The following is a 72,089-nucleotide window of genomic DNA, read 5'->3' as shown; positions in this document are numbered from 1 at the left end:
AAGCATGTATAATGCAGACACACCTTGAACATGCACTTTTTTATCTTTTTTGCTGCAAATGTATTTATTTTTATTAAGGAAAGAGGGGAGGGGATGTGTGTTTCAGTCTTTGAAACAATCTCAGTTATAAATCTTGTTTTATTTTAGCTGTGAATTTGTAAATCCAGGTCACTACTTTTAGGAGAGTCCAGCAAAACCTCAAAGCAGACAAACAATTCTCTCAAGACTGACTGGAACTTCAGATTGACGTTCCTTAACGAGCCTAAGCCCCGAATCCTGCCTTGCAGAAAAGAGTCTAGGTTCGCCAAGGTTTCTAATGTTTCAGTTCGACTTTCAGATGTATAACAAACCCTCAGACCAGGCAAGAAGTCAAAATAAGCAAAGGCCTTTCCGGATTTTTTCAGTGTGTTTTCTGGAAACACATAAATCAAAATGTAAGTTTTACAAGGCATATTTTCCCTTGGTTCTAAATTAACCTGCTAATTTTTCTTGTGAAGCTTTGTATTTCTATAAAGGCATGGGCATTTTTGTGCATACATCTGTTCATTAAGCTCATAAATCTATAGTGCAATCTGTGCAGATCTGTGTTACGGATCCGAATATAAAAATAGGATGCAATAGACCATTTTGCATTAGGGACTTACTTGTAACTATGAATTTAAAGAACCAGTCACATTTTAGTAAATTATCAAAAGTTTTAACTTTGTGTGTATTTTATAAGACCACTTTTGGTTTTCATTTATATTAAATCAGCTCTTTTGTGATCTAAGTGAGATTTAGTGAAGCTGTGAATTACATCTATAGAATTTAACATTAGAGTTAAGGCTCCTTTCCTTTCCAGATATTCTCAGTTTCCAGGATAAATTTATCAGTTCATTTTATGTACATTTCTCAAAAGTAAAACTACTTAAATTCTTTAAAAATAAACAGTAACATCTGAGACAGATGAACTGTCAACTGAGGTGGAATTACATCAGAGATTATATTGGACTACTGTTACAATCATTAGTATTGGCCCAAAGACCAAAATTCTAACTCCATCCTAATTCACTCATAATTCCTATTGACCTTTGTCAGGTTTTTACTTACAGAAATGAATGAAAAAATGTGAGTTTGGCTCCTTAAGATGTATGCTATTAGAATAAACTTGTTGACATTTCTGGTGGATGATCACATGGACAGTCGAGTTTCATACCAGGTTGGCTGACTCCAAGATTAAATATTGAGGATTTATACTTATAGTAAAAATTAGTTTTGCCATAGCATCAGGCAAGGAAGTAAAACAGTTTAAGGAAAATACTTTCAGTAGGTGCAGTCATTTCCTGTAACGATCAGATTTTCTTTGCACTCTCTTTTCTATACCTATAGGTAATAAATTCTACCAGCAAGTATAACAACAGAAGTGATGTTCAGTGTTCAGTCAGCTACCCAACATACACACTTTGATCTAACATATATATATATATACCTTGTTCTCTGCTTCTTGGTCAATGCAATCACAAATTACAACGGGCCATTAAATTGTGTAATTTCATTGATCAGATTTACCACTGCAGTCTTTGTTGCTAATACCTGTAATTATGTATGGACTTAATGAAAAGGCAACAACAAAATGTCTAAGTAGTCTTATAACCTGGTTTTCCACATTCCTGCCTTTTTGTTTGTTCCAAGATTTGTAACACAATAATTGAGAATAACAGGCAGTAGATAAGTGGCTTTACTGAAATGCTAGGAAATTAGATTGCTTGCGCCCACGGCCAAAAGGGTGTTTCATCCACCATTTTATTGGTATGCTAAGGAATCAAAATTAATAACAATAATAATATAACAAAGAGAAAAATTCTACCCAGCAAAACTTCACGTCTCTTTGTTTAGGTCTGGCTTTAGCAAGTTTCTTGGTAACATGTGAGACAGGATTATAACAGAAGTCAAAAAATGAAGCAATAGCAGCTAGTGCAATTTGGTAGTATCATTTTTTTGTTCTACGATTTCCTCATAAATAACACTTCTACAATGTTAGTTGTATTTTCAGTATCAATGCTTGTATTAACATGTTAATATTTTATGTTAATATAAATAAATATATATAACTAAGTATAAATATGTTAATGTTAATATAAAATTAATATTGTTTCAATAATGTTTCCAACATTTTAACGTTTCAAAGTTATGTTTCAGGGTTGAAGCACATATTTTATATCTATGCTAAAGATCACATTTGTGAGAAGCTGTGAAGGAGGAGGACAGAACAGAGTCCTTTCAGTCAGAGGACATTCTAAATTCATTTATTTTCAATGATATCCCTCCACATGGAAATCCAGTGTAATCTTGTGACATCATCTGTACCACATCTTTCTGTCAGCTGACCAGTTCCGGTTTCAGTTCCGGTTGTTGCCAAAATTTTGCATGAACCTGAAATAAATCTTCAGCATTATCACAGAGGCTGCAAATGCTCATGGTGAACACACATTTTGTGTGTTATTGATGAAGACCTAAGTGTTATGGCTTTGAGAAATTTCTAGGAAATCACTAAACAGGTTACAAATGAGATGGAAGACATACTTAAAAAAGACAAAGGACTTGTGAAGGATGATGGCACAGCCAGTTTCCCATTTGGAAGAATCACTTAAATGTGTTAACAAAACTTGTGGCAACATCTTCTGAGCACATAGTGATGCCATCCTTAATAGCCACTCATTTTTACAAAGTATAACATGAAACATATCTGAGTCTCTGGTGCTCTGAGCAGCTGATAAATCTATCAGTTGACACTGAAATGAGGTAGACTTGTTCTCTTCCTTCTCTTTCTGCTTCTCTTTCCACTGTTCCCTGGTCTTTGCTGGTTAGTTTGCAGCAGGTTTAAGGAGCTGAATTAATTCAAGGAAGGGTCAAACCAGCTTTAGATATTTGTCTGTATAGGCCATGTAGTAAAATGGATAGGATAAAGATTGAGTGGAACTTCTTTCTTCAAGCAGAAAATGTTTTATCAAAGTCACTAACTGCATTTTGTGTTTCCTAAGTTGGTGGTGGTAATTAAAATATTTTGGGTCTCTTACACTGATATTGAGATGCAATGTTAAGGTCAACATGGACTGTTAGGGGAAAAAGTATTGGACCTGCATATGAATTCAATCTGTGCAATTGTGACCTAGACCTATACATCCAATTACTTGAACTGTACACAGTCACTGACTAGCTTATAATATGCATATGGTGCATTTGCATGTAAACCACACAAACAGGCACGTCCTGAGACTGCAGGAGATATATCCAGAAAGCTAACTGGTGTCATCAAAGTGCTGAACACTGAGGTGTCTGTATGAGATAATTGAGGGACAGGTTAAAAGTTAATTGCTCCAAGAAAATTAGCAGAACTCAAAATACCTAGAATACTGAAATATCAAACAGACACTATGTCTTTGGTTGAACATGTAATATGCTTCAGAGAAATGGTTATTCTAATGCAAGTCCAGTAACTGGACAGTTCTTATTTTCACAGAGGACTTTCTGAAATCCAACAAGGCAAAGTTAACAACCATCCCACAGTTTCAAGAGGAAACATTTTGAGCCTAATTCTTCTGCACAGAAATGTTATGATTAGACATCCAAATAAACATTTCAGACTTTTTTTTTTTCCTAAGGGAATTTGAAAGATCTTGGAAAATGAGTAATTCTCAGAATAGGCAGGAATTTACTTAGGAACTTACTAATTGCTGGATGCTGGCGAAGTACTGGCATGTCCATTAATCCCTGGGCATTGGCACTACTTAGTAGATGTTGGTGTGATTAACGGAATGAGCCTGGTCCAGACAATGATGAATGTTAACAAGACCTTTGGAAAGCTTGTGGAAATGCCTGATCATTAGTGTTACACAGAGGTGTGGAAAGGTTAAGAATTTTTGCAGCTGTTGACACTTCTTGGGAGATATCCATAGAATTGCAGGAGGTGGAAGAGGATGTCTCCTACATTCGTTTAAACAGTAGAACTGAGGATCAGATGCAAGATAGCTAAAAAAGAAAGAATAACTATGTTTGAATCTAACAAGTTACACTTGGGCAGTAAATGGTAGTATGTCATTCACTGAGTGAGTAAATCATGCACGCTCAAAACTGGCTTGGACTTTGTGAAATACTTGTGTCCCTGTCGCTCTAGTTCTTCTGTGGAGCTAAAAAGTGGTATCAAAACCCAAGTTAATGAAGAAAGTAATTTGATGTATTTATATCAAAGAAAGTCAAGAATATGAGGAAGAGATAGAGGGTGAGACTTTTAGCATTGCTAGAAATTAGTATGCCTTATAATACATCTTTTAGTTATGATTCTCCAAAGAAAATAGCACAGTATTTGTGTATGATCACTTCAGACAAGTAATAAATGTATTTTAGCTGCTCATGTTTGTTAAAATAATTTTGGCTAAGAAAGGCGTTACAATACAAAAATAGGCATATTACTTTGTGGAAGTGATATATATATATAGCGCACTCTGTCATATCTAAACTAAGTCAACTGACAGATATCTTCAAATTTTGTTGCTACATTTCTGCCAAGGTCATATTATTAACTTTCATTTTTGTGCTGTCATCCTCACTATAAGCTGTGACCTACCTCTTTTAGTATATGACTCAGATTGTCCATTTAATATATTTAATTGAACGCTAAATGCTTTGTAAAAGAGAGCTTGGAAAAGGTGGGAGCATGTGTCACTTGTTAACAACCCTTCTATGAATCTGAAAAGACTGATGACAAAAGAAGCCTGTTTTGGGAATATACTTCAATACATCCTCTGTATTGAAAGTCAGAGGACTTGAATTTTAAACATGGTTCTTTCTGCTAATTCTTTCATGGGTTTATACACTGATTTCTTGACAGCCTCTTTTTCTTTCATTTTCTTATTTTATTTTTTTATTATTGAGGCATAGGTAGAGGTTGGACTAAGCTTAGTTTTTCTTTAAAGAAGGTGATTTACATTTAGAAAAAGAAATCCAGGGTAAATTTTAAGATAGGATGCATTGCATTTAAAGAACAGCCTGCATGCTAGGGGTGGCTTTGCTTTTTTAGAGTGTTGAATTGGTTTTTATTGTAGAGCTACGTCCTCAGAGAGCTAAGATTTACAGCCCTCATTAATGTAATTTTATAAGACTGAATGACAAGCATACTAAAAGATCTGTAGCTGATCCAGTTAACAACATACAGATAATTCAGATTTGTCCAGCCTGGTCTTGTCAAGTCAAGCAAAACAAAATCAATCAGTGAACAGGGGTACTTAAGTTGAAAAAGACAGTCTGTTTCCTGCCAAGGGACTGGGGCTGGGCAGCCTGTGCCCATTCTGCATTTCAGAGAAAAAACTGCAGGAAATTACTTTTTTGGTGTTGTTTTTTTTTTTTTTTCTTCTATTTTATGTGTTGAAAAGCTACTAACATTCTCTGAGAAATCCTCTGCTTGCTTTCATCTGTGCTGACTTGAAAAGTGCCATGATGGCAGTGCTTGGTAATAGTGTTCTCAAAGAGACTCCAAGTCAGAAAATTGCTATTTGCCAGAGAATCACATTTCCATCTTGCAGCCACTAATAATAACCTACCGAAGTATTCATTCTGAGTTTGAAATGACCTCTTGTGCTTGCTGCTGCCACTGAAATTAACAGTTGACACAACTGGCATTTTGCCTTCAACTGAGAAACAGCTATGCAGGTGAGGCACGTGTGTCCTGGCCAGGGAGAAGGAATCTTAGTCCTGAATCAGGGGACCTAATCAACTAGGCTGTGGATTCCTCCCCACTTTTACTTCTCATGTGGCTGCACATGTATCACCAAGTAACATGATTCCAAGACTTGGGTTGAGCTGCGTGTGGAGGTGATGGAAAATTAGTTCTGCTACTTAGCATACCAACATTGAGCTTGTGAGCAGCCTTCCCTGAAACTTGCAGGGAATACATCAACTTCATGTCTGATAATATCTACTGAAATCTGTCCTCTCACTGAAAGGATGATGGAGAACCAACTGCCCTATTCTTTCTGCCTCATAGGTATTTTAGCTGATAGCACTAAATGTAATGTGTGTCAATGTAGCTGGTGCCATGAAGTAGTCAGAGACATATGAACCTATTAATGAACAGTTCGTTGAGCAAGGAACTGATTTCTGCTTTATTAGCTTTATTTTCATGCTTGTCTGGAGCAATATATGAAAAGGTGTTTTCGGTTGAGGAGTTTTGAATTTTTTTTGGTAACAAGACCTGGCTTGTTCTAAGTAGAAACAGAACTCAAGTCCTCCAGTTACTGGACAGAAGTAATGCACTACAATTTACATCTTGAATCACAAGAATTAAAAAAGCAAATTCCTAATATGTTTAATTCCTGGCACAGCAAAGAGAAGTAGAAAACACGGCAACATGTTCATGAGCAGATGCTTGGCTTCCTTTGCCAGGGGCTCATTAGAATGCTGTGTAACCAGACTTTATACAGGTGGACAGTTAAAAGCCAGTAATTTTAATTAGTGCTTTTTTAGATCTGTGAACTCAAGGATCTCTAGGAGCTTGACCTTGGGCCGGAAACCAGCCTAATGTTTTAAGTCATTGTGGGCCTGCTAAGATAACTTGTCTTGCTAGTGACTAATTTATTACTCATTCTCTCCTCAGTTAGTCACAGTATTGCAAGTTTGCACGGTGTGAAGTTGCAACTAAGAGGAGGAAGAACTAGAGCAGAGAAAAAGCTAGGGAAGAAAACTAAAATGAGAAAGATCTATTATACAATATGGGATGAAAGGAAAAACTTACCAAACTTGTTTCTAGTCTACTGTGAAGTTCAGGAAGGTAAAATGCAAGGAACTGTTGGGGTTCCATGGACTCATTACTTATTTCTAAATTAACGTTAGATATTCTGGAAATAAAAACCCAAACCAAGCCAAAAGAACCTCTCACCCTAAAGAATAGCTGCCATGATCACCTTCTCAGTGAATCTTTGGCCAGTGTACCATGGGTCAAACAGAAAACTGTCTTTGAATAGCCCTAACCAAGTTCTGTGAGCTGGGGTAATCCTTTACTTAGGTTAGCTTGGTTGAGTTTGGTGACGGTCTTACCACAACATGTGGGAGAACTAGAAGAATTCCAATAGGAAGTATTAGAAATGTTTAGAATGATAACCTAAGAGGAGGCATTTTGAAAGAGGAATGAGTGAAAAACATCATGAGAGATGTTATGCAAAACATTTTAAAATAGTGAACAGTGAAATCATACTTGATCCTAACATGTGATGAGAGGATATAAAGGTTTAGAACTTTGAAACTGGTTTAAAAATGCTTCATGAAGCTTTCATGTGCTCAAAAACTTAGGCATCAAGTAAGTAACAAATATACAAACAATTTAATCCAATGGCTACTGCCCTAGACCTTCCTGTTAGGTTATCCAATCTAGAGATGGTATTATATTCTCATCCATTGTGACAGAATGGTGTGTCCTGTTAACACATTTAGTGCTCTAATTACACATATTCTGGGGTTCCATTTTAAAGGAACGAAACCTTGCAACTAAAACCAGAACTTTCTTTTTGTATAAACTGAAGGAATTCATAGAAGAGCCTAGAGCAGAAAGAGCTATAAAATTCATTCATGTCCATTCAGCTTCATCCTTGTAACACCCATAATGACAACTTCTGATGAGAGAGAAAGACAGGACATCTCAAGCAGCCTTTTGCAGCTCTAGGAATACTTTTTTCCAACGGAAATGGCAGTAAAGACTAGGTAGGTAAGTTCAATACACTTTAGAATGTAATGTCCTGTAAAACCTATTGTAGTACTTGAGATACACTTTACTTGAGATCTGTACTTTACCATTGTTTAAGTGGAGGCATGCTTGAGAAATTGGACCAGTTTTTGTCTTATTGCCACCTTTGTTTTTTTGTCAGAAGGCAGCTAGTTTCTACACTGCCTGTTTAGGAGCATATGCTAGAAACACAGCAGAATACACTGGAAGCATTTTGGAAGAAAAGCTTTTGTTGATTATATGTATAGAAGTGCCAACAGTTCTTCAAATGGATAGCAAACAAGACTGAACCTCAAGAAATTCAGGGTGTTGTGTTCACATAAGCATCCAAGAATTATTCTGCTTAACCAAAACTTGTCCAGACCTCCAAAACCTCTTTGGCCTGGAAATCAGGCTGGAAATGTTACATGATCAGACTTTCTTGTGACTTTTCCAGTACTCATTTCCTTTTGCCCTCGAAGAGGTATCATAAGAACGACTTCTTAGTGTGGTGTCTCTGCAATTAGGCTTCTGCTGTTGTCTAACGGTTAACCAAGCCTGCTTTGGACTTGTGTAGCGAATGGATTTGATGCAAAGTCCGTCCATAATAATTGCATAGTAGAGAGAAATCCAACAGTTTCATTTTAAAACAATTTGAACTGAAATTGAATTCACTTGTAAGTAAAGTTCAGATTAAGTCTATCAGTAGAAAAATTGCTAAGGCAACAGGGTTGTTTCTACTTTTCCCTTTGTAATGTCTCTTAGTGTATAATAATATTTTGAGCTGTATTTCTCCTTTTTTATGAAAACCAAAAAGACAACTTCTATTTTCAGTGGTTTTGCTGTGGATTAGGCTAAGAGGGCTGGACAGTGTTGGAGAAATGTATCTGAAAAAGATACAAAGTGGTACGTAGTTACTAAAAATATGTTAAACATATAGGGCAGGTAAGTCCTAGAGAAAGCACAAAGTTTGTACAATAAGAATAATTAAAAATAAAGTTGAGAAAACTGCATCACTGGGGTAGGAGAAATCAGTACTCCAGATCCTGAAGTCAGTGACACTGATCACTGTTTTATCTGCTGAGAGAGAAGATGAAGGACTAGGGCATTAAATCTTACAGTCTGTTCTTGTAATTCCTTTTTAATGTACTCTAACATCTAAAATGTTTGACTTTCAAGGTAAATGGAAAAAGCTTTCATGGTGTTTGTATAATGCTCTTTCAATCAAAAAAGGATCTTCAGAAGTGCCTAAAGACAGAAGTTTCAAAAGTTTTGAGGTGATTTAGGTGCCGTTTGCAGCATAAAATGTATCAGAAAAATAGTTTTAAACACCTTGACTTTCAGTTCCTTTGAAACTTGGAATTCAGTTCCTACATAATCTTTGTGTTTTCCAGAATTTTACCTGTATAGGTAAGTAGTTGGTTTCATTTGTTCAGTTCAAGGTCTCCATATTCTTTGGTACTCCATTTTAGTTCTGCTTATTATTAAAAATGCACATCAGTGTTATTTATACTGAGTGTAGGTCTCACCAGCTGTTTTGCTTCCCATAGTTTTCTGTAAAAGGAAACATCAAGTATATTTTATAGTTCACAGTTTTTTGTTGCCACTACTCTGAGTAATATCAGATAGGCACATTCTTTGGAATTAGTCAGGAAAGGGATTAATTTTTATTTCAGCTGATTTCTGATGAAATTGCCCACAGGAGTAACCACAGTGTCAGGGGTTAGGAAAGCAACTCTCTTAAAAAAAAAAAAAAAAAAAAAGAAAGCCAAAATAAGTCAGGAGAGAGTCAGACATTGAGAAACATCAATATTTCTGCCACTTCTCTCTCATCATGTGGGTTCTTTCTGGTTCTGTCATACTCAAGTCTTTGATTTTTTTCTTTGAATTGTTATATATCATACCCTGAGGTGCTTCTGCCTTAAGAGCAGAAACTCATCCTGAAAAGAATCAACTTTCATTAAAAGAACTAATGATCTTAAGTAGTCTAACCACTCTGGATGTTATACTCCATCAAGCAAGGAGTTTCCCTGACTAGTTATTTGTTGAACTCTGAATAAAATCACTGGATTTGTATCAATAGAATATCAAGCCATGACTTCGTTCTTCAGTCCTCCTCCACTGTTCCTGAGACTCCTCAAAATGAAGAAGCCTAGCTGCACCTAGGTTAGGCACAAGGCTAAAGCAGTTATCATATTGGTGAACAGACTGCTGCTAAGACAGGAATAATTTAGGCCTCCGAGGAAAAAAAAGTTAGTCTAAAGACCTTTCTAGATCAGGCTGGGGGGGGGCTGGGCAGAAAAGAATCCAAGGAAAGCACAAAGGATGGTTTAAAATGTATTAATCCCAATGCACCCTGCATAGAGATATACTCTACAGAATTCAAGATTATTAGGGCAAATCCCACACAGTGAAGTTCACGTAAAGGTTTTCTGCTGCCTTCCCTGACTGATGTCCAAATGAAAATCTGACTGGCTACTCTGGTAGGAATTTTCAGTATCTACTTCTGAATTTGCTCTTATATTCCTTCTATATTGTGTTTCATTAACTAAGAGCTCATTTTAACCCTAGTTTCCCCAAAATAAAAATTCTGTACAAGAAGTCACATGAGAGAGTCTAGGCAGTACATAAAGCATGGCATACATGTTACTATGCTTTTCTAGAGCTTATTTCAGTGCCTATGGCAATCAAAGAACCAAGGAAAACTTCAAACAAGGTATTTCAGAAAAAGAACATTGATGTGCGCTTGAAAATTTCATCAGGCAGCAATGGTAATTTCAAGCACACTTTCACTTCTGGAAAAGCATATCAAAGAGCAGGAGTACCATTCTCTTGGGCTGACCCAAGATATTCGGATTATGCTAGTCTAAATGAACAAAAACCTAAATAAATATATATATATATTAATTAGCTCTGAATCTTGTTACAGGCTGAATCTTGATAGTTTGCAGTTGTTCTTTAAACTCTGAATTAAGGAAAAGAGATTGTAAACAAGTACAGAATGTGATCAAGTTAAAATACAACTGATCAGACTAAAAACCACTGGCAGGCACAGAAAGAAATACATTCAATCCTTCTGGCTCTTCTGCTACAGCTATAATCCCGTTGTGTGAATAGACAGAATGTAAATAGTCTGTCAGTCCCTGGTAAGAACCTCTTCTAAGAGGTGACGTGAGGGAAAAAGAGGCGGAGATCTGAAGAGCTAATGACAATTTCATCATTGTCCCTCACAGCTCTGATGATTACATGACTAATGTCAGTAACATGACTCTCATTCTTAATTAGATTGTTATAATACATGCATAACCTTTGTTTGTTTATGGATTCCTCTCCTACAAAACAAAACCCCTAATATGCAGCAAAATTACGTGACTGCTTTTCTGCAGAAGGCAGAATTTGTTGTAGAGCCAAGTCCACCAGACTTGGAAAAGTTTAGAAATGCATAAGAACCAGAGTGACGTAGAACAATCCCATCATACTGAAATATCATATCTTTGCCACTAAACACAACTGAAATTAAAACTATCAATTACCCTTACTACTTTACAGAGTCCAGTTTGGTCAACCATATGCACTTGACTAATTGTAATGGACTTATTTGGGCCATTTGTGTGTTACGATGACACATGGATACAACAGTGACAAGCCCAGATCCATTAACTGTAAGTAAACCTTACCTTAACATCAAGAGATGTCAATTCAACTATATACAATTCCCCATCTTCAAATCATGCTCCTTTCTACTTTACTTCTTTGTCTCCATAAAGGAAAATCTGCCAGGTTTGACATGTCTGTCACTCCCTGCAATGACAGCAGTGTAGTGAATAGTTTCACTCTAGATACTGCCAGAACACTAAGACTACTTCCACTTCAGTGTGTTTACTATGAGATCTAAATGTTGGGGTTTTTTTGTGTTGTTTTTTTTTTTTTTTTCAATTATGATATCAAAATATGGGAGAAGGAACTATATGATGTAGCTGCCTGTAGTGTAATTGGATTGGATTCTAAATAGAAATAGAGGGAAAAATGTTATCTCTATGTGTGGATGATAATTTAGATACAACTAACAGTTTTATCAGACTACTTCTTCCCACTCATGTAGAAATGAAGGATACTGGGATCAGAAGAGAGAAGGCTGAATGATATTCCTTCCTAGGAACTGTAGTTTGCTAATTACTCATGCTAGCTTGCAAGAGAGGATAGAGAATTTCACAGTGAAAACCATAAGAACATTGAAGGAAAAGACAAAATTTCTTTACTTCAAAAGTCTGTCCTGATAAAGTAATTACAGCATTTTAACATTTCTTGTCACATTCTGTGACATGGGGAAAAAAAGTACAACTTAGAAGCTATTGTGTAGCATACAGGAATAATGAAACTTTATGGCAGGATATCTGAGACAGGTATGTGACTAAACTTGGAGTTCTTGAATGTACCTCCAGTATTATTAGTTATGAGTTATAAATTAAAGCTTCTGACACATTTAAAGGACAAGCAATTCTGGGGATAAAAGCTTAACTATGTGAGTATGAATATTCAGTAGCTCCTGAAATGCTGCTTTAAATTTAGAAATCAAGGTTTCTCACGCAAGTGTAAGTGAAGTTGGATAGAATTTGCAGGACATGATAAGACAATGGTGGCTGGAACTAAAAGTGAGGGTGAGCTTTCAATACCAGCTCTGTTTTCTGGCTGGGAACCATTTTTATTCTCACTGGGAATGGTTTCAGTGGAGAAAAAAGATGAAAAGTCTAGATAGGCAAAGCAAAAGGCATAGGTAGATCCCTGTTCCTCTAGATGTGTGTCATGGGCAATACTTCAAAGATGAGGACAGTAACTCACGTTTTTTGGCATCTTCATTTTTCATAGGAAGGACTATACTAACTATTTTGTAACATACAGTTGTATAAGCATGTAGGTGGAGGGTATAAAATGCTAAATCAGTCTGAAAAATTAATTTTTCTTTCCTCAAAGACAAATATTTAAAAGCTTTTGATTTTGTACTTGTTTTGTTCTTTCTTTTTTAGTTTTTAGTTTTTCATTGGTGCTAAGTGAGAAGCAGGATTTGATAAAACTGACTCAGGTTGTTTGTGCAGGTGCAAATTCTCTGCTGTCATTTAACCTCTTAAAATGTCATAAATGCAGGAGCTCAATGCAAATAGAAGTACAGGAAAAAATCTGTAGAGTGGTTCTTAAGAGTGACAAACAAAAGAGGCAGTTCAGCAGTCACTGAACTTTTTTTCCTGTATATAAATTCATATTGAAAACTGGGCAGCAATTCACTTCAGCATCTCTATCACCTCACTCAGTTGTTCTGCTTCTTTTTCCATTCTTTGTTTTCACCTAACCCCACTTAGAGAATTGGTATATTCCCTGAGACAAAGAATTAAAAGGCAGAATAGAATGAGGGTATCATGTACTTACGGTTAACATCAAAACCCCATGAAGGAAGGTGTGGCAGTGATTTCTATTTTTCCTGTGGTGTAAATTTGCTGATTTTGCTTTTCATTTTGACCAAGGAATCAGGATTCTATTGTGATGTTTTACAAATACAGGATGTAAAAATACATGAACATGAAAAATACATGAAGTAGACTCTGTTAAAGACATAACTGTCTTTATGCATTGTCTGGATTGTGTTTATTAATGACAATAGTCCTCGTGTAAGTAGTTTCTACCAAGTGGAATTTTAATGTTTAATGTTCCTTGATATTAGAATCATATAGAGATAAAAACAGTAATCTTTTTTCTCAGAGTTTTTTGTTGTTTTGACGTTTGTGTTTGTTCACATTGAAGAAATAGAAGGAAGACACTTGGAATATTCTATTAAGGGCGACAGAGCTCTTGCGCTGTTTTGGGAAAGACAGCTAATGAACTCCAGACTCCACAAATACAGGTTCCCGCAGTCTGCCTCATGGGCTGCCAACATGAGGCAAGAACTGAAGTTTAAAAACCTGCCTGGCTATGAGACTCATATTGGAGCTTGGCTATGGTTTGTCAGACCCTTTGGAATTAAACTGTGGAAAGTTCTAAATTGGCCAAATCATCAAATTCCAATGAAACACCACTTGGTAAGGTTTTTTTCCAGCCTGGCCTTATTAAAAGGAAATAAAATCACTCCCGCCACTGTTGTGCCTGTTCAAGTTCCCAGCTGTAGCTGTTTCTAGTGTTCCAGGTTGAAATGATATGTAGATATGTACCTAGGTCCACAACATATTTCTGAATCCAGCTAGTTGCTCTTTCAAGTCAGGAAAAGAGAAAAAAAAAAAAAGACAATGTCCATAGCCAGACTGTTTATAGTTCTGTCACCTCATGAATTTTTTTTTGTTTTTTTGAGGAATGTTTTGGATTTTTTAGTGAAAGAAGTATTTCTCTTTACACAGTTTATTTATAATAGATACTGTGTCCTGATAAAGAGATTTAAACAGGTCAGGTAAACTGTACTACTCAGGCTGTCTAAAAAAGATTGCTATTAGGTATATCTTAATATTCCCTGGAAGATTAACTGCTTTATAAATGACATTTTTACAGATTATTTTAGGTATGAGGGGTTGTGCATATGTGCTGACTTTTAATATCTGCCTGTTAACTCTCAAAGTGAATTGAAATAAGTATTTTGCTGATATTTAGTATGTCAATTCATTTCTGAAATACACAGATTTTCATCTGGGGAATATAAAAGATATCTCAAACCAGCAGTACTTAATGCTCCACACACAGCCACTCTCTTTGGACTAGGATGTCAGAGGAAACTCCCAAAATAAAAAGATAGATTTTAAAGAGAAGTGCATGCTGAGTTTTTCAGAAAATATGCTTGTACACATTAAAAGACTGATGGTGCTGGGCAGTTTGTACATCACCTTCATTAGATACCTAATTGTAAATGGAGGTTTTCTGAGAAGATGAGCTTATGATGACAAGAGCCAAAACAGAAACGTCATCTTGATTAACTGACTACATCTGCTAGCCATGAATTGATCTATTTATTTATGTATTTACTTTATTGGCTCTTGTATTATAGCTCTGGCAGATAAAGGACCCCCATGTAAGGGATAGCGTGTATGCAGTGTGTCTTTCTGAACAGAGATTGGGGTCTATGTTGATAATACCTATGGCTTCAGCTATTCCACATCTGTTCATGCTGCAAGTCCTTGTGTAGAGTCTTGCAAAGGTGTCTTGTGTGAGAGTTTGATCTCTACAGGTTTGAAAACACAAACTGTCTGGCTTAACACAGGAGAGACTGCTCCTGCTTCAGATCCAGAGTAATTAGATAGGAAGAGGAAGCTCAGCAAAAGGAGGATGGTCAATGGAGTGACATTAATTTCTGCAAGTGGTGACCTCTTTCAGGCTTCAGGAAGAGGAGCCCCTTGAGTGGGCTCAGGGATTTTGTTTGCTGCTCGGGAACTCTGTACAAGAGCCCACATGTAAAGGATGTACAAACTTCTGTTACGTGTTATAACATGCTTCAGTGGCATATTAGTTAGAGGGGAATTTAACTTGTTCTTTTTTTTTTTTATCTTGTTTTGGCTTCTCTCTACTTGACTCCTGCACATGTGGCACAATCCAGATCTTATGAGAGCCACTTAACTCGCAAAATGCCCTGGAGATTATCCTGTGCCTGATGCACTAGCAGCCATCAGACTGACAGCAGCCGGCCAGTTCCAGACTATGCATCTGGCTGCTTAATGATAGCTAAGGAGCATACTGATGATGTACATGGGAAGGACTGGCCTGTCTCTGTTCTGTGGGAGAAAGAACCAGCCATTGGAACTTGCCCAAGCCTCACTTTATCTGTTGTGAGCTATAATACTATTTTTGAGCAAGTCACTACCAAAGCCAGCTAAGAAATAAGAATTTCAGGGGTGAAGCTGGATGGCTGAATAGTTGGTAGTATTCTGGGGAGTAATTTGTAAGTGTTACTATATGGAGCTGCATGGATATATCTTGCTAGTATTGGTGGCCATCATAAGCCAGCAAAAAGTTTCTTGTCCATGCCTGAAAACGAGGGACCATCTGCTCAGTATATGTCTGAATAAAAACACTAGAATGTTAGTGGGTGTCACAACTATGTCGCTTCAGTGCATCTTCCTGACTGTGTTAAAGTATACAGTCTAGTGTTTAAGGCTAACAGGGGAGCCAGTGTACTTGCAGTGGGAAGGCTTTGTCCTATGATTAGGTGGCCCAGCCAAAAACAACCATCGGAGATAGATAACACTTCTGACACCCAACTGAGCCTTCACTAACAGACCTTTTGAGACACAAACATCTTAGATCAAGATTCTGTCATGATAACAACCTGACTGAAGTGAGAAACTCCCAAAAACTCTCCACATTATCCAGGGCTGTTGTTTTGTGCTAGCTAAAGATTGATGACAAACAATCGCTTGCCAATGTGATACAAATATCCACTGACTAAATGTGACTTCTGAGCATGGTGGTTTTGCTGGGGAGTCATATTTTTGAAGGCTCAGGAAATATGTAACCCAAACAAAAAGAAGTCATAACCCTGTAGAATGTTTAATGGAGATGACCTATTTCTAACACAATCTGGTTTTCCAGAGGAACCCATCTGGATTTTGTTCATCCATAGCAACAGTCATGTGAGCTGACTGTATTTCATGCAGTTCTTTGTATTACAAAAACAACACTTTGCCATTTGCTGTATGCATGAGGCACTGAGGCCCGGCCTGCCAGGTAAAACTGCATTTGATTATGTCCATTACGCTCTATAATGGCTTCATTCTGAGTCAGTTTTGTGTGCCTGTACTAGCATTTGGTGCCCAGAATTGAAGGCATCCAGGAATGTTTTCCTAGAAAAGAACACTAGAGCACAGGTTTCATTTTTTAAGTAATTAATACATGACAAGGTTAAGTAAACAAGCCAGTGAGACAACATGAAAAGGAGATTACAAGCTGGTCCTTAGCCTGAGTCACATTGGTAAAGAGCCCCACCTTAGCCTAGAGATTAGATTAAGAAGAATGGAATTGTTAGCAATCACCCAATCACATACACTGGTTGTGTTACTCTTGTATTTCAGGGTTTGGTTGGCCACGTTCAGAAGCACTTTTTTTTTTTCTCTCCTGATTAAAAGTGAGGGTGCCTCAGTCAGAAATCTGAGGTGAGTGTCTCTCAAGTTTTGGTAAACCTACTGCTTCAGTGAGAAGAATTAGAAGGAAATTATTTTGCTTTGTTGGTTTATTTTGGCTTTTCTTTGCTTGGATCCTTGACAGGGCTCTACAGAGTAGTATGTAAAATACTCTTGCAGTCTCAGAGAACTCAGTTAGAAAGAAATAAATATATTTTCCGCTGAGTGCCTGATAAATGACATGGGAAGGAGGGAGGACAAGTGAGACTTCTGTGTAAGCAGAGGATTCATCCATAACTGGACTCTCATGAAATGTTTTAGGACAAGAGATGAACTCTGGTGCTTTTCAGGATATGAGCTCATAGTAGAGCTGGGAAATGGGCATTAATCAGGTATTTTTGCAGCTTCTTCTTCCCCTGGGAAGGGGAGGTGGGTCCATAACACTCCAAGACCTGTTGATGAAGTTTCTTTCTTTGCTGAGGCTCTTTTAAAAGGGGGTTTGAATTTCCTTATCTGATTCTATAGTTTTTAAAAATGTGTTGGATATGTTTAGAATATTAAAATAGCTGCTGTAAATGGGGGTAGAATCAAGGAAGAACCTTACTACAGTAGTCACTGCCTATATAGATAGATGTAGTTAAAACGTTTTAATTCCCTGTTGTGCCCTTATGCTCTTGCCATGTGTCTTAGACCTCCTCTTGAACATGATCTATCACTTCTGGTTCAAATACAGGTAAAAAATAGCAGACGTCTTAAGCACTGAAAGAGGTTCTCGTTATTCTATGAACGGCTGACTTCATGTAAATGTCTATAAGCAACTTCATTTTGTTTATTTTGTTTATTCTGTGGATTAAACCTATGTCTAAATCTGGTGTCCATTTTGGCTTTGAGGAGGCATCCATGGGAGTATACTGAAGGCAGGACGAGAAATGAAAAGACAGTTTTTGTCCTCATTCCAACATTATAGGAAGTGAACACTTAAAATAAGACACATGTGGTACTTGTGCACAGGAACTGAGACTGTGTACTTGGCAGTGTAGAAATTAGTAGAAAGAGAAATCTATCTGAAAAAAAGATGACAACTAAGACTGTAATTATGAAATGCAAGCTTTATGGGCAAGCTTTTGCCAGAAAAACTGTAATGCAATCTATCACATATTGATATATGATATATTGAAACCCACATAGAAATGAGAAGTCTTTTTATTGTCCCTAAATCACATGTAAAGTGGAGGAGTAATGAATTTGAATAACTGGCCCCTGATCACACCAAATGAATTTGAGGATTAACTTAGGTTTTTTTCCTGAAAGCAAACCAAATGCCTTAGAAACAAGACTGTCCTTCCTCTCAAGTAAAATTTAATAGAGTTTAAAATTTTATCTTACATAGTTGACAATATTTATTATCTATTGTTGTTGACTATGTAAGATAATAAGAAACCCTTATTTCTTATTATCTTGTCATGTAAATGGACAAACACAACCGTTAATGCATAACTAAAAATGTTCTTGGATGTATAAGTCTGGAATTATTTTTTTCCACAGACATTAAATTCCCAGTGCAGCATTAATGGTGTTTCCCATATGCCAAGCTCAGAGTCATCATTGCACCAGAATTGTCGCTGACAGGCAGAATAAAGGATTGCTGTCAGCCTCAGAAGTTTATCTTTCTAGCTTTCTTGTTGCTGGTTTTATTTTGTTAGCAATCCAGTTTTAAATTGCAGTTTTATCTTTCATTTTTCCATGTGTTTAAACTGGAATAAAAGCTGTAGCTTCTTGCCTTACTGCCTTGAATGAGGTAGCATCATCCATAATAAAATTAATTTTTCACAGGTATAGTAGTGGGATCTGAACTAACTACAACTGCTCAGGAGTGAGACCTTGATGCTGTGATACAGTCACCAAAACATCAGCTCAGTGCTGAGTAGCAGTTCAGCAAGCAAACAAAATGTTAAGCTTCTTTCAGAATGAAAAAAAATGTAGAGAATACCATTATGCACAGTTCATTCACAACCTGAATGATGTGTGCAGTTCTCTCTCTATGTGAAAAAAGATTATTTGAGAACCTAAGAGGGCACAGATAGGAGAAACAGGGACAACCAGAGGTACAGAGCAACTTGCATAAGAAAAGCCATAGAGAAGGCTAGGGCTCCTCTGGCCTCAGGAATGATACAGAAGAGGTCTACAAAATCATGAATGTCATGAGGAGATTTGGTAGTGATCAAAACTGAGCGGAGTTTTCTCCAGCGTGAAAACTGAAGGCCAACAAATGAAGCTGGTAGGAGCCTAGTTCAAATCAGAAGTAGGTAATACACCTGAAAGAGTGGCTGTCCTATGGAACGTCATAAAACACTGCAGACATAAGAAAAATACACAGGTTCAAGGGAACACTGGACAAGTATCTGAAACAGAGGGCCCCCAGAATTCCTGAATAGATTAAATCACAGGCTCAGAAAATCTCCTGAGTTGAAATCAGCTGCTTGGTGAAAGAGCATGAAGAGAGGAAATAGCTTCTATCCTTTCTGTACTATGCTTTATATGTCGAGTTATGACCACAGAATATTTGATTAGCTAGATACTTGGTGTGAATCAGCATTGTATTTTTACAAGCTAACAAAGCCCTGTTTGTGTGACATAGAAACAATTATTGAGCCTCTAGCTTCTGTAAGATTTTATTGTTTTCTACAGAATTTGGGAAAAATGCTGTATTTCTTGGGCTGTACAGTTATGTGATCTGCAGTGTGTATAAGGCGATCAGAGATATACATCCCTCTCATTACAAGCTTTTCAGAGTCTGAAGAGTTAGTTAGGAATATATATTTTCAAGTCTGTATCTTCACAAATGTACATTGAAATACCAAACTAAGCTGGTGCTTAAAAGAGAGCTGTGAGAAGGAGTGAATTCAGCAGTGCATTTCATAGCCTCAGAATCATAACTGTGTGAAGTCCTGCTATTTTAATTTCACTTGCTTTGTACACAAGGCTTTATGAATGTTCAGAGCATCCTTCTGTGTATGAAGATATGAGAAGTTGAGTATTATTAGAAACCCTATTTTCATCTAGTTGTGAACTGAATATTCTTCCTGGCAATGAAATCAACATCTAAAATTATCATTTGAAGAGAGGAAGAAATGGGTTCCATATAGGGATAATTATGTGGTCTTCTCTTGAAGCAATACAGAAATTGCTACCCTGATGACAGAGTCAGGAATAATTTGTTTATTTAGCATTTATTTGGGCATCACAACACTAAAACAGGTCAGAAGGAATCTAACCCAGATATTTTATGTCTTTATTATTGGTTACGAATGTGAACAGTCAGTTTCAGCTATTGACAAACTTACTGTGAATCCTATTAACTTGCTTTTTGAGGCATCACCTCTTATGGTGAAAGGATTGTTCTGTCTCTGTGTTCAACTCAGCTCTTGGCTTCTTGAGTGAAATATTCAGTAAAGGTGCCAATTGTGGCAAAGGTTTTAGTGGTGTGGGTTCCTGTCCATGATCATTGGTAATGACTTGGTAATGACCACTTGGTAAGTGACCTACAGTGGATTTCAGCTGGTGACCTTAATGAGGAAGGCTCTGAATGCCACTTCTAATCTCTGGAGGATTTAATTGCTGGGTTTTTATTCTAAAATAAACTGTCCAACCTGAGACTTCTCTCTCAGGCATGGTTGTGACAGTAATATTTTCTTTACTACCTTGAACTACTTTGTATCTTTCACAGTGCTGAAGTTGATTTTCTCCACCCTTTCATTCAGAAATAATCTTCATATACTTTTAATTCATAGAATTATATTAGAAAACTTTACTTTCCAGCTCACGTTTATAAGAACAAGAAAGAGTTTTAACAACTATATTCAGTATCCTTGAGACAAACACATGCACAGTAACATAGGAACAGCCCTAACTTCCTTTCTCCAGAAAAGTCCAAGTCAACAAAACTTTTGCCTGAGGAACTAGCACAGGACTGGACCAAATATTTTGATGTTTCTGGTTGCAGAAACACACAAGAAGGAAAGAGAAAAAAATCAATCTTAATCTCTAAGATTAAGTTGTGTAGCCCCAATTGAGCCTAAATGTGTATCAGATATACTAATTTCAAGCCCACAATGGTCCAGTTATTTGGAAGCACATTTTAAAAGGTGCTGTTGTCTTTGAGTGTTTTTTCAAGTAGCATTTGTGTACTGAAGACCCTTCACTGAAACCTTCTCATTGCATTATCAAAGTAAAAAATGAAGGTGAACACTAAATTGTTGGTGTATTCAGTATAAATGAACTTTCTTAAACTGACAGTATTATTAAAGACATAGTTATTTTCCCCTCAATTTTCATAGCAAAATATTCAAACTTTTACATTAGAAAATATTGGAGTTTGTAAAACCTCTGGGGGGTTGATAGACATTCTGGAGAGTTTTTACTTCTATATCTTACTGGTTCCTGGCATAGGTAGGGAAATTTTACACTGAAATCTGCCCAAAATTTTGTATGGCTTATACATCCAGGCATAAAACTGAAAAAGTTACCAACCATTCCCTGAAACACATACCTTGATCAGACTGAATGCAATAAATTGGTGTCTTCTTCAAGTAATGATCCAGAATAACTCAATATAAAATATTGAGTAAAACAAAACCCAAGCCAATTCTTCTCAAATGTCTGCAAATTTATTAAATAGATTAAGAAATTAGACATATAAGCCTTCTCCTGTATAAATTATAGCATGGGTACTGTAACTTCCCAAAGATTCAATACTGCCGTATTTAGTTACTGAAAGTTCTCCATGTCTTTGATCAAAATGGCCAGTGTTCAGCATCTGGTCAAATACTCAGCGTATTTTGTATAGCACAGCCAGGAAAATACATTTTTAATTACAGATCCACGAAGACCTTGCGGTTAAGAAGGAAAAAGAATCAAAAGTTTCCTCTGAAGTCAAGCAGGCTGACTGGTGAAGTGAAGACATGTAGGAAATGAACAAGCATACATATTAGATTGTATATTTGTGTATTTTTAGATACTATACAAAAATGAGATCATCTTTGGAAGGCTGACTTGCAAGACAGAAAATCTGGCAACGGCATGGACATATGCTGAGCTTTGTTTTCCAATGTAAAGTCTAGGCGATTTTCCTACAAAGCAAAATATCTGTCTTATGAGGTCTGTGTTCTGCTTTCAGAAACGTTTTTGTATCATACATCTGCTCTATAGCCTTAATCCAAGTGTGCTGTACTCTTCATAGGGAAGCAGATTGGAATTCTTCTTTGAAGACATTTTCAACTAAAAAGGGCTTTCCTTTTTCATTCCACTCCCTTTCCTCCGTTTTTTTATTAAAATTCTCATTCTCATTTCTCATTCAAATGCTCACTACTTTATGACCTCCTTCAATGTGGTAATTTCTGTTTAATTTAGCTTGGAGCCAGTTACTTTCTGAACCAACAGGGAAACCCTATGAGTAGATTCACTGGACACAAGAAACATTACTTTCATTCATGAGATTGTAGGCCTTGCTTCTCATGGCTGCTGAAAATGTTAAGAAAGCACTTGATTTTTGCTTGAAGTTTACTCAGTGTTTTCCTCACGAAATTTCCTTATAAAAGGTTTTGATAGCCCTGAAATGTAGGAAAGAGCCATATGACACCCATAGATAGTGGCTTAAGGGCTCCCTGAAGAGCAAAGCTGGCAGTCTCTTTCCAGCTAATCGCTCAGATGAGTGATAGGAATTAGCTGTAGTAACAGGAGCTGTCAAGAGGCAATAATACAGCACGTGGTAGCATAGAAGGGAATGAACAGAAGGGAATAGATGCTGAGAATTGATCCATCTTGTCACACACACAAGTCACAATGTAGCAGCCATGGGTAATATAAGTTTAAGTGTTAAAGTACCTTTGCTTTCTCACAAGGGGAGACAAAACAAATTTGCACCATATCCATATACAGGGTTGCAAGCACCTTTTGCCACTCCATGCAGCCCTGAGATGCCTCCCAGAGCCCTCTTCTGTGGGGAGAGGATCCTTGCTACAGGTAGACCCAAGGGCATCCTCTCCACACAGGCTGGACCAGGCTTGGCCATGCCTGAAGGCTCAGCCAAAAATGAGATCCTGGTAATCAAGCTCATCTTTGCCTTCCCAATGAGGCTGAAAAAGCTGCTGGCCTGCTTGGTGATCTGAGGAAGCTTCTTTTCCTTTTCTGACTCTTTTTTCCCCATAGGGAAGGTGTAAAAAAAATTAGAGATGTTCTATTAAAAATATAGTGCATATAAAGTAGATGTGATGCTGCTGAAAGCGGCTGAACAGGGCATCTACATTCCTTGTTTTCCAGAGAAGATAATGCTTCTTCTGTGGGTCAAAAATGTATACAGAGTTCATATATTTTTCATTTCAGTTCTATAAAGACAGGAGTAGTCCCTGGGATAATCATATGTATAAAAGTGCTCCAAGATTAACTGTAAATTTGTGAAGTGTTTTGGGGTCCTTTTGAATGTAAAGCATTACAACTTGTCAATGCATAATGGTGATAAGTGATAAGTAGGTTGTAGAGTGTACTGGTAAGCCAAGGAGATGTTATCTGAAAGCAGTTAATAGCAGAGGGTTGTACCTGGAAACCTTTCTGCTGCACATTTCACTCATTTCCAGCTTTCCTTAGTTCTTTGGAGCTGAGGGAAATATTTCCTCTGACTTGAGTAAGGCTGGATAGAAGATGTGTGGCTAAGTTTAAGATAGCAGTGTAATAAATGCATAAATTAAGAGGTTTACTAGAATGAAAAAGAATTTCCATCTAAAATATCACAAGTCTAAAGTTGATTCTGCTACTGTTTATGTACAGTGTTTCTTTTAATACATCTCTTTCTATTATAACGTGCTCAATTGCATTTATAGCAGAGCAAATAAAAAATGAATTATCAACTAATGTTTTAAAGTAAAATACTCTCAACTAATTCGTCATATTCCACCAAAGACAGGTGGATAATAAGGAAAAACATTTATATAGTTCTATATTTTATAATAATTATCTGCTGAAAATGTGCCATCTTACCCTTTTTGTTACAAAACACTCAAAACCCAGTTTGCTTTTAAAGACTCTCTGCCACATTAGTTTCTCTGAACTGGAAAATAGATCCAGATAAAGCTCCAGTTCTCAAAAGGTGGAAGAAAAGCTGAAGTCAGAGTTTAGGTCTCGTTTGCCTTACAAGTTTCTAATTCAGAAAATAGACTGTGTAATGGGTCATTCTATTGGAAATCTAGTCTTCATTAGCTACTGTCTGTGTCACGGAAATGATTATGTAAAACCTGAATAATTTGATTTCTACTGCATGTGTTTGTTTATAAAGTAATGCTATGGTAACTGGGCTGTTCTTGATCTTGGCTGTATGGTTCTATCTGTTGTAGTGCCATAATTTGTCCTGCATTTTGCATGTGATCTTTCACTTTACTTAGTGATGAGAATGACTATTTTGGTAATTTTATTACAGAATTTGCTGCAAGTTCAGGTTCTCCAGTAAGACACAGGAGGAGGGAAAGGACCCCTTCCTTCATCTGGATAGCAGAAGAAATTTTCCAGAGACTTCTTTACAATCCCAGACAAGCAATGACAGGAATTCCCCTTGTTGCTTGATCTCTATGAATAGTGACATTACCTTGATGACTACAAGGCTAAATAGAATGGGGTTCCTTCTATCACCTAGTGACTTTTCCCACTATATACTCACAAGATACTACAGGCATTAGTTTCTGCTGACAATTGTGTACAACATAATTTTATGGAACGCTTTTCTAAGCAGACTGTTCCTTTCACAGAGTGTGAAATAATTCATACAGACTTGCTGTATGTCACTTAACTTCCAGGTTACATGTGCCTGTTTTGTTAGAGAGTTTTATATAAAAGCTTTTACTGTCCATTTTGAGTTTTAGAATATCTACATTCTCAAAAATGGGAGTAGGGAACTTACTGAAAAGAAGGTATTTGAAGTAGTGGAAGATTATTTTTGAGGCACTAGTGGTCTCCAAGTATTTTTGGCAAGGTATTTGTTCTCTTTTGAGGTCCAGTGCTAATGCACAAAAGCTCAGAAGTTCAGGCATGTAACTTCTCCTCTCACAGTGGTATATCTTAACGAGCTGCAGCATTGGGGACCAGCAGATCCATAGACCTTCAGCTTTTAGGCTGCTGGGAAACGTGCTTACCTAAGATCAACTTTTCACGTTTGATCTTCCCTGTTTTCTCTAAGCCTTCAGTAGTATCTGAGAGTTAATTTCAAGCTAACCTTAGTTTGTTTCCAGCTATTGAAATTTGGGGTTTGAGTTGGTTCCTTGGTTGGTTGTTTTTTTAAACAAAGACTACTAATTTTTTTCTTTTGTGAAAGGCCCAGACAGCTGTAGAGAAGAGTAAGCCATGTTTGGGATTTTGCAGCCTTGATCTGTCTTTATATTGCAGGAGGCCAAAAACCAGTATTAGGCAGAGAGATGTGTCCCTCAAAATGGTCCGTGATTTGAAATGCTTTCTGCGGGAAGATTTGTTATCTCCCTGCCCATCCACCCCTTTCCTTTTTCTGCTCACACATGGAGTCATTACCACATCCAACAGTGTTTGGCTTAGCAGTCAGGTGGAGTTTGTACACAGTTTCGTGTGGGGCCTCATTGTGAGAAGGAACCTACCTCCTGATTTCCACTGCTGAGAAAGTCCTGATGGTGCTATCAAAGGTGGCTCAGTCCAAGTTAGGACTTTGATCGGACCACACAATCACAAGTACAAAATGTGCATTCCTTCAAGTATATATGGGAGAGAAAAGGTCTGAAAGTGGTCCTTGCATAATCACTTACTAAAAGACTCAGAAGACAAAATGACAAACGTGGCTTCTGTGCAATGACTTGCAGGACAAGCCTCCACAGAGGCCCATTTGAAGGTGGCATAACTTAAGAGCAACCCTATTATTGCTGCAAGCTGTATCCCTGGCAGAGATCCAAGCTGACAGTGAGCAAAAGAAGATGAAAGCAACCAGCACTGTTTCCTATATGCCTTTTTTTGCACTAATGAACTCTATTATGTTTATAAAATTTTCTCACCCACAGCTTGCAAATGCAATTATAATTTGGTCCTTTTAGCTCTTGCTTGTTCTTTACTACAGTGTTCCCAGGCTAGTTCAAAATCACCACAGCCTAAAAAGATTATTCTCAACAGCGCTTTTATGCTGTTCATTTGAAATACTTTGAAAACCATTGGATTGTTCCAGGCTTACCAGGACATTTCCATAAAAATAAGCTGCATGCCAAAGAATCTGAGATTTATATATTACAGGATATGGTCTCCTCACACCCTCCACCTACTCACTTGGAAGCGTCTCATGGTTTTCCTGCATCATTTGACACATCTGTAGTCATTTAATTGCTCTAGCCATTCAGAATGTACTGTGAAAAAATTGCTTACAGGACTCATTAAAAATAATATAGCAAAAAATTCCCATGTGTTGTACCTCCTCCACAGTAACATGAGCCTTGGAAACTTGCAGTGTATCCAAACAATATTCTTTTTTAACAGGACATTTTGACCTGTGTTAGAGTAGACAGCCAGTTTGCAACATGAGTATTTGGACAGCATTTCTATATGTCTAAACAAGTTATGAGTAGGATGGGGAGTGTGTTATACATTGCATGAGATTTTTTAAATAGGTATTTGTTTATTCCACTCTTGGCTCTGACTCAAAAAGGTACGAAACCACTTCTTTATGTCAACCTTCAACTAGAAAAGCCTTTTCTTAAGTCCTGTTGAAACGAGTGCAAACCAAACTTCTGCTCAGAGGTAAGCATTAGCCTGTAATGTTTCACTGACTGGGATTTTTTCTCACAAATGTCTTTGGAAGTTGACCTGGCAAAGAGATGTTATTGGAGTGCACTTTGTTTATCTCAATTAGAATTGTGTCATACAGAACACATTGCCAAATGCCTGAAATTCCACTGTTCCCTATTCCTCTCCTTAGCAGAGAGAAGAAATCCCTGCATCTCCTGCTGAGATACCAAACATCTGGCAGATCTGTAATTCCCATGTGACTCAAGGTCATAGAACAAGACGCTTGATATTCATGCTGAACTAGACTTCTGCAATGGAATGGATGTTTCTAGTAGTAAATGTTTCTAATTGGTTGCAAAAAAAGGCATTTAATCATTTCTTCTGAAACATGCATTATTGTAGACACAAATATGGCTCTTAGGCTATATGTAGAGCATCACAGTGACTGTCAAAACAGTGCTGAGGTTTTGAGGGAAGGGTTACCTCTGAATCGATCCAGAACTAAATTATCCACTGACTTATGTTGATCTTGAGAATCTTTTGAATGGAATTTGGAAGTGAGGCTGAGAGTGGCAGGCAGATCAGATGCCTTAACGTGAAAATTGTTTAGGATTAGGAAAACAGAAATTAAACATTCTTTGCTTTCTACCTTCTTTTTAGGGGGATAGTTTAACACACCTGTTTTCTCTGAGGTGAAATGTTTGATTTTCTCTGAGGTTATGTTTTGGAAAGACTAGAAAGGTTTTACCACATCATAAGTGTACTTTACACTGATTTTATAACAGGATACATAATAGCAGAATCTATCATATGGTACCTGAAACAGAGCTAGAGATATGGTTTTCTTAGCTCAATAAGTAGGCCCCTTATGAATAAGTAGATGAATAAGCTTCTGCGTATTTACCATACTAATACAGATGTAAAATGTATTGTGCTGCTTCTCAGAAGACCAAGTGAGTCCCTCTTTATTCCAGTCTGTCCGTATTTTTATACCACATTCGTTATTACATTTAACTGCCTGGAGACTAGAATTTTTTACAGTTCAGCTTTTCAAGCACACAGTGTAATAATGATAGTAGAGATGAGCTTTTTTTAAAGCTCAGGCTCTCTGGCTTAAAGATAACTTGCAGAGGTCTAGGATGCTCTGCCTTGAGACCCAGGGATCTCAAAGGCTGGCTCTGGTGCCCAGGACTATTAAGAGGAATAACATCCTTCCCTTCAAAACAGCAGAGTCAAGTGGGTTATGTCCTGGGCCAGGTGCCATGAGATATCATGAAAGCTGAGAGGTGTCTTTCTGGTTTTAACCTCTCCATTGCTAGTCACTTTCTCCTTATTTCTACTATGATTTCTTCCATTTCTGACCCCTGGGCCATATGCTGGATTTGGCAAAACCGTTATGTGCTTGAAGTGAACTATAGTGGCTTCCGCAAGGTATCATTTCCAAAGTAACTCAATTTCATCAGAAAATCACTGGCTTCTGTGGATCCAACCCTTACTGCAATGAGTGGGAAACCCAGTAATTCACAGCATCTTTGTTGGGACATCCCATTGCTGAAGATGTTTAGCAAGTCTGCATTACCTGGAGTGAAACAAGGAAAATCATCATTTAGCAAACATGGGAATAAGGTTTGTGATGATTGTGAAGTGGCCTTGCAAATACCTTCCCAAAGGTTACTGGTGTTCAATAACACAGGTGCCTCTCGAGCATCTACTGTTACACTATATGCTTTATAAAGTGTACCTCAGTATCTCACTATTTTCATTGCAAGGCCTAATTCAGAGTTCAAACTACACAGAGGAATAGCTTATACAGCACAGATTTTATTGTACTTTCCATCTCAACTGGCTTTCTAGCAGAAAGGTGATGTAAGCACTCTGAGGAGCACTTTGGTTATATTCAGCAAACAGATTTTTCTGTAGGTTTTCTGTCATATCAATTTGGATTTATTGGTGTATTAGAATAGACACAACATAAAACAGGCTGTATGTAACCTCGAACAGAACATGAACTTTTGTAAATGACACCAGATTTAAGAATTACATACATGTGTACAGGCATATGAGCATAAATATATATATGTCAACACACAGCCAACACAGAAATCTGTTAGTGTTTGTAAACTAAAAATTTGAGCAGAATATGCAAGGGCTATATATGTGTTCATTAGTAACTGGTTTTAGATTAAGCACCAGTTTCATGCTCTCTTCCAGTAGTAACTGAACTGAATTGAATCTGAAACACCAAGGGTTAACAAAATCCAAGGGACTATACTGGGCATCTTTTGCAAAGTGAATCCCAGATGTAACTGTTTTATAGCAAGTTATTTTCCTAAGGCTTGACAAACAATGTGTTTCTATGCAGCAAATTTAACAGAGGCTATGCAGCTTTCATCATCTCTTTTTTTTCTCTTAGTCAGTTTTTCCAGCTAATGGAAAGAGAATGTCATCAGCTTCATCTTTATTCCACCCTCATTCCATCAGGCCCAAACTCTGAGTTGGATAACTCCCAATAGGATTAAGACACATATGGTCAAAACATAGTCACAGAATCATAGAACAGTTAGAGTTGGAAAGGACCTTAAGATCATCCAGTTTCAATCCCCCTGCCATGGGCAGGGACATCTCCCACTAAACTATGCCACCCAAGGCTCAGTCCAACCTGGTCTTCAACACTGCCAGGGATGGAGCATTCACAACTTCCCTGAGCAACCCATTCCAGTGCCTCACCACCCTCACAGTAAAGAATTTCTTCATTATATCCAATCTAAACTTCCCCCGTTTAAGTTTTAACCCGTTACCCCTTCTCCTGTCACTACAGTCCCTAATGAGTCCATCCCCAGCATCCTTGTAGGCCCCCTTCAGATACTGGAAGGCTGCTATGAGGTCTCCATGCAGCCTTCTCTTCTCCAGGCTGAACAGCCCCAACTTTCTCAGCCTATCTTCATACGGGAGGTGCTCCAGTCTCCTGATCATCCTCGTGGCCCTCCTCTGGACTTGTTCCAACAGTTCCATGTCCTTTTGATGTTGAGGACACCAGAACTGCACACAGTACTCCAAGTGAGGTCTCACAAGAGCAGAGTAGAGGGGCAGGATCACCTCCTTTGACCTGCTGGTCACGCTCCTTTTGATGCAGCCCAGGATACAGTTGGCTTTCTGGGCTGCGAGTGCACACTGCTGGCTCATGTTCATTTTCTCATCAACCACCACCTCCAAGTCCTTCTCTGCATAGCTGCTTGGAATCTTTTCTTTGCTCAACCTGTAGCTGTGCCTGGAATTGCTCCGACCCAGATGTAGGACCTTGCACTTGGCATGGTTAAACTTCATCAGGTTGGCATCAGCCTACCTCACAAGCATGTCATGGTCCCTCTGGATGGCATCCCTTCCCTCCGGTGTATCAACTGAACCACACAGCTTGGTGTCATCTGCAGACTTGCTGAGGGTGCACTCAGTCCCACTGTCCATGTCACCGACAAAGATGTTGAACAAGACTGGTCCCAACTGGTCCCCTGAGGGACACCACTTTTTACTGGTCTCCAGGTGGGCATTGAGCTATTGACGTGCAGCCATCCAGCCAGTTCTTTATCGACTGAGTGCTCCACTTATCAAATTGATGTCTCTCCAATTTAGAGACAAGGATGTCATGTGGGACAGTGTCAAAGTCTTTGCAGAAGTCCAGGTAGATGACATCAACTGCTATACCTCTGTCCATCAGTTCCGTAGCCCCCTCACAGAAGGCCACCAAATTGGTCAGGCAGGATTTCCCCTTCGTGAAGCTATGCTGGCTGTCACCAAGCACCTTGTTGTTTTTCATGTGCCTTAGCATATCACTTAAGTAATGCTTCTGAATCAGCACATACATTTGCAGAGTATTTTTTAATCTTAAATTTCTTTGTGAGATCAATTCATTGCTCAGCTCACATTTCCTTATTAGTATGTATATATCTGCATATATATATAGACATATGTATATGCACATAAATGTTAAGTATATCCATTTTCTCTATTCTGCTATACTTCCATGAGGTGGTGCTTCCAGCTCTGTGTATGTGAGCTGCAAGGAGATATCTACTTTCGTATATGCAGTGACAGGAAGTGGAATGAACCAGCTCACATCTGTTAGCCATTAAACAGTGAAATAATAACAAATATAATAATCAAATATTATGTTAGCCAGGCCAGCAAGAGCAGATATGAGACATAGAAAGCTGAAGGTGAGTCAAAAGAGGGCCCACATCCAGCTGATTTCTTCAAAGGCAAAATGCTATGTACTCTTCTCTGGTTTTCAGTTCTGCGAATACTGCCTTCTTGGATCATCATAACATGTCATCAGAATGAGTGGGCTTGAGAATTTCCTCTTGAAAACTATACCAGCATTCATTCCTGCAGCACTGTTCTGAGAGGAACAAGAACGGGTCTCAGACATTTTTGGAGTCGGAAAAGCAGCAATTTTCTTACACTTCTTCCCTCTAACCTTCTACACTGGGGTCTGCTGAACCTGATTGTAAAAGGAATTAATTAGAAATGTGTGCCAGGTTTTAATAGATACTACCTGAGCAATTATTGAGGGGGGTGTGTGTGGTGGTGGGGGTTAATAGCTCTTTTGTGATGTATTGCATCACTAGAGAGAAAAAGAGGACTGACTTTAACTAAAAGCTGATCAAGTCAATGAGAGTAAAAGAGGTTTCAGAAGATCATGCCTCAGGACATTGCTTAGAGTGATAAAACAATCTATCATTAAACGTAAAGAGAAAGATTGCTCTTTTGCTGATACATGTGATAGTTGTTATCAGATAGCAGCTGCCATTATAGAGAACTCTGGCAAGTTATAGGAACATCATGATGAATTAGAGAACTGGTATTTACAGAAGATGGCTGACTGCCAATGGACTGCAAAAGTAAATAGTATCAGTTAAGTCAGCATAGCTAATTTTGTCCTGAGCTAGTAAGCTAGTAATGACACTCGATGCACAATGACCTCTTAATTAAAATCATAAAATATGATAGAAAATATGTGTACAACTATTGAGTATTATTCAAGTTAGTTCTTGGTGATTTAATCTATCTATCTATCTGTCTAAAAAAAAGAACTGACTTCTACGCACTTCTGGCACTTTGGTAGGTAACTGTTTCTACTTGAACTCTCTGTTTTTACTGTTTCTGTTTCATTCATCTGTTTAGGTGTAAATATAAAAGGCAAACATTTGCTAGAGCATTTTATGAACACTGATGTGCAAACATTTGGTACAAGTTTGGGTCTTAGTTTTCAGCTGCTTGTTTGCTTTGTTTACCAAAGTCAGAGGTGTGTTTCTTAAGTCTGAAGTTGGGGATCATGGGGTGGTGATTCAGTAGTCCTGTGTTGTTGGTCATGCTTCAGTGACAGGACAGCAAAGAGCTTGGCCTCTAAAGTCAAATGTTCATGTTCCTGTCTTCAGAGGGACAAATAGTGTTCAGGACAAACTGTTCCAGGCTTTGAGGACCTGTTGATGCAAACAGACTGGCAGGAAAAAGAGTCTTCACCAAACTTTGACATTTCAGTAGATATCTCAGGGCTCAGTGACTCAAAGGTACAGTGGATTGCGCTCACTCCAATTTGGCAGGGAATGGTAGGGGCAGCGGATACATGCAGCCTTAACTGCTGATCTCAAATAGAATGCTGTGTTGCCTCTTCCCAGAGGAAAAGGAAAATTGCCCCAATGACGCTGTTACTGTCTTCTCCAGGTGAGAAGGATGTGGTGTCCGCATGTTCACATGATGTCTGGTCATAACCTCTCAGACATGTACATTCGTCGTTTTAACTGTCTCATGGAGAAAGTCAGCAAAGGATCTGACTCCTGGCCAGACTTCAAAAGTTCAGAGGATTGGTTCAGAAAGAGCTGCAGTTACTGATCCAAAGTTTGTAAAAGCTCTCCATATTTTCTGAGACTGTCAAACTGGGCTGGAGCGTTTTTCCTGCAGCTTTCAGCACTTCTGTTTCCCATCTGACACTGGACAGTGGAATTGAAAAAAGCCACTGCTTCAGAAATTCCAAGAACATTTGGTCTCAGTCTGATTCTAAAAATGTGTAAAGATCTGGGAGGCTGCCTGGTGGGGTCATATCTAACTTACCTAGTCTGTCCTGTTTTGTCTGCACTTCCCTTGGAATGGAGTGGTGTTTCTCTAGCTGGAGTCCAGTGAGACACTCAGTGTGCATCCTAACAAACCAGCTTCTCATCTTTTCCCAGCTGCTTTGGGGTTCCTACTGATATTAAAGCTCTCTAATTAGGGAGCAGATTCTGCTTAGTCTTTGATAGTTAACACTGTTCTCTGGTGAAGAAAGAGCCTAATAGTTTGACAGCTGCAATACTACAATGTGAATGGGGAGTCTTAGATTTCAGAACAGTAGAAAGCATGCTCCAAATGCCTTGATGTTTCAGATAGGAAAATGCTGTTTATGATATCACATGGGCTATTCAAGTCATGGGAAGAAAATACATTTCGGCTTCTCCTGTTTACTCTTTCCTGCTTCTTTGGGATCATGTTGTAAGGACCAGTTATTCATCCTTTCTCTTTCTGCTTGGAAAATGCTAGGGATTTTTTTCCAGAGGGTTGCTACAAAAGTGCTGGACCACTGCAGCAAGGGGGTCAGTCACCAGCATGTTTTGTGCATGCCAGCAATGACCACTCTAGGGTCAGCAGCGTAGGCCATATTGCTTTAGCTGAAAGAGAATTTGTCAGGTTTGAAAATGTCGTTTCTATTCATATTTAGCCATTCTTGCATAAATCTAGGCCCTTTTTACATTGTTTTAGTTCACTGGGAAAACTAGACTATTCTTGAAGCCCTGGGGAATGAGGATTAAAATTAGTATACTATTAGTTTTTACTGTCAGTAAAAACAAATCAGCTAATATATCCTCATAAGACATTTCAGGTATGCAGAGGTAAGCAGGCTTCTGCAGAAACCTCTAAAGCCACAGATTCCAGTTCTCCCCTTCAAACTTAGAAACAATTGAATTGCAGAACTGTTTGCATTAAGGGGGTGAGAGAGAGAATTGGTAAGCCAGTTACAAAGAGAGGAGAAATTCTGACAGTCACCTCTGGATCTTGGCTTAAGCAGTTCAGAAGATTTTAGATCTGAGATTCTGGACTGAGTTTGTGCCTGTTACTGTGTACATTAAGAAACGTCCTGCAGCTGTGCTTATGCCTTCACTGGAAAACAGACACTACCTGACACTACTTCCTGGATCCTTCTGCAGGAGCAGGCTGCAGCTGCATGCAGCCTCTGACTCCTGCAGGGAGGAGTATATTACCTGTGAAGGAGCTCTGAGAAATATTTATTCTCACCAAGACAGAAATCTTCCTGTACTTTCCCAAGGGATTGATTGCTGCCTAAATATTACAGACCTTGGAACAATCTCTTTCAACTTTATCAGCAACTTTGAACCACTTGGCACCTTTTCATTCCAGGAAGAACTTTCTAATAAGTTTTCTAAGCTGTATTTGGAGGCCAAGATAGTCAGGTTTGTACTCACTGTAATGATACCTCTGTAGAACCTTCCAGCATTTTCCCTTAGCCATTTTTAAATAAGGACATTAGTACTTGTAAGTTCTTGTACTTTACAAGGAATCAAAGAAAAAATCATATTTGTATAAGACTTAGAACTCTTTGAGCTGAAGGAAGTGTGCAAACAAAGTCTTCACTGAATTGGTACATTTCCTTGTGATGGACACAGTCAGTTTAGGCAATGAACTGTGGATGGTAACTGCCGCCTGCTCATGTGAAAAGCACAGCATTTAGCTTAGCAGAGACACATTTTGTGTAGTGAAACTGGATTCTATGTTGTGCTAAATACATTATTTTAAGCTTTATTTTTTATTAATAGAGAAAGTTCAAAATATTAGCTAATTAATAAAAGTAATGTAAATTTTACGCCCTCAACACAAGGTATTTTTACCACTTAAATGTTATTTGGACTCTGAAAGTAGGAGACATTCGGATTAATACTGTTTGGACTTATAATGTTGTCGTGATTTAAGCCAGTCGGCAAGTCAGCCAGGCAAGTCAGCCACGCAGTTTCTACTTCCCTCCCCCCCTCTCCCAGAGGGATGGGGAGCAGAATCAAAAGAATGCAACTCCCACAGGCTGAGATAAGAACAGTCCAGTAACTAAGGTATAATACAAATCACTACTGCTACCATCAATAATAATAATAATGATAAGAGAAATAACAAGGGAAGAGAATACGATACCACCTGCTGAAATGAGCCCGACCGAGCAGAGAGAGTGCCCTTCCGGGTAACTCCCAGTTACATCCCTGGGCATGATGTGCTGTGGTATGGAATACCTCTTTGGCTAGTTTGGGTCAGGTGTCGTGTCCCTGCTTCCTCCTGGCTTCCCCTCCTCCCTGGCAGAGCATGAGACTCACAAAGTCCTTGGTCAGGCTAAACATTTGAGCAGGAACTAAAAACATCAGCGTTATCAGCGCTGTTCCGAAGCCGAAAGTCAAAACCACAGCACTGCACCAGCTACTAAGAAGGACAAAAAATGACTGCTACTGCTGAACCCAGGAAAAATGTCCTCTTATAGACATTAATATGATGCTTGGTGAATATAATTTTCTCTCTTTCACTTTTATTCCATACTGCATTTTACTCTAGTTTCAACCTTCTCGTATGCTTGGTTGAAAAGGTTAGTGTAATCATGAGGCTGAGAGATTCATTCCTCCTAAAAATGCTATGCATATGCACTACATGTGCAAGTTCACATTAAAAAAACATTATTCAGGTTTTTGAGGCAAATAAGTATGAAGGTGAAGTTTGAGACTGCAGGTATAATTTCAGTTAATGTCACACATTTGCACTGTAATCATATAGTTTGTTTTAAAGTCACAAGTCCCTTGCATTTTTCAGCACACAAGATATGTGTGTTTTTAAGATGCACCAGAGCTGTGAAGTCAAGAAAGCTAGTACCTTTGGATGTGGGTTTGAAGATTACACCTTCATCTGCATCCAATGAGGCAGAAGACTACTGGAAGAGAAAAGATGGTCTATGCTCATCTCTTTCCCAAAATTCCTATGAGATGACACTAAACAAGTCACTAAAACATCTTTAAAGTCACTAAAACATCGACTTTATCAAACATGACTGAGAATTTTGCATTTCTTATTTCTGAGCCGTGTTTAAAGGTACAGCAGGAGGTAATAGGACCTGCACTTTGGGCATAGAAGTATGGTGAGAACCTCAGTCTCAGGTGTCACAACTATAAAAAGTGAATTGCTACCATTACTTCACCTGCAAAATGGAAACTATACTGTGAAGATAATGAATGCATATGAAACACTCAGATGCTATGGCATTGAATATGACAAAAAAAAAGTCTTGAGGAAATTAATGATGCTGTCTTGAGAACAGCTTTTGAATAAAATGAAGCATGTAAAGGCCATGATCAAACACTGAAACAGGCAACTGAACATTTTGTTTGTGACCACTTTTCATTTAAATTCACAAAATGAAACAAAGACCCAAATACCAACCAAAAAGAAAAAAAAAAACAACCCCCAAACAAACAAAACCCAATAACAAGCCACCAACTCTGAAAGTGTTATATATATTACATATTCACAGAGGGACCAAAGTATGGTCAAGCTTATTGTCGTTTCTGACTTTCTGAGTGTTTGACTTGGCAACTTTAATGCTTTTTATGTGTCAAATATGTGCTGGGAGAAAAGTGCTATAAATTCATGGTTAGGTTTGGTTTTTTTTTGTTGTTGTTGTTGTTGTTTTTTATTATTATTACTTCTCAATGTCATGAAATAACACAGCTCAGTTTCACCTCATCTTTAAAAGAAATACAGTATTTTAGATATGGTTTTGTACTTAGTGAAGAATGTAAATTTGACATAGAAGAACATTAGTCCTTTTCACGGAAAGTTTGGTGCTGGCAGCTTTCAGAAATAACTATTCTTTTCTCATCAGAAGCTGCGTAAAAATGAGCTACATTTGGAAATAGAGCTGACCTTCTCCTGTGAAGATACCAGCACCGTTTCTTTAAAACAATGCTGAGCAGTCAGTCTGCAAGGAACAGGAGCAGGGAGAGATCAAGGACAAAGCTCACCTCAGTGAAGTGGAGGGTGAAAAACAGGCCATCTCTGTGGAAAGTCCTGTTTTCCTTATATCAGCAATGTTTCTTGCTCTGCATTGAAAGATAATGTTTCTGTCTTGAATCTTGACCACTGTTGTACGCTGATGCCAAGAGAGCGAGAAGGAGGAAATGAGGCAAAGGAAAAAGAAAAGAGATCTGTCCATGGGAAGGAGATAACTTCTGAGCTAGCAACAGAAACCTCCACATGTCCCCATGATACAACAAGGTGCAGCCACAACCACACACAGTATCCTGCTGGGCCTCCAGCCAGAGCTTGGTCCCCCTCAGAAAGGACAGAGGTCTTAAATTACCATTCAGTTATACAAATTACCTGCTTTTCCTTGTAAAACAACAGCATTGTTCTTGTCTATAGACTTTATGCTGAATTGCCAAGTATAACAGGGTGTCTGTTGAGTTTAGATAAAGGGAATATTCTTACAAAAATATTTAGGCTCTGCTTATAATGCTGAAGGTGGCAGGGGCTCTGGATTTCAGTTGTTATCTTGTGATTTTTTCCTTTTTTGGGAGTTATTTCCACATAAGAAACTTGTAGGATCAGGCCATGGTTCACACAGACCTATGTGCTGCAGCTGTACAGCCTACTGCACAGCCATTCTCTTCTGTGGTGAGAATTGGTGATAGTAAGCAGTTACTTAGCACACATTTATCTAAGCAAGGTGAGATGCAGTACTGTTTCAGATATGCTGCACATGGGGTTGAGCAGGGGCTCTCCAGCTTTTCCAGAGGAAAGCCAAACTTCCTAAACTGTCAGCCCTGTTTACTTCAGGCCAAAAGATCGGATATACCAGGGTATGGAAGGAACAAGAAAAAAGTGACAGAGACTAGAAAGTAATTTCCTTTATTCTCCAGTGGACACTTCATGAGCTTTGTTGATTTTGTGTAACTTTCTTTGTTCCTTTTCTTCTCCAAATTTTTAACATCATAGATTGGGAATAACAGATCCAAGGTGCTTTCCACCACTTTGAGGAAGATGTCAGCAGTATATCACAAAGATGGAGAAATGTATTTCTCTGTCCTCCCAGTGGTTCTATCTGTCTGCGTACTTCTACGCAAGCAACAAATAAATATTAGTTTTGTAACATGGGAGTAACTGCAGGAAACTGCTCCGCATTGTTTCATAAACATTTTTAGCTTGAAAAAGACCCCTTAAGGCTTTGAAGAAATGCTCCTCTGTTGTGAGTTTAGGGTGACACAGTTTATTTTAGTAGAGTTGAAGGAAGGAGGAGGAATATTAATTTCGTGCACTCTTTTCTGATCTACAAATAGAAAAAAGGAAGTGAGAGAGATGTCGGTGTGTTTTTTGAGCTCCCGATGAGGGGGTTTCCTAAAAGGGTTGTTTGACCTTCTGTCCTGGGTTCAGCAGTAGCAGTTATTTTTCTCCTTCTTAGTAGCTGGTGCTGTGCTGTGCTTTTGACTTTTAGCCTGGGAACAGTGCTAAAAGTGTTATCACACCAATGTTTTTAGTTGTTGCTCATTAATTGACTGCTACTGCTGAACCCAGAACACCATCACTGTTGGATTGCTCAAAGTAAGAAATGTCAAAACTTGCCGTTGCCAAAATCTTCTCTACAGAAAGCTAAACTAGGAAAATAAAACGGCCAGCATAGGCTTGATCCAGTAAGAAATCAAGTCTATATCTATAATGGATACATGGGTTCAAACTTAAACAGGAGAAGTTTAGGTTAGCTATAAGGAAGAAGCTCTTTACGATGAGGGTGGTGAGGCACTGGAATGGGTTGCCCAAGGAAGTTGTGAATGTTCCATCCTTAGCAGTGTTCAAGGCCAGATTGGATGGAGTCTTGAGTGACATGGTTTAGTGCAAGTTGTCCCTGCTCATGGCAGGGGAGTTCAAACTAGATGATCTTAAGGTCCTTTCCAACCCTAAATATTCTATGATTTTATGATTCTATGAGAAGTCAATATGGTACAAGTGATGAGAGTTGACAGGCTGATAGTGGTGATAGGAAGAAGGTAAATGTTTCAGAGTCTTTGTATTTATTTGCTGTGATTTCATAACCCTGGTTACACTTAGACTGTTTCTGTGTAGCCATTTCTATTATGTACTCCATCCATTCATCAGCTCCGCTTTCTTGTTCTGTCTACTTTGGGCACCAGGCTTATTTGTGGCAGTTGTTTAAGCTGATGAAGCATATACCCATGGATCAACACAGTGTTTCAGATTTATCTCTCAATAGTGCCTATTTTTCTTGAGTAGGAAAGCCTGGGGTAAAAAGTACACATACTAGAAGTGAAATGCAGTACAGATTACCTCGTAAACAACTCACACAGTGTATTTTGTTATAGAAGAAATAAACACATTGAGCAGACAACAGAATTGCTTGCAGCAGTTAGTGGGAGTTTACAAACTAACTAAAAAGCTTTGATTTCTATGTCCTGTAGTTGCACTAAATACCAAAAGATAGTATCACAGTATAGCATAAACGAAAACACTGAAGGAAACTCATTTGTTTGTTTATTACTGTTTTGTTTAAATTTGTGGGTACACATGTTTCACTCTGGGTGCTTCTAGAGTTGCATAAATATGGTTTTGCCCAGGTAGGTTTCTTTTTGGAGCCACAAATTATAATGTTTATTGTGCTGATGAAGCACTGGTGGGAGGGCAAATATGACATTAAAAATAGACTTGGATTTCCCAGTCATCTGAAGTGCTGGCTTGCAAGCCCATGCAGCAATGTTGATTTGTGGGTAGTTAATTTTCTTGGCCATTGTTATTCTACTGTGTGATGTTGTGAGATTATTTCTAGGCAAAATGAAATATGCAGTTACATAGTAAGGGAATTGTATAGTAGAAAATGTTCTTGGCACACACGCTACTCAGAATGAGTACATCATGTACACTTGAATGGACTAGCTGTTTTTTGTTTGTTTTTCCATTGGCAAGCAAAGAAATAAAGCACAATCCATCTTGAACTGAAGGGTTGTTTTTTGTTTTTTGTTTTTTTTTTTTTTAGTTTAGTTTAGTTTTGTTTGTTTTTAAGATTAAGGTACAAAGTCTTCTTTTCCTTTGGACTCAGTTCCAAGACTCTGGAACAAAAGCTTACTTAAGTGGTATTTCCATCACTCTACAGATGTTACTTATTTTCTTTCCAACTCAGTTCAAAAGTCTTAAAGGATCCAGATATTTGAGAAAATGAAAGATTATTTCCTTAAGGCACTATTGAAATTCAGAGGGGGACAGAGGCCAGCAAAAAGCCAAGCACAAGCACTATGTTTTGCAGTGTTTTCATGTGGTGTAGCTCAGTACCTCCTTAACTGCTTCAGTTTTACTGTACCTGCAGCCGAGACAGTATATGGTTAGACAGAGCAGTGAGTGTAAGCTGGGGTTGGACTTGGGTTGGACCCAATGCTTGAGGGCTGGATTCAAAGATAATTGAAACAGAAAGGAGGTTTTCCTTTTATTCCATTGGTCTTTGGGCCAACCTCAGATTATCTGGCCTTAATTAATTTGCTCAACATGGGCAGAGACTGAATGCTGTTTCAATACTTGAACTGGAGCTACTGATTTAGAACAGCTACAACATACTCTCAGGTTGTTTTTCTTCAGGAAATCAGATTATTTGAACTTTTAGAGGGTGAAATTGATTTCATGCATGACAAGTAAAAGACAGAACTAAAACATTCCTGGTACAACAAAACTTCATTTTCAGGGCTTGTTAAACATTCTCAAGCTAAAGAGAAGTTATGGCACGCATCCTGTACTATGAGATCATTTGCCATCATTCTAGGAATATATTCTTTTATTACTCTGTCTTGAAATGGAAATAGTAGGAGATGGATACAAGCAGGTTTTGGTCCACGATTTCTAGGTACAAAAACCTTCTTCTTGGAAGAGGTGACTGATAATTTTCTTTATAAAAAAAGGAGGGAATAGTTAAAGAATTCAAGTGACTTGAGCAATTTCCATGTTTAACACCATATATTTTCTTCCTTTTTTATCTGTACTTACAGACATAACAGAATAGGCATCCTCTTTTTTTACCTTGGAATTTTACATTTATTCTTGCAACTGGATGACTTTTAAGCAAATTCAATTTGTATAACTGTCTTCTTCTTTCCATTGGGCACCAAGTGTCTTCAGTAGAGACAACGATGGATTCAGGCTAGGGTTAGAACACTCTGTCTTTGGATTCATGCCCTAGACCAGAAGGAAAAATGGTTGCAGAAAACAGATTGGTTTTACTCTTGTGACACATCAGTCAGAGTTGGCCACCTAAAGAAAAAGGCACTGTGTTCACATGTATTCTTTGTAGGAAGCAATATGTGGAAAATCATCAGTTTTCTAAACAGACTGTGTTAGTAATTTTGTAATTCCAGGGTTCTTTTCCTCCTCCCTTCTGTCCCCAGCAGTGCTTCAAAATCAGCTGTAATTTTCATGGTTCAGTTATTAGAGTATGAAATGCATAAGGTTTGGCGGGTAGCAAAAATGAACCCTAAAATTAAGCATTTAGTACTGAAATGTCTATATTATCATGGCTAAATATGCCTATATTTTTGTTGGATGGGCTCAGGAGATCTAAATAGGCTAGGAAAACCTAAAATCTCCTAAAACTAACTGGGTTAGGGGAACGGAAAGCAGTTATTCGACTCAAGTGGTGGCTGACAAGTGAGGAGAGCAATAAGGGGAAAACTAAGCAAGATACTTGAGAGATGTACTAGAGTCAGAATACGGGGTTAAGAGACGGAATTACTTATTCTCTCTCTCTTTATACTCTTGTTCCTTACCATTGTGCTGCATTATCTTGCATACTTCACTTTTGGTTTTTTCCTTTTTTCTTTTTTTCAGAAATTCTCACACTTGAGCCACTATGCATTCTGTTTCTATACATCTTACAGCAGCTTTTGGACCCAGATAAAATCTGGACATTGCTCTGTACATTACAGGAGAGGACTTTGATTCATGCTGACAGCCATAACTATTTAGAGAAGCACTTGTTTTAAATTTCAGGTGTGCACTTAGGTCCCACCTGGACCTGTATTTACTCGCAGACAAGAATATGAATAAGGGGTCTGTTACTGTGGGTGAAATAGTGAGTGGCTGCCCATATAAATGCATCCATCAGTTCTTGTTCTGGGAACCCATTTGGGCTGAGTGCTGGGCTGGTGGTTCAGTCTCTATTATTGTGGTATTCTGACCAAGAGCAATTGTATGAGATGTCATATGCAAGATATGCAGTAACCTGCATTTCTGTTTGCCACAAAGATTGTTTCATAATCTTTTTCTATTTCAAACTTGCATAACCCTTAGTAAGAAGTTCAGCTTCCCTCCAGAGTGCTCCCAGATAACTCTGCTTCATCCACACTTCATTTTTTTACCCACTATCTCTTTCCTTCTTTCTTTTGTCTTCTTTCTGGAATAACCTGAAATAGAGAGAACTGCTCTGTACTGTGCTTGCTGTTTTCCTTCCCATACTCATTAACTCTGATCTCTTCTGGCTGTATTTCACTTGTTCTGTCTATGGAGTGCTGTTCTATCTGATGTATCAAATTTACTGTTTATTTCTCCTATGTTCAGCATCATCCGCTGATATAAGTTACTGGTGCTGTATCCTTTGTAGGTGTACTTTATTTTCCAGAATATTAGGCAGGGACCTGTCCCCTTCCCTTTAAATAACCAAAAAGGTTGCATCCTGCTGTTGCTCAACTTGGTTACACAGAGGCTGCAACAGGAAAAACCCATGTGCTACTTAACAAATGATCTACCAAAGCTGGTGGGGATGTGGATAATTGTAACAGAAATAGTATCTTTGGAGAGTAAATGGGTAAGGCTGGTTGCAGAAACACCTGAGAAGACAGTTGGAGGATGGTTACAAGAAAAATTGCATGTGCTGATGGCAGCTGGATTAGCCTGCCACCAGGATCCTAGCACAAGTGTGCAGCTTTTCAAATCACCCAGATGGAGAGGAAAAGTAAAGTGAGCAAATCCTCATTACTCACAGAGGGGGAACAGCATGGAGGGATTAATCACAATCATCCCTGAAGGGTGCAAAAAGGCACATCCAAAACCAGCACAGGGCCACCAACTGAGGAAGAAGAGGAGACATGAGGAGTTGAAAGTTAATAGGTCCTCTGTGTCACTGCAGAGAAAGCTGGACAAGACACCTGGATATGAGCATCTGGGTGGTTATAATCTAGGCAGACCACTTGTGCAACAAGCCCCAGGTCTTGTGAGTGGCGGTATGACTGAAATCTGCTTTGTTTTAAAACATTATCTAAAATACTGTGGCCGCAGCATTATTTCCTGTGAGTGGGCGACTTTGCCATCTCAGGGATGGCAGGGAGTTGAACTTCCCCTGGGACAGCCCTGAGCCTAACTCAGAAGTAGGAGGAGGGAAAAGGAGGATGGTAGCAGGTAGTCCTCTAGCATACACACACGGCAGAGGCAGTGCGAGTCTCCCCATCATAGGCATGGGGGCTGAAAACCTTGTGCATTGGGCCACTAGCTTTACCTTTTACAGTGAAACTGAGGCCTGAATCTTAGTAATGACACCCAGGTTTAAGTTATATATATGGAATTTTTTGCCTGTGAGGGTGGAGAGGCACTGGCACAGGGTGCCCAGAGAAGTTGTGGCCGCCCCATCCCTGGCAGTGTTCAAGACCAGGTTGGATGGGGCTTGAAGCAATCTGGTCTAGTGTAAGGTGTCCCTGCCTGTGGTAGGGGGCTGGAAATGGATGAGCTTTCCAACTCAAACTATTCTATGATAAGTTGCACCCTATTTAGAGAGTCTGGACTTCCTTAGGTAAGCTAATTTGCAAGGTGCCGCTCAGTGATCTGTAGTCTTAGCAAATTACATTTATTCATTGTTGTGGTTTAAGCCCAGCTGGCAACCCAGAACCATGCAGCTGCTTGCTCACTCGCTTCCTTCCTCCCTCGCCTCCCAGAGGGATGGGGAGGAGAATTGAAAGAATGTAACTCCCACGGGTTGAGATAAGAACAGTCCAGTAACTAAGGTATAACACAAAACCACTACTGCTACCACAAATGATGATAATGATAAGGGGAAATAACAAGGGAAGAGAATACAACTGCTCACCACCTGCCGACTGATACCCAGCCTGACCTGAGCAGTGATCTAGACCTTCCAGGTAACTACCCCCAGTTTATATACTGGGCATGACGTGCTGTGGTACAGAATACCCCTTTGGCTAGTTTGAGTCAGGTTTGGGAGGGAGAGAAATGACTGCTACTGCTGAACCAGGACATTCATAAACTCTTACAGCAAAATTAGAAATACCTGAAAATCTGACCATATTGTTCTCCAGTTTAATTCAAGGTAATATCTGTATCATATCCTCCTCTTAAGTGTCAAGTTCCAGATGATTCACCGTGTTTACTAGCTAGACAAAACATTTGATGATACCTAAGTGATTTAGAAGCAGAAAAAGTGTTCGCTAACACAAAAACCTGCTCATGAGGGGATCTAAAGTAAGGAGCTGCAGGCCTACATATTGTTTGTAGATGCTGGACACCAAGGTATCAAGTTTGCCTCTATACTAAAGGAGTTAAAGGCTGCAGATAGATGAGATGAATGCTTCCAAACCCATCAGCATACCGACCAAGAAAAACTTAGCAGGACCACAACAGCTTATAGTCAGCCCATAAAAAAACACTGAGCTCTTAAATTTTAAGTGAAGGCTATAGAAAATTGTTTATGTCTGATCTGAAATCAGACTGGAGCCACCTTTTGAGCCAGCTGCTCTGACATGGAAAGACAGGAAGTTTAACTGAAGCTGCAGTTCCGAAGTGGTGTATCAATGTGGTGCAGGTGTAAGGTGGTTTGTAGGAATACTTGTATTTTATGTCCAAGGCAATCTCAATCCTAAACTGCAATTTTTACTCCAAGAACATGTGTAATTGGCATTTCCCACATCTGTGAACTGACACTAAACTAATATCTTACAAAATGCCTGTTAAAAATTAATTCACTTCCATGGCACTTTTAAAGGTCAGTTAAAGTTTAAGTTCCATTAAGAGATGTTAGAGTGAGACACAAATGTTATGATATGCCCAAGGCCACTTAGTTGTTGAAAGAGAATAACTAGTTACAATAGGGAATGAGATGGTCTGGCTGTATTCTGCATTCATGTTATGCTGTCTTCTGCATTCATCTCATGCTTCTTTAACTTCCACTGTCCCACAGCACATTGTATGTTAGTTCAAACCTGCAAACACTTTTACCCAGCCAACAGAGCCCCTCAGTCAATGGTCTTATTCAGTTGTCCCAATTAATGTTGGCTTTTACCAGGTCCCTTTACCATTTGGATTCAATAGAGTATTTATGCACGTGAGAACTGGTGATGGGGGACTAGCAGGACTTGTGTAGGCTGATGTTCCATTTTACGTCTTCGTAACGGAATTTTTGAAGCATTTACTTCTCAGAAAGATCCTCTGTCACTTTTCAGCTGGTGTTCTCAGTTAATAATTCTGTTTCATTTAAACTGAATGTCAAATTAGTGCTATTTTATAGGTTGTTTCCTTTGTAAATAGAGCAGTGGTAAATCAGTGTGCTAATTTCTGCTTTTCTGTCGTCACCTCAGTGTTTAATTTTCTTGTTTGTTTGGTTTTGCTGTTGTTGTTTTGGTTTGTTTGTTTTTGTTTTTTTTTTTTTTTTTTTTTCCCAGATCTGTTATGTACACAGCAGTGTAATTTCATCCTTGGCTTTTGTCTCAGTTGTAAGATCTTTGTTGTACTCCTGTCTCAAGGTTTCTTGCTTGCAGCCATCCCACTGCAACAAGCTCACAATTATGATTTTATAAGCCTAAAACACACAAAGTTGCAAAAGAAGAAGAACACTTTAAATATAACTGTACATTAAAGATGGTTACTGAGTCATTGTTTTGGTTTGATACAGTGCATATTTCTGGCCAGCGAAAAAGGCACTAAGAACCCAATTTAAAAACCATCTGCACCTCCCATTTCTGTCTAAGACATTATTTATGTTTTTGGTGTTGTACCCTGAGCTAAGTACAGAATGTGTAAAGACTGTTTATTAACTCTTTGAGACATGAGTTTCCCATCAATGTGTGGAACAGGAACATGGTTTTAATTAGGTAGCAAAACTCCCAGGATTTATATTCACTCAAAATTTGCCCCGTAATGAAACAAAGGGAGAACATGTTAAACGAATTACGAGTAGGAAAAAAACCAAAACCAAAACTCTGTGTTTAAGTAAAGCTAAATTTGTGTCACATTCGCACCAAAGCCAGGATACTCAAATGAAGGTCAGTGGTATGTTATTAATCCAAGAGATTTTAGTTAACATGAAAGTTTATTTAACAAGTTAAAGTTTTCTCACTTGAAGAGGCAGCCTCTCAGTTTCTATCTTTTCTCTTTTCTCTAACTCCGTTTTTTGTAAGATCTGGTCTTGCCCTTAGGAATTCCCCAGGATGCCCAGAGTATTCTCGAATGCCATAGATCAGACAAGTAAAGAAGGAGCTCTGTGAAAGCTGAGCTTGGCTCAATTCAAGCAAAATGGTTGAGCACTTCTCTAACATAAAGCAAGTGAATAGTCGTGTTGAAACTGTAGGAATTGAGAGCATAACTGAAGTTAGCCATGCACTTAAATATATCAGTGGCCCAAAGAAACACTCTGGCTGTTTAATGATAAAACGGAACATTAGTCTTGTGATATGCCACAGCCTGCCATAACCCAAACCCAGCAGAATACTTCAGTGGGGATGGAATATTACCTGTTACCCTTCTTTCAATCCTTAGTTAAACTTTCTACAGAGATTTTAATATTGATGCATGTAATAAAGAATGGTATATATAAAAAGTTACCAAAACACAGGGCTTTTCTGTTTATTCTGCTGTATTTGCTGCTCAGACATTTCAACTTCAAATCAGAAATTCCAGAAACTCCTAATTCAAGCAGAGGTCTTATGGGTCTGGAAAAGATCGTGTTTTAAATAAAAGCTTGCTTAAGGTACACAAGCACATGGGAGGGAAAGTAGCTCAAACTGGGAAACCTGTTTGTTTTCCTTTGTGCATGTTTAACTTCAAATTAAACACAGTATATGTTTTCCTTTTTTTTTTTTCTTCTTTTTCTTTTTTACTTTACTATAAAGGATTTTGATGGAAGCTTTCACACTGCTGTACCATATCTTTGGGTGCCAGATTTCAGTTTAAATGTATATTTGTGGACAAATGATAAAACATTAACTATAGTTGTTCAAAGTGAATGTCTCCAGACCAGCTGAGAAGAGCTTTAGCTGTGTAACTATTGGTCCAGAGAAGAACCATGGGCTTTCTGTTTGCGACAGTGCCATGGATTATTTTTATTCTTCCTTGGAGAAAACTTCCTCCCCACTTCCCATGTACTTTATAATGATCCAAGTTAGAAGCAGGGTCTGATCTTGTTGGCTTCATAGGAAAAGAGACCCACTGTCAAGAGCCCATAAGAATCAAAAGAACAAAACCCGAAATTCAAAGAATTGGCTTGGCTATTATTTCATTCCTAGCGCAGTTATTTGCACCTATGCTAAGTGGGTATAAAGTGATAAACATTCGTATTTTGTTTGACCTTTTATGTAATCCAAGAGCTGCTGTAAATGGGCTCCCAAGTTGAAAAGCAATGGATAACCAGGTTCATAGAGCAGGCAAAGAATATCTTTGGAGAATGACCACTCCAGGAGCTTTAAGTACAATTTAGACTATGTGCATTAAGCACATTTTCAATGCTTTCATATCAAAAAGACTACTGTTTATACTTTTATATTAAATAAGATCCCCACATGTTTGACAGCAAAGTGTATGTATGGCTCTGTACATGCTCACTTCAGTGAGACCTTCACATCCATCAGTATGCTGGGGTTTTTATGAGCTATTCAAGAGCGCAGAACTGGCACTGCAATCCAGCACTGATCTGCACCTCTTCACTGGGCTTGTGAATAAATATACAAACATCAGGTTGGAAATCTGGGTAATACCTCTTCTATATCAATATAATTGCCTATTGTGATGTTTCATCAGCCAGTACTTCCTTCTGCTCTGCTTTCTGGCTCCCGACCTTCTACTGTACTTTGGAATGCCCTGATGTGACAGCAAATTTGGTTACTCACTTCTGCTGTTTCCCCTCCTGGCCGCTCTTTGGCCTGATGCTTCGGCTTGAGGTCCCATTTAGCCTCATCTGGTTTTCTCTGATCTGATTTAGTTTGCTAACACAGAAGAAAAGTATTTTGTGTTGTATTTTTTTTCTTCTAGGTTCATGTTCTGATAATTTAGTGTCCAGAGTCCTTGCTCAAAAGGACTGGAATTTTAACATGTCTTAATATACTTTTAAGTAAGTATTTCTCAGATGGTTGGTACTTCAGTATCTTCTGTGTTGCAGATATCCTGCCTTTAAACATCAAAACTTTTTAGCTAATGCCATCCTTTAGGAGGAACACCTGAATTTTAGTTGTGTAGTAACTAAGCATTTGAAACACCTGATCTGCCTCCTCCTGTGTCTTTTACTTGCATAGTCATTTGCACTTGCTCCAAGTTGAGTTCAAGGTAGGTGCAAAATGCTACCTCATCAACTGGTTTGCAAATGTGTAAACCTGCAAAGCTGTGTGAAAATCAGGCTTTTTATCTGGTTGGTTGGGGAGAGGTTATAATACTTTTTGCTTTTAAGTCATAGGCTAATCTTTTTGGTTCAGTGGAGTACATATTATAAGCTTTGACACCCAGGGAGTAATCATTTTTCAGCAACGTGTTAAATGATCTCAGCAGGTGACTACGTACTATTATTTCTGTGACACAATATGTGGCTTCTATATTTTGGTGGTGCAGTCAAACAAGAGGCCAAGAACTAAATGCGATGAGCATTTATGAATGAATAACCTCTATGTAATTCTGAAGTTAGGATATATCATACATGAGAGTAGTTGACTGACTGTTTTCACACCCAGACTGCCTAGTGTTCATCCTGCCTGTTGCTCTCACTGCTCGCTAGGACTGTATCCATCTATAAAAAAGATCATCTATCTCTGAAAACTCTTTATCCCAGAACGTGTTATTTTGTGAAAGCTATATTATTATGGAATATTTTATTAACTCCATGAATGGGGAAAAAAAATTCAGTTGTACATATATGTTTGACAAATATTTCTTGTGAAGAAAGAGAAGCTGATCTGGACAACACCCACGACTCAAAAAGACAGGGGCACACATGTAGGGTAGGGGGAAGGTTTAGCTCTATGGAAGGTGAGTGGTGTTCTGCTACTTGCCCCCCAGGACCTTCAGCGCTCTTGAAGCTCCTTCAGTAGAACAGACAAAACACTTTGGCTTTTGTTGTGTAAAATCTCTTTAGTTCATGCTGGAGAGCTTTTGGGTATAAACTTTCCTCTCAGTTGTTCTCATCTCCTTTGGGGCCAGCTCTGTACTCAGGATATCTGCCAGCAGAGCTGTGTCACTGCATGTAAATAGATGTGAGTCCTGCCCAGTGCCGCAATCCCATCTGAGCTGTCTGATAGGCATGACTGCCCTGTGTAATTACTCTTTAATGCTATAGCTAGCTTAGTTTAACAATACACTGAACATGTCTATAAGCTGTATTTGAGAGTGCTGCTTTCCTCCACTGACAGATTACGGGATGCAGCTGCTTTCCTCCACTTGACAGAGTGTGGGATGCAGCCGTAGGCAGAGTGTGATCCAAAAATTAAAGTGATAAAACTGGCCTACAAGACAGTTTGCAGGCTACCCACCATCCACGCAGGTTCTACAAGGGAGCATTCATTACCTGTGCAAGCTCTCTGTAATTTTTTACATGCATATTTCTTCCATTCAAGCAGGAGCATGTTGACTCTGTTGCTGGAGTGAAACTCTTTGAACTCTTTTCTGATCCAAATGTGAAAACATATCCAACGGAAAACATAGTTCTTGGTGTAAAGGAGAAGCACCTGTACTTGTATAATTCTATTTTTATTTAAAATGTCGTGCCAAAAAGGTCTGCAAAGGCCTGTGTGGGAGAGGAGCTGTAGAGCTTCCTGATTAATCATTCATAGGAACCATTTTTGTTGTGGCTGGTACACCGCTGAAAACTGGCTGTGCCAATTTAGTTTTGCACTCTGTGGACCCAATTTAGCTCTGGGATAAGGAGACTCAAATTCCACTGAAAATTATAGGAATGGTGCCCACGTGTAGAAGTATTCTTGTGAATTCTAACCACACAAGAGAAAGAAATACTTGTGTTGCCTAAACCTTAGCACAAAGGCAGGGATATCTTACTTAGGATGAAAGTTAGTGTCTCCTTTGTTGAAGCTGATTCACTCTTCTGTGCCAGAGGCCATAATAAGTCTTCTTCTATCTGTGACATTAAGGGCTTAACAGGAAATTTAGTGCTGATCAGGTTATTGTACCATCTGATTTTGTGTACCTACTCCACTGTGCCAGCCACTGTTCATTTTTGTTCATGGCAGTGGGGGTTCAGACTGGTGCTTAGAGGTGAAAAATTAGTGACCCTGCTTCAGTAATGCGTGGTGGTAGAAAAATAGACATGTGTATGCGATCTGACACTGAAGTACATAAAAAATGTAGAGGTCTGTATGTATGGGTGGAGGTGCTAGCTGTAATTCATGGTTTATTTATCCTTTTCTGTTTGGGTAAGAAGTGGTGTCCCCAGGGGTCGGTATTGTGACCAATCCTTTCAACATCTTTGTCAGTGACATGGACGATGGGATTAATGCACCCTCAGCAAGTTTGCTGATGACAGTAAGTTATGTGGTTCCTTTCATACGCTGGAGGGAAAGAATGGGATCCAGAAGCACCTTGACATGCTTGAGAGGTGGGCCAATGCCAACCTTATGAAGTTCAACAAAGCCAAGTGCAAGGTCCTGCTCCTGGATCAGGGCAATCCCAGGCACAGCTACAGGTTGGGCAGAGAAGAGATTCAGAGCAGCCCTGCGGAAAAAGACTTGGAGGTGCTTGGAGAGGGACTCTCCATCAGGGACTATACTGATAGGACAATGGGTGATGTGCTCAAATTGAAACAGGGGAAGTTCAGGTAAGGAAGAAGTTCTTTACTGTGAGGGTGGTGAGGCACTGGAACAGGTTGCCAAGGAAGCTGTGAATGCTCCATCACTGGCAGTGTTCAAGGCCAGGTTAGACAGAGCCTTGGGTGACACGGACTAGTGTGAGGCATCCCTGCCTGTGGCAGGGGGTTGGAACTGAATGATCTTAATGTCCTTTTCAACCCAAACCAGTCTGTGAGTTTTTGATTCTACTCCTTAAGTCTAGTAATCAGTAATTATTATAATCTCAAGCATAATTTTTTTTTTTCCTCTCCTGAAACAACCTTTATATACCAGAAAGATACCTGAAATTTTAGGTGAGTTTTGTATCCTCGCATGAGCTGCTCAGTTGTATCATACCCTACAGTACAAGTACTGCATTTGTAGTTCATCAGCATTGAAAAGGAAGTTAGGAAAGAAATTGGGTCTTGAAGAGAACCTTCTATTGATCGGTCTTGAGCTGACAGCAGGACTGAAAGTGCTTTTTTGTAAATTAGTGCATACACTGTTTCAAGCAGTAACCTTGTAGTTAAAGAGAATATTTCTTAGGTCCCATGCTACACCCTTGAGTAATGCCCTCTGTTCCCTTATCCTTGTAGAAAGAGGCTCAGTGATGCGACACCAGAGTAACCTTTCACAACTAAGTTTTCCTGCAAGAGGAAAATCTTTTGCTGCCCCTTTACACAGCTTTTTGACACCACAACGCATCTAGAGCACTGGCTGTTGAAACTGCAAGGCAGTGTCCATTGCAACAAGGGTAACAAGCTTTGCTTTCCTTGTGGATGCTTCTCCTTGGGTACACATGCCCTGTCTTCCTTCAAGTGGCTGGATCTGAGGAGGTTCAGGAACATCAGGAGGGACTTCAGGAAGGGATCCACCTAGTCTGTGTCTGCATTGCCACCCTCCCAGTTGCTCACAGGATGACTGCATCTTTTGAAAGCATTAGCCTTTTTTTAGATGGAAGGGAGCAGGGGGAGTAATGTGGCATGTGGTAGGATGGAGTACATGTAGTTTGGAGGTTTGGGTGCACTTAGCTGCAGGCATTTGTCTTTGGACTTTTTGGCAGGAATAGGAGGAAGTACATTTATGAAAGCAAGGTATTCTGAGACAAGCAAGAAGAGTGTGTCAGCCCATGTCTTGAACTACACATCTCATAGTTTTATTTCCCCAGATTCAGGAGTATTTTGATCTAATTTTTCTGTCTTGCCAAGCTTTCATCTTTAGTATTTTTGGACTTGTGAAATGATGGCAGAGTGAGCTGCCTCTGAATGTGCAGTCGGGTTAGACTGCTGGATGAAGGAGTGGCATATAATTCAGTAACAAAACTATTGTACTAGAGTTTCTTCTGAGTTTGTTTCAGAGAAAGCATTGTCATGGATGAAGATCTTGTGGGCAAGAATTCTCATTTCATTATTATTTCTGTTTATAATGCTGTCTGCTCTTTACACATCTTTTCTCCGCTGGATGGCCACCACTATTGTGATCGTTGTCTAGTTCTGGTGAGGATAGATTAGAAAGCTATTTGTGTTAATTGCTGGAATTCAATCTTATGGCAGCAAAGTGGGTAATTTTCCTTTCACATGGATTTTCTTTGATTATTAAATTCCCTTCTTTGAGTATGACAGAAGAATGATACAAAAATCAAGTAAAATATTAAGGTCGCTATATAATTTGTTCAAACTTGCTGCTTTTTTAATCTACGTGACTGAATATTTATCCAGATGATAGAATCAAATTGTAGATCATTATACTTACCATGTGTATATAATCTATATAAATTATGCTCTTCTAAATGGATTCTTTACATCTGCAGTGTGCTAAAACAGAGAAAATGTAAGCATAAAGTGTGATTCTTGAGTCTATGAAAGTAAAAGGAAACAATAAGGTTCTCAAAAGACATGTGAAATGAAAATGTAGGTGAACTTGAACCTTGCAGTACCCACTCTTGTATCACCCTTCTTTCCTTTGACATAAGCCAAAAATAACATAACATTTTCCATGAGTCTGGAAGCAGAAATTTTTGCTGGAGTTATAATTCATTTATAGCCACAGTTAGATGGCAGGAAAGGCTGTCTGTGTGCCACATGCTGAGTTAGTTTTCTATACATGTGTGTATGTTCATACATTCCCTATATAAAGGTGCATTTGTAAATGTGTGTGGAGAGTGTTTGTACATGCATGCACCTATAATAACTGATGTAATACTTGCTTTGGCTGTGGACAGAGACAAGATAATCGAATTATATTCTAGGCCTGCTTTTATTCCAAGTTTCTTTTCATTAGAGTAGACCTACTTCAATTTATTTGCTGTATAAAAGCACAGGGAGGAACAGATTTAGTAGATTGAGTAGACCATACCTTGTGCTTCACCTTCAATTAGTAGCCTTAACAGAACCCCACTCACAAGGTCCTAAGGGACAAATGCACTGCAGAATTGCTGCTGATAGCAGCACTTGTATCGTTTCCTAAACCAAGATCCCCAGCTGTACTCTGTTTGTACAGACTATTAAAAGTGGCCACAGGAAGAAGACACATCTTGAGTTAGAAGATTAGTTTATATGCACAGGCTTATTTTTTAACCAGTCATGTTATTTAATAATTTCAGTCAGATAAGAAAATTCAGTTCATTTAGTCAGATGAAAAATGGCTGAGATGAGTGAGGTTTGGGAGAGGGAAAGGCAAGCTTGAAGACTGGAGGGTACTAACTAGAAGTCACATTCTGTGGCTCACTCTTCACAGCTGGACGGCATTTCCCATAATATACTATGCCTGTAGGATTTCCATTGTCCATTACTTATGATTCAGCTAAAGAGATGGCTATGGAGGTCAGTTAAGGTGAAAACCAGTATGGAGCAAGCCCATGAAGGCAAGCAGAAAGAAACATCTAGTCTGTAGTTTTCCATGAATCATTGTGGCATCTCAGGGGCTAGTTATTGCTGAACTGACACCAAATAAATTGTTGATTCTTGACAGCTGAAATATCTTGACTTGGATTCACCTGCATATCTGCATATGTTGTTAAAAATTTCTTGGTGAACTGTAAAAAACATATTTCCTGTAAATAAGAAGAGTGTTTAAATATAAAACTGGCTCTCAAGTACTATCATTTTCCACCTATTCTATCTAGTTCATTCTGCATGGCATATTTAAGCTGCTGAATAATATTTTAACTAATAAAAATGATCTCTAAATATTGCAAAGAAATTACAAAAAAAGATTGAAGAGGTTGGTTTTTTTGTTTTTTTTTTTTTTTTTTTTTTACTGATCATGCTGCTTTAATCCTTTTTAGGTCTTCTCTAGTGTTCTTCCCATGTAGTACCAACTGTTTGCTTGTGTGCATTTTTAATTTGATAGGTGTGCTGATAAAGGCATGAATACTAATACATATGGTTACAAGGATTTATTTTTTTTTTTCCCTCCAGATGTCTTTGCTATGCTGTCTGTGGGCTAAACTATGTATTGCTTACTCACAATATTGAGCACCTTATTAATAGAAATACTTAGATTGAGTGGGGTTGCTCATGTGATAACCAACCAGGAAAAGAAGGAAAAATTACACTTCAAACTCTTCTTTCCTGTTTTGCTTTGTGTTATGTTTTTTTTTAAATCTATTAACTTATTAAATAGAAATGAAAACCTTGAATTAGGTTGCTTGTTTTCAGCCTTGAAAAGTGAGGTTGATTCCTTGAGCCAAGACATGTTTTTTGTGGTTTGTGGCCTAAGTTCATTAAGCTTTTTGTTTCTCTGTTTTTAGGGAGGTTACAAAGCAAGGGGTTTCTTGTCATTAATCTTTTTTTTTAAGACCACCTCTGGCATCAAATCTCTGCTTAAGAAAAGTTCAGTTGATGCAGTTTGGCAAATCTCAAGCAGGTTTTTTGGACAAAAATAGCTTTTTTAATAAGGAAATGAGCTGAAGTAAGATGAATATAAATAAGTTTCTGTGTGAAAATAGTGCTATTTTTGGTCTGTTTCTGGATTGCACTCTCATTTGGGCACTTAATCTCTCTAGCCAGTTTTTGATGGCTCACATACTTGGACAACTGCAGGCTGAAAAAGACCTAAATCCCAGGTTCCCACTTCCCAGGGTAATACTCCAACCACCATATTACTACTACATTAAACATGGCTTGTGGTACCAAATGGCATTTAAAAAGGTAATCTCTGAGTCTTTGAAAAACAAGGTTGCATCTTTTTGTGAAGAAATATCCCAGGCCGCTCATCTCAACTAGGGAAAGATAACATCCCTGTAGCAAGGATTGGAAGGCAGAAAGCCTGGGAGGGGTAAATATCTAGGAGAATGTCTTGCATTCAGCATTTTCTCTTGGGTGGTTTCAAGTAGCTATATGCTGAACATGCTTATGTCGCTTGTGTTTCCTTGTTCAAAGGCTGCTTTAGCTTCTGTACTGAGGCTCCTAACTCTCACTAGCTGTATAGAAATCTGAGACACTTCCAGCGTCTGGAGCCCACAGGGAGGTAGGTAATATATCATTTTATTTTAATTGCATCTGCCTATAAATGACCTTGGAACATGCACTCAACTAATTAGTGCTCTTTACTTCCAAGAAAATCCCAGCTGTGATGAAGCATTTGCAGGGTCAATCTCATAATTTGACAGTGAAGATATTAAACTGGAACAATTCTAACTAGTGTCTGAATTTTCTATCTCCAAATTATTTCCTTATAAAACATTTTTTTGGAATCCAAAGTGCAAATATATCTTTCTATAATGAACAACATTTTCATGCAGAAGGCTAGAGACAGGGAAGAAGAAAGGTTGTCCTTTTTAAAATGTACCTGTCCTATTAGTAACATGTAAATCAAGAGGCTGATATTAGTTTCAGAGCCTTCAAAAAAGGCTTGGTAGGTTGTATCCATTACTGCCCATAGCTCCTATTCAAATTCTGTAGAAGTCAATAAGCAGCCTGGCTGTTTCCTCCCATAGCTGTTTGGATCTGGCTCAAGGCAAACAAGAACAGTCACAGGGCAATGCTACAAAAGGTAAAATTTGAAAGGGGGGGGGAAAAGAAAAAGAAAGAAAGAAAAAAGATCTGAGCAGCATCTGGTGGGTGCCAGCAAGGATGCCCTGCATGAGGATAGCACAAACTAAACAATGTTTCTGTGCCTGCAATTCATGTAAAGAGCATTACACTTCCCAGGCTTTCAGTCTGAAATTTGTAGGGTGGAGTTAAGGTTAAATGGCTTACACAAAACCTTTTTCTTCTCTCCAGTGAGCAGCACTTTGCAATGATGCTCAGTGACCAGTACTGCAGGTACAGGGATGGGGCAGCAGGGGCCATGCTGCCTGATGGAGGTCACCTCCCTCCTTCCCCAGTGCCACCAAGACCTAACTCCCCACTGAAGAGACTGGCAGTAAGATGTGGGAGGGAAAGTCAGCCAATTTCTTTAAAGGTGCTTTGTGTGAGGGCCCCTCTTCCTTGCGTGCAGGCTTGCACAATAGGGCTCAGAGAAGAGATGACCTCCTGATCTCCAGTGATAGCCAGAATGAGACCTAGCCCCGAGGCAGTCACGGTGTGAGTGCAAAGCAGTCCTCCCCCAATCCTTGCTGTGGTTTATTTATAGTTAGCCTTAGTTGTTTGCATTGTCAAGGAGCAGTATTCTTAGATTATTTCTTAACAGTCTAGAGAATAAAGATCATATGCTACCAAGTGTACACATGGCAGATAAATGGGAGTATAACTCCAGAATCCTCCTTTGTCATGGAAATTGTGTTGGTTTCCTGTTCAGAAAATGAAAAGCAGATGTTAAAAAACATAGCTGGTTCTGTGAATACTCATGTTGTATTGGGACAGCCTGGATTATAAACTAGTGAATACTCAGGGGAAGGAGGGTGGTTTTCATTTTGCTTACAGAAGATAAAAAAGAAACAGAGCTGTCATTCAGATGTTACCGGTGAACTAGAATATATCACCATCATCTGTTTGATGAGATGGGAAACCCTTTCTAGACAAGCATGCTCACAGCAACACTGAAATGGTGGGCTTTTCTATCTTACAGTGTGTACTTTTTGTCATGAACAAGAACTGGGATGGGTCAGAGGTCATTTTCCTCTCCCCTTGAAATCTCCCTAGCTGGCAGCCCATCTAGGCTGTCCCACATCAGCTTCTTGAGAAATGGATTGGTTGTGCCTTTCTTAATAATATCATTTCAAGGTGGAAAGCAGGGAGAGGGAAGGGATTAAATCCTGCAAAGAGAGTAAGACAGATTACTGTTTTCAGCATGCTTCTGCCATGGTAAGTCTCCTAGCAAAGGAGAGAAAACTGCTTTCTGAGCATCTCGCCCCATCTTCTCCCTGCCCTCTGTAGGAATATTGTGTGCATTGAGGAGAGAAAAAAGAGGCAATTAGTGATAGGGAGGGTGTTATGGGGAAAGGCAACATGAAAATACATGATTATTTATGACGCTGCTTGCTTGGGTAGTTCCCTAAAACACATCTTTCTTCTGTGAGGATCTGGACCTATGTGAGTTTTAGGATATGCCAGCCAATGTAGAAAAGGCCTGATTTCCCTCATACTCCCCCTCCAATTTCCAGATTACTTTCTTGATTCTTGGTTGGTCTGCAGTCTTCTTAATGATCTGTTGCTGTAGTGCTGCTTCCTGTCTGTAAAGTATGTTTACATAATGGAATGTATTTTACTATGTTGACATATTGTAAGTTTGAAAGACTGCCCTGTCTTCTCTGTCATTGATATCAAATAGATATACATATGTATGTATATATGTATGTATAAAGGCTCTTAACAGGAAATAGGCAAGGTTGTGGCAGACTTCATCTTTAGCCATGGGAGCAATCCTCTGGATAGGGAGAAAATGCTCCCCAGGAGTGTAGATGCCTTCAGGGGTGTCTCTTCCAGAGATAGTGAGGGAGATTTGGGGTGAGCAGGGCCCAATAGCAGGACCAGAAGAGAGGAGGTTCAGCATGTTCCCCTGGAGCCCCACCAGTCGTTCAATAGCATCAGTGCCACTCCACTTCTGGAGTGACACCAGGTCTAGCTCTGCTGTTCCGGGTTGTACTGTGTGAATTTACCTTGACCACTGCATTGTGACTGCTCCCAGACCATATTATGCACAGGAAATGTGTTTTGCAGCCAGTTGTGGAGGAAAGTGCACACACATGCCCAAGGAAGGCATGTGAATACACTCGCTGGAGAGCTTATCTGATACTTCTTAAACATATGTATTAGGACTGAATGTTCCTGAGATCAAGGTGGGGGATGTGAAATATGACTGTATTTCACAACAATAATCAACAATTTCAAGTTGAAAATAGTCACTTTTTCATCAAATTCTCAGCTGTTGTTTTTGTATTTCTTCAAGTATTCTCTCTTTGCCTTTTTATTATTTGCATTTTTTCTCTCTCTGTAGTTAACAACTAGTTGCAGGGGTATGTGTATGTATGTGCAAGTTTTATATATACATATATATGTAACAGTGACAACCTGCATGCAGTCTCAGTGGGTTCTAAGATCAGAAGGTAGACAGGTCACTCTAACAGCTTTGCTGAAGCTGCTTAAATTGACAGGAAGATGGTATGGGTACAATATATAGGTGAGAGAGAGATTTTTAACACCACATGCAGCCAACTCTGCTGCAAATTACAATGCAAACTATTTACCCTGGGAAATCTATGTATTTCCTTTTATACACATGGATGTGTAACCTCAGCATGTGCTTCCTTTTAGTTCTGCTGCTTCTCTTCGCTTGTTGAATGTCTTCAATCCATGCAGCAAGGATAGGCAAGCTTCAGACTCTTGGATGTGATTAAAAGATCACATCCTTTTGCAGCTGTCGCTATTTCACTTCTAACCTCAGGACTGTAGGGGAAAGCAAGGTTTGAAATGTTCAGGGCCTTATTTTTTTTTTTTGATGAGTATCCAGCAATGTTATCTGAATCATCTGATGCAGAACGGTATTGGAAAAGATCTCTTTGGAGTATGTTTCCTCTTTAATTACACACAGAACAGAAATATTTAGTGTTTTGCTTTGGGACTTTGTTGTTTCTACATCCACCCCAGGTGGAAATTGGAAGAAAGATGCTTGAAAATGTGCAGGCTATTCCTTGTGATATATACTGACTGAAGTGAAATCGTATTGATATCATGGCCTAAATGATCAGAACACCTAAATGGTTCAGGATATTGAATTGTATTTATTGTTTTAAATTGTATATGGCATCAGAGGAACTCCTGGGTGACAGTTGCTCCAGAGCAGTGAAATGGAGATGCTCACAAGTTATTCTTTCATCCCCAGGACTCTATGTATTTTCTCATAATATTAAATGTATCATGACACAACGAAATAGAATCATCCCCACTGCTGATACCAGCTCTGCACTGTACCTGTAAGGCACCAGAGAGTCTGAGCTCTGAGGACATGCATTTGGCACACTTCATAACTCCAGACTTCTTGCAGTGTTATGATTTGTTTTATCTTGGTGGCTCATTTCACACTGACAAAGTCACCAACCACAGGCACAAGCCTTTCAACACAGGGAAAGGTGATGGGTTTCCCAACGGGCACTGATGCTCCTTGGTGGGCCAAAGTGTCCATTAGCCTCTTTTCAAGGGAGCTGATGGCTGGTTTGGTCTTCCCTCCATGGATTTAACAGTGTGTTGAATTGCTGATTCTGAGTTATAAAGATTATGACATTCCAAAGATGACATTCCGCCAGACCTATATTCAATTAAAATATTTTCAACACCCACTAATATCTTTTGGGATTTTTTTTTAAAGTGTTGCTGTAAGAAATTCCTACTTATGGAAAAATTACTTGCAAGGGAGAAACATTTTGCTTCGGATTGAAAAAAGTTACTGGAATTGGATTTTTTTACATCAAAGAGAATAGCAGGATTAAACTTCCTTTAGTTTTTCAGTAGAAAAACTCTTAAAACATCAAGAAAAAAACCACACCTCTTAGGAAGAGGCTGAGTTAAGTCTGATTTTACATGGTTTCCCATGAGTTTTAAGCAGCCCTCTTGGTTAGAATGGTTTTTGCGGTGATGCGAACTGTGTGTGTCTTCTGCGGCCCCGGCCAGACACCGGTGCGGGTTCTGTCACTGCAAATGCCACCGCAGATGCGGGTCGCCGTGTCCCCAGACTGCCACTGAGTGCTTTGACAAGGAGGTGGCGCTGGCACTCCGAGATCGGGGTCTCTCACTTAGCATCCACAGAGGGACCTTTTAAACAATTCCTATAGCCGGCATCAAGTGGGAAAACAACCTCCCTGCAGCTGTTTGATGTGTTGTTTGGAGGTCGGTGTTTTGGTTACTTGTTGCTGTTGCTTTTTCAACCGGATTTCTTCTTTTTAAAGCTTGGCACTTAGAAGTCCTGCTCTCCTGCAAACAGGGTCCTCTCCTGTAAAATGCAGCCTACATAGCTCACCTCTTACCCCACATTCATTTTACCCCAGCAGTAACCAGCTTTGGAGAAGCTTTTGGTTACAAAGGGCTTCGTTGTCATAGAGTCAGGGAATTATTTGGGTTGAAAAGGACCTTAAGATCATCCAGCTCCAATCCCCTGCCATGGGCAGGGACACCTCACACTAGACCAGGCTGCTCCAAGCCCTCTCCAGCCTGGCCTGAACACTGCCAGGGATGGGGCAGCCACAGTTTCTCTGTGCACCTTGTGCTAGCACCTCATCACCCTCACAGGAAAGAACTTCCTTATATCCAACTTAAACCTTCCCTGTTTCAGTCTGAACCCATTCCTCCTTGTCCTATTGCTACAGTCCCTCAAGAGGATGTGTGACTTTGAGGCTGACCTCTGTGAGCAGTGGTTTGTTTGGGCAGGGTGGGGGGACATGGTGCTCCATGCTGGTGTCAGTGCAGGGGTTTGTAGCTTTGCTGACTGAAATGCTCAGGGTGTAACTTCCAAGTTCACTGTGTTTCCAAAGCTGCGCTGTTTTTTCCCTTTCTTGTGCCCACCTCTTGCTTGTTTGTGTCTAATTACATGCGTTAGGTACACCTTCAAGGCCAGATGTCCTCTCTTCCTCAGGCTGCCTGTGAATGACAGGCGTTAACGAGTGAACTGGATTTACTTTAACCTTGAACTAAAAGGCATAAAAATTATTGCCCTTTTCTCTCCCGACACGTTCATTTTGGTATTCAACCAATCATTTTGGTGAGTACCAGCCATATACATTGCAGGGCTGCTGTTATTTTCAGTATGCTTTTTAGGTGTGTGTCTATGACGTATACATAAAATACATGCTCCCACTTGCAAGGTGCTCTTGTGTGCCAAGTATTTCTCCTTCTAATACTGTTTGCATACCTTGTCACATATACTGACTACAGTTTTCATGCACCATAGTATAGGATACAAAAGGATTCTCCGTTATCACTGGCTATGCAAATGGCCTGTGTGCACGTAACTGTATTTTTAATAGACAGTTGGGGGCGTGGTTATAATTAAATTATGACATTAAAAATTCAAGTTCTTAAATCCTGTGCGTTTTTTATGGAGGGCATAACTTGATGATAAATTATTATCTGGTCACAAATTTATCTATAATGACTTCTCTTTGAAGACATTGGGAGAGGGATGGGAGAAGGTGCAAGCATGAACTCAAGGCTGCATTTGGCAATTCATCCAAGCATTTCCTGCCAGCACAATGGGTACCCCAGTATGCAATTCATGCAAAAAGGATAGATAATTTTCATCAGCTTTAAGTACAAAAGGTACTCCATGATGCCATCTAATTGCTTAATCCTCAAGGAGTTATTCAGGCATTTATTTAACACTAATTGCATGTGTAAATGTTCTTAATTTACAGTGTGTGAAAGTTGCAATGAACGCACACAACAGTGTGGAATGTTGCAATGAATGCACACAACACTTCCTGGAAAGATGCAGTTAAGGCAGTATTAAGTTACTTCTAAATAAGGTTAATCATTTATTAAAGTTTAAAGCTCATCAGTGCACAGGAGCAACCATATGATGACTTGTTATTGTTCAAAAGTAACTTGTGGAGGGGAGTCATGCCTCTAAAATTTCTATGCTATAACTTAGTACACTGCAGTAAATGATGAGCTTAGACTTGAAAAGCTTATCAGGGGGAGCAATTCAGTGCAAGGCAAAGAATTTGGCTTGGCAACCCTTGCACAAAGCCTGCTTGGGCTGCTAATTAGTGCTTGCATTGTAATAGAGCCGTGGCATCCCAGGCACTGTACAAAGCTGTAGTTGGGGGTGGAGGGGGGTGTTCCATCCCCAGGCCTTGTATGGCTTTGGCCCACAAAATGTGGGAGCAAATCAAGTCTTGCTGGGTCCATAAAAGTATTAGGAGGCTTTCTTTGAAAAGGAGCCTGTGGCCCTGATGCTCAGCACCATAAGCTATCTCTTACTGGTGGAGTTAAAGCTTTGATGCTCTCTGTGATCTTGAGCATCACACAAGAACACAAATAGCAGCTGGCACCTGAGATCTCAAGAAAAACTCAAGTCCCAGATTCTATCTGTGTTGGCCTTTACAGGGCAAAACAGCTCAGAAAATCATACAATAAATAAAATTATAGTTTTGGTGGCATGATTATATGAAATCTAGAAACATAATTGCTCTAGCAACATAATTGCTCACGAGCTCTACTTTGTGATGCAGAGCTGTGCAAGCATAAAAAATTAGCTTCAAAGAGGAAAGACCTTATGTTTTAGAGTACCTACTGTAGTACCAACAGGAATACAGAGTGCAGGAAGCCTTTTTCAGTCAACCTGCCTGCCTAGCTCAAACACAGCCCCAAATCACACGCCTTTACCCTGTGTGAGATGTATCAGCTCTGGGACTTCTGGTTTCTCAGTGGATGCTGATACTTGTACCTGCATCTTAGTACTTTCAGAGAGGCAATAATTCCCACAGGGACTGTAGTGTGATAATCCATGTGGAAATGTAATCCAGGCAAAATTTGACAGAATGTGTGGGAAAGATTGAAGCTTGGATGTGGATTTTGTTGTCCATCTGAGATGACTTGAACTCTTACTAGCTACAGGAATAATGCTGATTGACTACTACCTGTTTTGAACTGTGGACTTTATTTATTCTCTCTATTCTGAAACTCATATAGGTGCATTCATGCACTTTGTGAGCGTGCCCAAATTTCACAGTTTCCTACCTTTGAGTTCAATATTGATTCTCCTTAGGCATATGAGGAATAACATGTTACCATCCCTTCTCCAGATATGAAAGGCTGTGAAGGCTTTATTTTTGGACACGGAAGAAAAAACTTGTCTGATTTGACACAGATTTCAATGGTAAAGACTATAGTTGCAAAAAGGGCTAACATCCTCTCACATTATGTGTAGGTGTTTCCCACATAGTAGAATCCATAGCAGAAAGTTCAGTGCCTTTAGTGCAGATAGTTACACATGTCAGAATGGGATCTAACAGTATTGGTGTACTGGGAAAAGAGATCTATGTTTCCTGGCATGCCATGCTGAAGAGAGGCATCTGTTTCAAATTTAGTGTAACTTCTGTACTTAGAACTCAGCATTAAAGTGGTTTCTTTTTCAGCCATTGTAAACGAGGAGCATGTAAAAATGGGCAAATGAGGAGTTAATCGTATATGAATACCAAAACCAGAAATTAATGTGTATGTGGATTCTGGTCCAGGATTCAAGCCAGGATTTTAGCTAGGCTAAATGGCTTTATCATACCCATGTGAAACTGCTGAAGAGAGCTGGAAGAAGTTTATGCATGATGAGGAAAACTTAACTTCTCTTGCATCTACTCTGGGCCCTTTGTGGTTAATGGAAAGGGCCTGTTAATTCAAGCTTATACTTTTGGTCTCTAGGGGGGGAAAAGGTAGTTGTAATTAAAAACTGCCTTCTACTCGTATAGTTTAATTTCCTCTGTTTTCCTCATATGAGACCAAAAACTGGAAGGGCTATGGGTTGCCCACACTGTTCAGTTTAAAACAAAACAGCACGGCCACAAATCTCTGCCTTTCCTTCATGCCAGGCTGCTATGGGAGGCTTTGGCACTCTGTGGAGGGTGGTTTTGTCTCCTTACTTTTTGGCAGGAGTGATGTGTACCAAGCTGATGGGTTTCTTCAGCTCCTGTAGTAAGAAGACCACAGAGGGAGAAGCCCCATCTCACATAGTGCACTCTGCTGTTCATGCCAGGGACACCCCATAGGTGTCAATTGTCAGACAAGGCCACAAAGCCTGTGCCTTCTGCGAGGCAGGACATGAAAGTGGAAGAATGATATGGCAAATGGTTGGGGCTGGCTGCCTGCAGAAGGATGAAGGGGGTCTCTGCATGAGAAAAGTGCTGCTGTGGAAGAAAGCTGAAAGGCCAGTACCTTTGTACGTCTTCAGGCTAGGCAAGCTACAGAGGAACAGCTCTGTTCTTACTAGCAGGCAGAGTGGCACCAGGACCCATTTAGGTAATAATGTCCACTTGGGTGGTGTGTTTAAACTGATTAAGCATGCCCAAGGAGGTTGTGAATGCTCCATCCCAACCTGTTCAAGGCCAGGTTGGATGGAGTCTTGGGTGACATGGTTTAGTGTGAGGTGTCCCTGCCCATGGCAGGGAGGTTTGGAGCTGGATGGTCTTAAGGTCCTTTCCAACCCTAACTATTCTATGATTCTATAAGCTGTACTTGAACTATAACTGAGACCAAATTATCACTTTCATTTCAAGATATCAGCCATTTGAGCTAACACAGCTTGTAGCAGGCTGTCTGTCTGAACAGCAGAGGGGTATGCAGGCAGCGTTTGTTCCTGTCCAGGGTCTGCCAAGGTCCATCAGTAAGAAGTGGGGAGGTACAATGGTATCCCCAAAAGGAGAGGAGCTTGCTTTTCTGCTGGGGTGCTGCTTGAGCATATTGGAGGGGATGATAGGGACCAGAGAGCGACAGTGCAGACCTGGCCAGCTCTGACTTGAAAGCAGTGGTGACAACAAGGAGCAGAGGTCTCCGAGTAGATGGAAGGACCCATCAGGGACTGGGCAGTGCTGTTACTCTCATCATAACTGTGCTATGTCTAACCAGGCACTTGTGCTTAAGGTTTCACCTGCAGGGACACAGCTGTTCAAGGAAGAGCCATGTGTAAAATCTTTCATTTTCAGTCCTGGAGAGTTAGAGATGGGCTATACACACTTAACATCATAAATCCATGGTCCCTGATAGGATGCACCCAAGGGTAGTGAAGTAGCTGGCAGATGTTGCTCTGCCACTCTCCATCATCTTTGGGAAATCATGGAGAGCAAGAGAGGTGCCCAGTGCCTGGAGGAAGGCCAACATCACTTGCATCTATGAAAAGGGCAAGAAAGAGGACCCAGGAAACTACTGGCCAGTCAGCGTCACCTCCATCCCTGGAAAGGTGATGGAACAGGTCGTTTTGGAGGCTACCACCAAGTATGCACAAGAAAAGATCATTGGGAGTAGTCAGCATGGATTCACCAAGGGTAAATCCTGCTTGACCAATCTTTTATGATGGCATGGCAAGATGGGTCGACAAGGGAAGAGCAGCGGATGTGATTCTTTCTGCTCTATTTATTTGGAAGGGGTTGTTCTGAAAGAGTTAACTTCCTAGGTATTTTTATTATTACTATTTTTATTATTTCTTTAGTTCAAAAGCTTTGCAGTCTCTTTTCATGAGCAACCTACAAGAGAAAGCCTATATAGCGCTATCTCAAAGCTGGCTGGCTCAGCGCCTCATGGTAAAATTTTGTAAGAATTAATGTGCTATGCCTCTCTGTACTCTCCTTAAAAACCCCTTGTGCTCCCAAGTGTGTGTTTGTGCAAAAGCAAGCCTTTTGGAACCAGAAACCTATAAAAAAGAATCATACAATTAAAGTAAAAATTGCCAATGTAAAAGTAAGATACTTTTAGTAAGGACAAACCCATACCTCCTCTGGGATGTTTATAGCCTGAATGTGATGGAGAACTGAAAAAAAAAATCTGCCATTAGCAATGTAAGCAAACTGTCTCTCACGTCATTTGAGTACCTTATTAAGATCTGTTCTTATTGACTGATCTGGGGTTATGCCTGAGGTAAAATATTAGTCAAGATAAGAAGGAATATCAAAAGTCATGGTATTAATGGTTTCTAACATTTCATCATTACAGTATGTACACTTATAATTAACCCATTGACAACCTTTAAATGTTCCCAGTAAAATGTGATATAAGCTTTTAAGGTTCCCCAAATGAACATCTAAATGGATCTATAATATAAAACTTTAAATATAGGCAGTTTAAGAGAATCCTTTATTTATCATTGGTTTTACTGTGGCTGGATGAGACCTGCAGTGGACCTTGATTTTACTCAGACAATTGCTGTACATTTTCATGGAGTTTTGGTAGGCTAGCATTTAAGCATCTGTTTCATTTCAAATGCCTTGGTACCATACAGGTGTGTATGTTTAATATGGAGGGAAGAGGGATAAGAACAATTACAGGATTTCTCTTCTGCTTTCCTTTTCTTCCTACCCTAACTCACTCCTGCTTTCCCAAGAAGAAAAAGCATCCCATTTCAGACCCTAGGAAGTCACGCTTGCCCTGTTTGTTCTCTGAAATAGGCCTATAAACAGAGACATTGTCTGTAAACAAGTCAAGCTTACAAAGTGACTGAAAGATAACAGTCCCCCATGTAACAGTGGGAGAGGAGGGAGAGAGCAGGGTGAAGGATGATAGAGAAGCTGCAATGAAAACAGGAAGGTCTCTGTTGGTTCTCTTGAAGTTAGTGGTTAAAAATATCAAAGCCTTGTGTGTGCTTTTTTCAACCAGACTGCTGTGTCACTTTATAATTCTTCATAAAGCAGCCATCCAGCCACTCACATACTGCAACAGTTAGTGTGAGCTGTGCTTTGATTTAGAGGAACTGTATACAGCTCCAGGCATGTTAAGCTAAGGAATTTCTTGTAGGTTTCCTTGGCATGCTGTGTGCCATTGAAGAAACTAACTTTGCAGAGCTGCTAATTGCAAGCTATTCAGGATTTTTTCCTTTCATTGAAACAACAACTCACAAATAAATTTGTCCTCCCCTTCTCTTTTCTTCCCAAACCTCAAATCATTTTCCCAGACTCTGAAGTCTTCAGACTTTCCTACACTGACATTTTAAGTGGAAACCAAGATGGCAGTGGAAAGGAAGGGAAAACAACTGTACAGTGTATATCAAAGCAAAAATGTACTTCTACTCAGTTCTAGGAAATATAAATTACTGAACAGCTGCTTCAGCAGAGAGATTTTAAAAGCTCAAAGCCAGCAGAGTTTATTAGTTCTCTTAGAGGGGGGGAACGTATTTTGTTCTCTGAAAAGAAGACACTCAGAGAATTGCATGGAGTTCTTGTGTGCCCTTGGAAAAGCAGCCAAATACAGATAGGTGGGAAGCAAAGAAGGGCAGGATCATTTAGAATGGGAAGAGGAGCAGCATTGTTCTGGGAGGGGAACAGTTAATTTTCATGTAAACAGTGTTAGAAGATTCTTTACAGTGTGCTGCATAAGGCAAACCACTGATTTATTACTGCTCCAAAAGCTGACTCACACTGAACAGCATTTGGGTTTAGCTTTAGCATAGGAAGACAAGAGCTGTAACAACTCTGTAGATGGAGAGGGCAGTCAGATTAGAGACAGCCTTTGGGCTGTATGGGGGCAGCCTGGTTTGAGGTTGGAGGCTTGGTTTTTAATAGTTTTTCTCCAAGGAAATAGCCACTGCAGGATTTGCTACTCCTGTAGGGAGCAGTTATGTAGGAGGGGTTGCTGCAGTTGGGAGGAGGTGTGGAGGCAAACGTTCTTTCATGAGGAGATGGCTCGCGCTTATGTGCTCTGTTACCAGATATGACAGGTAAAATTTCATGTCTGGGTGATGATTTAAATTCCCTGCAGCTGTCAATCAGGATTTTAACCTCAATCCTTTACTCCTGGTCAAAGCTAGGAAGCACACTTTGCAGTGGTGAAGCTGTAGCAGAGACTTTAAATGGAGGTTAGCAGTGCAAAGCTCATTCAGGGAACACATTTTCCATGGACTTCCATGTACAGGCAGAACTTGAACAGGCCACCAGTTGCATCCACAAATTGAAACACACCTGTATAATTCTTTCTTCTGTTATATTTAAATGACACACCTAATCAAATACTTGGATTATCAGCTGTATGTATATTGCCAACTGTTCTAAAACTGTGCTCCATATAATACCATTAATAGTAACCAGCTACACATTATATGTAATCGACATTCACGTTATATGTGAATGCATGTTTTGTCTTTAGCACAGCATAAATCAAGAGACTTGCAAAATTGTTAGGTAAAATCACTGAGTGGTAATATACTTGAAGAAAGAGCTGCAATCATTCTCTGTTCAAACCTCTATTCATATCAGCTTAAATTGAGACATTGCTTTTAACTGATGAGATATGTGCCTGAAGAGCTACACAGGCACTTCCCAGAATCACAGAATCACAGAAAGTTAATCACTTAAAAGTTAACATGCACACACCCACCCAGAAAATGTAAAAATATAGGTAGGTAAATGGAGGTTGGGAACCTCAAAAGGTTTAAGAATTGGTTCTTCAAAAAGGTGTGTGTAATGGCTACCTGGTACAGACCACAGGCTGGATCCAGTGTCTGAGGTGTTTCCTTATGGTCCCTTGTGACCTCTATTAAAAGGGCATGTCTTGGTTATGTGGCAGTTAATGTAAATAAAGAGAACTTGTCATCCCTGGCTGGTCCAGTGGCAGAAGTTCATTGAGAGACATGATGGAAACTTCTTGAGTTAAAAGCCTAATTTTTGAACTCATCCACGTAGTTGTGTGTAAGAAACTCACTCAAGCCACATCATTGCCCAAAGGGGCTGGTGGGATATGGAAGCTTAGGTTGCCTGGCAGTTCAGAGGTGGTGGATTGGTTTCGTTTTTGTCTGGTTGATTGGGGTTTTGTTTTCTTTTTTTTATTCCCATTTGCTGGCCGTGTGAAAACCTTGGGTGAATAATGGAACAAGGGATTTGCAAATACCCATCAGATAAAGTTACTTCAAAGGTATTAGTACGCTTATTTTATTTGCTTTTCCTGCATATTCATATGGATTACGTTGTATTTGGAAGACCATCCATGACAGAGAAATTCCAGAATACTTACATGAATAAATATGAGTGAATGTTCATCAGATGTTCATACCACAAGCGGCTTGCTTAGTTCTCCTGCCTTCTTTGGAAAGCCTAATGTCCTTTGGGGCAGTCAAAACACAACACGAAGTTGAGCATTATTTGTTACTAAATGCCTAAGTAGTGTTTGCAAGGATTCTTCTTTTTGGACCTACACATTCTGAAATATGTTATAGTCAAGCTATAGTCATAGAAGCGTTATAGTCATGCTATAGTCATAGAAACATTATAAGTAACAAATACACTGAATTGCCTTTAAGTCCCTTTATGAATAAACAAATCTGTTTTCTACTGGTTATTCACACCTACGTTGGACCGCAAGTAGCTGTGAATATTTAAACTTAATTGGAATATATTGGAAGCCTCAGAAATCTCTCATATTTTAGGTAGCTGGGATCCAGTAATTCATTTTTTTTTTATATGGCAGCTTAGGTTTGGTTTTAATTCTTTTGAGGCAGATCAACAGCCATGAAAGTTACATTTAGGAAGAATTATTAATTGTAAGTTTAAGTGGTGCTAAACCTATAGATATAATTTAAAGTTTATCTGCTGCAGTTTCTGTAGAAGTGTAGAGGCCATCAAAACCATTGAAATTAATAAGGGCCTTTCTGGTGGTTTAAATCCACTTCAGTTTGGGCTGCATGTATCTTACTGATGGAACATCTCACTTTTCTCAATGTGTTGTGTACTCAGTTCCTGGTGTCTCTTCCCATCTGAATGGATGCATTTAGAGGCAGCTGACAAGGCTGCAGTCCAATGAGCCTAGGCACCCTTGACACTAAGCTTGCGTGGAAATCCACTGACTTGAACTAACCTAAGGAAGCATCAGGACACATATGCATGTATCAAACTAATGCACAGAGTGTTTAGAAATAGTTGGATAAAAGCAAGGTCTCATGTGTGATCATTCAGGAAAATACTGTGGGTGAACAAAAACTTTTGGTACACCAATAAAACTTCTTATTTAGAAACCTGCATCAGCAAGCATCTTGTTTTCTTCTTCATTGCCCTCATCTATTGAAAAGAGTATGTTTTTTATTGTTATTATTTTAATGTGATTAAAATAATTATCATACAATAAATAAGAATGTTAATTATTAATAATAATATAGTTAACATATGGTTTGATGTATTTGTAAGCCTGGTTTCCAAGACAGCACCATCTGTAGGACAGTGCAAAATAATAACAACAGTGTCACTTCAGAAAGGTGAGCTGGTTTCTCAGTGGGTGCAGAGGAGAACAGAGATAGCTCTATGATTTGATTCCAGCTTACTGAAAGCCTAGAGAGAACTGTGGATTTCATATGGCCAGAGCACAGCAGAGCAGAGCTTTGTCTTGATAACTCAGAATGCCTGATAACCCAGGATCATGCCTGGTCCTGGAAACCTGACCCTTGTCACAGGATGACTACATCAATTTGCAGTAGATTGATGATGTATAGACTGTGGGTGCCCCGGGGGAGGCTCAAGAAAGGCCTGAGAAATGTATTGTTAATCCATACCCCTCATTAGCTTCTGCTGTGCTGGATTTCAACTAGCTGGCAGAGCTAGAGGAGTTAGAGGGAGAATGTGGCATTGTCTGGCATTGTTATTCTTAGTTGTCTTTTGAATTAAAGGGTTTTTAAAATACCTTTTCTCCAAAGTTTAATGCATCAAAACTGGCAGGTTATTTTCTTCTATGCCTTTCTTGTCAAGTGTTTGGAATTCCTAGATTTTCTTTGTATATCAATTAAGCACTCTCCCCTTGGCTGCCTGAGCTTTATCTCTCCCTGATAAGTCTCTCTCTATCCCTTTCCAAGTAGTGGTAGGCAAATTATATATGCTGTTCTCAATTTATATTTCACTATCATTCATCAGCTCTTGCCCTGCTGATGGAGGCTGTAACCCTGCCTTCACTGTTTCTTTATGTACTTTGAGACATGTCGCTTAATCATTTCTTCCCAGTGCAGTGCAAGGTTTTGATTTGAAGGAGGCTGTAGTTTTAAACGTGGATTCCATCAAACAGTAATATCTTTGTCAAACTTCAACTTTAACTGCCAAGGAAGTTTTGACTGCCATAATAAAAATGTTTGATTAGTGTTAATAATTTATTAAATTGGATTGTCCTGACACTGCCAACATGTTGGAAATCTCTCAACCGTTAAAACATTAAGAGTGGCTGTATTACAATGCTCCTTCTGTTCCAAGTTTTATTTCAAGACTGCATTCTTACGAGCCTGGTTCTGTGGTGTTCCAGTGTGCTCTCATTAGGACTGCATTCAAAGATGAAATATGACAAATACTAAGAAGCATGGGAATACAGAGCTGAGCATAGTGTATGTAGTTTTGTGGGCAACTCTGCTGCAGTTAAAGTTTTGCAAAGCAAACCTGTTTTTGCAATATGTGGAAATCAAATCCCTGGGTCAGTATTTAAGTGAAACAAGCCCAATGTATTTCATCGCTTTATCCAACCCCCTAAAACACATAAGCTTAATTAGAATTTCTAGTAAGATGTGAAAGCTGATATTGGGCCTGCTTATGCTGAATTACATATATAAACAACTATATAAGAAACAAAGTCCTATTTGAGAGAAGTATTAACGCCTTGCGAGTACTTTGATCAAATCTTTATTTGCTCACATTGCACTTGAATTGCCAGTGGTAGAAGCTCTTCTGTGTTCTAGCAGAAACACCTGTTTTGGTTCATGCAGACTCGGGAATTGCATGTAACATAAAATTCCATATAAAAGGCCATTTAAACATTATCAGAAGTTGGGTTTATTTTCCAGCTGGATGAAAATTGAAATGGAGGTTCAGTTTACCCTTTGCAATTTGCTGATAATATCACTGAAATTAAGTAAGCAATTAATTCAGCTCCCCATCCCCCCCCCCCCATTTAGTACTCATGTAGCAGCTTCAACATTGCCTCAGCTGTGCAGACTGAATTGCAGGTTGCATTGGTGAAGCATAGAGATGTTGACAAGTAAAAGCAAAACCTTTGTATTTCCATCCCAGTCATGAATTTGTATGGGGAACAGTTTCATTACCTACCTTTGATATTTAACCCAAGGCTTTTGAGCTTTGGAAGTGAAGTAATACGTAATTTATAACAGCTGGATTAGTCCTGTCTCAACCCTTCTCTTTCTGGTGTCTGAAAAATGACGGGTACATTAATGAAGGTGTATATTACTCTATGAGAGGGAGTAATCTAATCTAGTTATACCTGTATGTCTTAAACTCCACGTGTTTTCAAATTAAGAGCAAAT

The sequence above is a fragment of the Psittacula echo genome (genome assembly GCF_963264785.1).
Source record: "Psittacula echo genome assembly, chromosome: 4".
NCBI classification, from domain to species: Eukaryota; Metazoa; Chordata; class Aves; order Psittaciformes; family Psittacidae; genus Psittacula; species Psittacula echo.
This window is presented reverse-complemented; position numbering follows the sequence as displayed.